General features: G+C 45.8%; 3 protein-coding genes and 1 long non-coding RNA gene across 5 annotated transcripts; 2 read left to right on the forward strand and 2 right to left on the reverse strand.

The window, feature by feature from the left end:
* The first annotated feature begins 3,384 nt into the window (after positions 1-3,384).
* mta1 (metastasis associated 1) lies at positions 3,385-15,561 on the forward strand. 2 transcript variants are annotated; one of them, XM_061301663.1, is made up of 18 exons: positions 3,385-3,637; positions 5,095-5,162; positions 6,844-6,937; positions 8,927-9,053; positions 9,136-9,199; positions 9,292-9,409; positions 9,790-9,892; positions 10,065-10,164; positions 10,277-10,465; positions 10,657-10,731; positions 11,032-11,090; positions 11,191-11,351; positions 11,590-11,741; positions 11,807-11,996; positions 12,206-12,298; positions 12,406-12,561; positions 13,916-14,055; positions 14,959-15,561. In XM_061301663.1, the coding sequence occupies exons 1-17, from the start codon at positions 3,517-3,519 to the stop codon at positions 14,023-14,025; spliced, it is 1,980 nt and encodes a 659-aa protein (XP_061157647.1). In that variant the 5' UTR covers positions 3,385-3,516; the 3' UTR covers positions 14,026-14,055; positions 14,959-15,561. The 2 variants fall into 2 exon arrangements, with proteins under 2 accessions (XP_061157647.1, XP_061157648.1); XM_061301664.1 differs by having other exon boundaries at positions 3,385-3,544.
* Positions 15,562-15,699: 138 nt separating this feature from the next.
* On the forward strand, positions 15,700-17,523 carry tmem229b (transmembrane protein 229B). Its single transcript, XM_061301670.1, has 2 exons — positions 15,700-16,122; positions 16,817-17,523. Exons 1-2 carry the CDS (start codon positions 16,035-16,037, stop codon positions 17,377-17,379), a joined length of 651 nt encoding a protein of 216 aa, XP_061157654.1. The 5' UTR covers positions 15,700-16,034; the 3' UTR covers positions 17,380-17,523.
* Positions 16,816-34,847, reverse strand: LOC133169447 (uncharacterized). Its single transcript, XR_009718413.1, has 2 exons — positions 27,507-34,847; positions 16,816-20,173 (listed from the first exon to the last, which is right to left on the reverse strand). It is a non-coding gene; the product is annotated as an uncharacterized LOC133169447 (long non-coding RNA).
* Positions 34,848-42,141: 7,294 nt separating this feature from the next.
* On the reverse strand, positions 42,142-47,359 carry zfp36l1a (zinc finger protein 36, C3H type-like 1a). Its single transcript, XM_061300802.1, has 2 exons — positions 46,682-47,359; positions 42,142-45,380 (listed from the first exon to the last, which is right to left on the reverse strand). The coding sequence occupies exons 1-2, from the start codon at positions 46,730-46,732 to the stop codon at positions 44,331-44,333; spliced, it is 1,101 nt and encodes a 366-aa protein (XP_061156786.1). The 5' UTR covers positions 46,733-47,359; the 3' UTR covers positions 42,142-44,330.
* Positions 47,360-58,591: the final 11,232 nt, after the last annotated feature.

Below are 58,591 nucleotides of genomic sequence, written 5' to 3' on the forward strand. Positions count from 1 at the left end.
GAAGTGGGGGTGAATGGGAGTGAATGTGGGAAGCATAAGGTGAATGCATTTGGAATGGGTTGAATCGGTCGAAAAATGTAGAAATTAGAGTAGAAAAACGAAATTTTAGAGAATTTTGGTTGAATTTCAAATTTGAGAATTTGGAATTTTTGGTAAGTGGGAAGTTGTGGAATAGGTAGGCAAAAGATGAACAGTTGAAAGTTGGAATGGGTTGAATCGGTTGAAAAATGTAGAAATTAGAGTGGAATAACGGAATTAGAGAGAATTTTGGTTGAATTTCAAATTTGAAAATTTGGAATTTTTAGTAAATGGGAAGTTGTGGAATAGGTAGGCAAAAGATGAACAGTTGGAATGGGTTGAATCGGTTGAAAAATGTAGAAGTTAGAGGTAAAAAACGAAATTTTGTGAAATGTCGAATGTGCCATTAAGAATGGATGGGGAAAAATTTGTCGGAATTTTGGGAATTTTGCGGAATCGGAAAATTTTCGGAATGAGAAAAATACAAGCGCTCATGTCGTGAATATTTGGAATACGTGAAAAGTGGAATGGAGTGAATCGGATGAATTATGTGAAAGATGAAACGGGACAAAAAAGTGGCGGGAATAAAATAGAATAATAATAATAACTAGAATTTTGCAATTTCTGGAGAAATTGCGTGTGAAGGCGAAATGTATGAATAACTTTTTCGGGGAATGCTGCCGAACGATGTTGAAACGTGTTGAATTACTTGAGAAATGTAGAATATTTGGAGAATTTGTGGTGAATTTCAAAATTGAAAGTTTGGAATATTTGGTAAGTGGGAAGTTGTGGAATAGGTAGGCAAAAGATGAACAGTTGAAAGTTGGAATGGGTTGAATCGGTTGAAAAATGTAGAATTTAGAGTAGAAAAACGAAATTTTGGAGAATTTGGTTGAATTTCGAATTTGGAATTTTTGGTAAGTGGGAAGTTGTGGAATAGGTAGGCAAAAGATGTACAGTTGAAAGTTGGAACGGGTTGAATCAGTTAAAAAATGTAGAAGTTAGAGCAAATGTTGAATCCCCATAGAGAATGAATGGGAAAATAAAAAAAGCAATTGCGCCAAAATCTTTCTAAATTTGGAACAAAACAAAAAAAACGGCCTCAGGAGATTCACTTTTGGGGTAAAAATGTTGAAAGGGGTTAAATCAGACAAAAAACGAAAAAGTTAGCGCAAATGTAGCTATTTGGGCCACTCAGTGTTGAAATAAGGTCACTTCCGGTTTGATTCGGGTCACTTCCGGTCTAGTTTGGGTCACTTCCGGTTTATTTGGGTCACTTCCGGTTTAAAACAGGTCACTTCCGGTTTAGCTGAGGTCACTTCCGGTTTATTTGGGGTCACTTCCGGTCTAAAAAGGGCACTTCCGGTTCATTTGGGGTCACTTCCGGTTTGATTTAGGGTCACTTCCGGTTTACCAGAGGTCACTTCCGGTCTATTTGGGGTCACTTCCGGTTTATTTGGGTCACTTCCGGTTTAATTTGGGTCACTTCCGGTTCGTCTGAGGTCACTTCCTGTTTATTAGGGGTCATTTCCGGTCTAAAAAGGTCACTTCCGGTACGTTTGGGGTCACTTCCGGTTTGATTTGGGGTCACTTCCGGTTTACCTGAGGTCACTTCCGGTCTATTTGGGGTCACTTTCGGTTTGATTTGGGGCACTTCCGGTTCATTTTGGGTTCATTGGGGGCACTTGAGGGTCAATCCAAGATGGCCGCCACACTGGAATTGGGGGTCAAGGGTTGAATGTGTAAGCGTAGTGGAAGTGGGGGTGAATGGGAGTGAATGTGGTAAGCATAAGATGAATAAAGGGAATAAATGTGGAATGGGTTGAATCGGTCGAAAAATGTAGAAATTAGAGTGGAAAAACGAAATTTTGGAGAATTTGGTTGAATTTCAAATGTGAAAGTTCGGAATTTTTGGTAAGTGGGAAGTTGTGGAATAGGTAGGCAAAAGATGAACAGTTGAAAGTTGGAATGGGTTGAATCGGTTGAAAAATGTAGAAATTAGAGTGGAAAAACTGAATTTTGGAGAATTTTGGTTGAATTTCAAATTTGAAAATTTGGAATTTTTGGTAAGTGGGAAGTTGTGGAATAGGTAGGCAAAAGATGAACAGTTGAAAGTTGGAATGGGTTGAATCGGTTGAAAAATGTAGAAATTAGATTAGAAAAACGGAATTTGAGAGAATTTTGGTTGAATTTCAAATTTGAAAATTTGGAATTTTTGGTAAGTGGGAAGTTGTGGAATAGGTAGGCAAAAGATGAACAGTTGAAAGTTGGAATGGGTTGAATCGGTTGAAAAATGTAGAAATTAGATTAGAAAAACGGAATTTGAGAGAATTTTGGTTGAATTTCAAATTTGAAAATTTGGAATTTTTGGTAAGTGGGAAGTTGTGGAATAGGTAGGCAAAAGATGAACAGTTGAAAGTTGGAATGGGTTGAATCGGTTGAAAAATGTAGAAGTTAGAGGTGAAAAACGAAATTTTGTGAAATGTCGAATGTGCCATTAAGAATGGATGGGGAAAAATTTGTCGGAATTTTGGGAATTTTGCGGAATCGGAAAATTTTCGGAACGAGAAAAATGGAAGCGCTCATCGCGTGAATATTTGGAATACGTGGAAAGTGGAATGGAGTGAATCGGATGAATTATGTGGAAGATGAAAGTGGACAAAAAAGTGTGGAGAATAAAAGAGAATAATAATAATAATAATAATAGAGAATGGTGTAGAATAACATATGTGTGAAGGCCTTCGCCTTCACACAATAATAATAATAATAGAGAATGGTGTAGAATAACATATGTGTGAAGGCCTTCGCCTTCACACAATAATAATAGAGAATGGTGTAGAATAACATATGTGTGAAGGCCTTCGCCTTCACACAATAATAGAGAATGGTGTAGAATAACATATGTGTGAAGGCCTTCGCCTTCACACAATAAAGTGAATGGAGTAGAATAACATAAGTGTGAAGGCCTTCGCCTTCACACAACTAACTCGGTAAGAGGTGGGGTTTACGTATTCAGTCACGTGACACTTGACGAATAGGCTAAATATTAAAAACAGGATCCACCAAACGTTTTTTTTTTTAAACTGACAAAACTTAATTAAACTGCAATGCATTACAGCGTTGTATTATTATTATTATTATTATTATTATTATTATTATTATTATTATTATTATTATTATTATTATTATTATTATTATTATTATTTTGTTTATTGTAGTTATGGAGTTCGAGATTCGGTCGGCGCCCACCCGCTGGAGCTCGGCTATACTCGGCTGGGCTTGGCTCGGCTTGGGTGTACTGTCTCTTTAAGGTCTCCAAGGCTGGTCTGTTTCGTATTGATCCGGCCACCATTTTCCAACACACAGCGGCGGCAGCGCAGCTAGCAGCACGGCCCACCGACAGCCAGGGAAGCAGGCGAGCGGGGAGACAGCGAGCCGACCCACCCTCACGACCCGGAGAGAGGAAGCGTCCTTCCCCTCGGCACCGGCGGGGCAGGCATGGCGGCCAACATGTACCGGGTCGGAGGTAAGACAAAGTGGTGGTGGGGGGACGACGCTGCCAGCGGGGAGGTTTGTCAGTCAGTCAGTCCGTCAGTCAGTCACGGTTGGACCCGCCATGGTAAATTCTCTGTTGATGCATTTGTCTTTTTCCTCCTCCTCCTCTGTCCTCCTCTTCCTCGTCGTCTATTTTACTCCCCGGAGGAGGTATGAGCGCCTTCCTCATGATGATGACTCGCGGGTGGCGATAAAGAGTCGTGTTATTGTCTAACTTACAATGAGCGCCGACTACCACATTGGTAAAAGTTATTATAAACTACTTTTGTCTTATGGCTTTATTGGTTGGATCGCCCAATAATTGGCTTCTCTACACACAAAGCGACTCCCGTTTGGAATTTCTGGTTTACTAAGATGTCATTTAAAAATGTCTTTGTGTCCAAATGGATGGCCAAAACATTAAAGATTGGCTCAAGCCAACCTCGACGTCACGCTCTCGGAAGCCCGCCGGTTGGTCGATGTTGGAAGCTGGAAGCTTTGACAGGGTGGGGGGAGGGGGGTCGCTTTCATTTCCCGGGTTGAGGCGGCAGGAGGGATGATGGGAAACGGAGAGAGACGGCGCGACGCTGCTCGCTCGGCCCGCAGGCTCTCTCACGTGGCGGAAACTCCCAGCAGCCCCTGCTTGCCTCGCCACTTCTTACAACTTCTCACACATCCCCTTCATGACTACTTTGTTTCCCAGCTCGGGAACAAAGAGGACCACCTGGCGCCACTACCTTTTTAGCGCCAAATTCAATTGGCTCATGATTTCATGGCTCCCATGGAGCTGTCGCGGGCAAACGTCCGCATTCTTTATTTTTGTTTCTCGGTTTGGATTAGAAAAGTCCAATGAGCGGACTTGTGCCCCGGTGATATGATTCACGCTTTGATTCGTACAAGAAGGACCAAACAATTTGAATGGGAATTGACCTGGCGTGTTCACAAATCCAAAAACAATTTTTTACCAGAATAAATAATGAAATAGAGGACATTTGCCAAACTTCACAAAAAAAAGTTGCAATTGTAATTTTAGTCGGTCCAGACATGCCATCTGTAAAGTTGCACTCTGTCGCCGTTCCGTATTACACAACAGCGGGAGCGGCTTGAGTACGTCGTCGCCCCGGGGGTGACTCGGGTGGGGGAGGGGCGTGTGCTTTTCTGCGTTTCGGGGGGCCCGCCAGGCGAACACTCGCTCGCTCCGGGCACCCGACCAAGTGTGCGGGGGTATAATCCGACGGTGCTCGGCCAAGACGCACGGCGAGCTAAGAGCGGGCGGCTCACCAAGCCTGGGGGGCCTGCGGGGATGTCCCGGTGAGCGCTAAGCCTCTGATGGGTCTGGACCCGTGCCAGCTCCAAACACGCACATGCACGCACACAAGGCAAGGAACTGTGACATGTGCGAGTCCTGAGATAACGTATGGCTCTTGATATGAGTTTAAATTCAAATGGTCTGTTTTTTAAAGACGACTTAATGCAAGATGACTCATGCGTCTTTTGCTCTTGTTCCTCTTTCCCAATTTACCCCCCCCCCCCCCATCGCAGATTATGTTTATTTTGAGAACTCGTCCAGTAACCCGCTGCTGATCAGGAGGATCGAGGAGTTGAATAAGGTGAGCATGTGTTTTATTTATTTATATATTTATTTATTGATCGATGTGGTGCTGATTTAACATCCCGCCTCCTTCCAGAATGTGACTCTTTAAATAATTAACTGGCGGTCGGAGTCGCGCTCCTTCCCGACGGCCCATCCCGCCCACCCAAAACACTCGGGCAGTTTTAACGAGGATGAAGCAATTTTCGGAGGCCGTCGTGTGTGAAGAGGCCAGCGTCGGGACAGCTGCTTAACAGCCGTGGCCTCGGTTTACCGCGTCTCGACAGTCGCCATTTTCACTTTAGGAACGAAGGCACGGAAAGTTTCATTCCTGCCCTAATTATTGTTTCTCGGTAGATTTTTTAGTTTTTACGTCTGGAGCCTAGCAGGGGTTTGTTTATTTATTTATTTATTTAGTTAGTTAGTTAGTTAGTTAGTTAGTTAGTTAGTTAGTTAGTTAGTTAGTTAGTGTTTGGGGACCTTAAAAAAAGTCAAACATTTTCAGCAGTGCAGTCCACTCGTATTGCTTGCGCAATAACCCACTCAAACCAGAAGGTGGTGCTGTGACAATATAAAAAAAATCAGCATCCAATAGCTAACGTGCATTACTGCCTCCTACAGGTGTGGAGTGACACAACGGGTGTGACGAGAATTTAGAATGAAAGCAATCTTCTTTTTTTCTCACAGGATGATTAAAGAATTTTTTTTCTTCTGAGGTCAAAAGGTTTTCTCATAACATAAACAACAGAAATGATTCTGGCGTATTTGCCCATAATAAGAAGCTCCGCGTCATTGTCACTACTTTTCGCAGTGCACTTTATTTACACGTACGTGGGTCACAGATCAATGTCTAAATGACCATTATTGCTTTTTTTTGCACTTAATTATTTTACTGCCCACCCAACCCATAAAAAAATCAATACATTGAGGCCATTTTGCACGTTTTAAAAGTCACAGTGAATGGCAACACTCAAAATTGATGTTGACGCTGCTTGTAATTTTCAGGGACTCAAATAGCCCCACAATGTGTTTCCAGCCAAACTTAAAATCGAGCCTCTTTTTTTTTTTTTTTTTTTTTTAAATGGGTCTTCATTTGGGGTGTAACGATTCATCGATACACATCGATTAATCAATATAATGCTCTACGATTTGTTGGCATTGATGCTAAACGTAAACATCGATCTATATCGCCCGTTTTTGACCTCGGACATTAGACACGACTTTATTTTGAAATCCAGTTCATTGTTGCTTGCTTCCTCTTTCCGGGAGCAGTGCGCGGCGTGTTGTGTTGTGAGCAGAGCAGGCACGTGAAAGGGGAGCCGACAACTACGCGGCTCCTGGGCTGGTGCTATGGCTAGTGTCCAAGAAGATGAGGAAATTCGCTCCCCTTTGGGCTTCAAGTCATTCGTTTGTAATTTCCTAAACAAAGAGTTTGCAGTACCTTGTTGATTTTGCGTATGAATAGTTATAAATCAGGATATTGTTCTATATCGATTGTAGAGCACTATATCGTGATGTATTGTGAATGAATCACAGCAGGCTTTAAGATATCGGCAAATATCGTATCGTGGTTCTTTGTATCAATATGATATCGTATTGTGACAAAACCCGCGATTTACACCCCTAGTCTTCATCTATCGTCTGCGTTCACGACGGCACCGCCTGTTGCTATGGTAACGCCGATTGTCTCTCCTCCGCAGACCGCCAATGGGAACGTGGAGGCCAAAGTGGTGTGCTTTTACAGACGGAGGGACATCTCCAGCACGCTCATCGCCCTGGCCGACAAGCACGCCAGTGAGTGACCGAGCGTAACACTGGCCTCCAAAAGTCAAGCGAGCGCCACCACTCCGTCCCGTCATCCTCCCGGGGTTTCTTTCCACACGCTACTCTGGTGGCAATACGAGGACAATTCCGCGTGTGCACATTTGCCTTTCATTGCGTACTCGCATAGTGGTTCTTGGAGCCAGTGCGGTCCTGGCGGTCTTTTGAATGGCTTCCTGGCTGTTTGGCCCTGAGGAAGAACTATAAAAAACAAAGAGGTAATGAGAAATCGCCAGCACGGTACGAGCGGTCAGCATTTCATCTGTCAGTAAAAGTTTTGACCCTGGGTGGGCGGGGCTTCTTGAGGCGCCGTCGAGGGAGCACTCTGAATTTGTGCAAGCGAAATAGTTGATCGATGACTCACAGCACATGCGCATTGACACACACATACACACACACACACGCAGTTGGCCGCCGTCCTCCACTGGTCCGTAGCGACACTGAATTAAAGCTACCCACAAGCCGTTTTTGTGACAGATACGTAAACACATGTGCAGCACACGCAAGCATACCACCCATGCGGCCACACGCACACAGACACACACATGCACGCACACACTGGGCTGCTGAGACGCACACAGGATGTAGCCCACACCCATGCAGCCGTGGATTTCTGTCTGGAAGTGCCTCACCAAACTATCTGGCACAGCGCCGTTAAAAAAAACAGCCTGCTTTTATTTTAAGCTAACGCTATTAGCTCATGGTGTTCTTTTAGAATGACATAATTTGAGTTACCCCTTTTGCGTCACATGGACGTGGACGACATTTTCTGTTGTTGGGAAACATTGAATTTCGCCACATATGTCATAATTCGGGTCGTAGCACAGCCCAAGACTATACCAAGAACAATCAAGGCTGCAAGAAGCCATGATTTGCGCTCTTGAGCAATGTCTGCTATCTGCTAGCAGTCAATATTGTTATTATAACTCAGGAAATATGGTCCTTGGTCCAGTCAGTGGTTCAAGAGCTGCCGCTTTAGGCAGCTAATTAATCCGACGTGAATCAAACGCGCAGTTTGTGAGTCGGTTCAGGCTTGCTCGCTGATACCTGACATACAACGTCCCCTCTTGCCTTGTCGTTGAGGTGAAGTGAGTTCGTTAAGGCTCCTTGTTAGGCGACCTCATTCGTCAATAATTGATAATGGGCCCTGACAGATGAGACGGATGGGCAATTTGCGCAGGAGGGTGCGCGCAAGATCGGCCTGTCCTCTGCTCGGCTGATGTTGCCACTTGTCTCGCTCCCTCATAATCTCACTTCCTACTTGATTTCATTTTTGATTCAATAAAATCGGGTAATAATTAGCTGCTCGATGATAGCTTGAATGGAGTGTGTGACTCTGTGCTTGTGTGTGCGTGTCGGTGTGTGTGCGTGTGTGAGAGCGTGTATTGATTTTGGCCACACATCCCCGCTTGTGAGAATCCCTTGATTGCTTTTGTTGGGCTTTGCGACTGGCTGGCTCTGTCTGGCCTCTAATGAAAGTCCAAATGAATTGGATCACGTACTGGCGCACTCTCTCTCTCTCTCTCTCTCTCTCTCTCTCTCTCTCGTAGTCTCTCTAACATCTCTTGCTCTCTTTTACTCTCCCTCGCATGTTTTTGCTCTCCCGCTCCCACCAGATTTCTCTATTACTCTTCCTCCTCCTCGCCCTCCCGCTGTCTTGACACATCGCTCCCCTCTTCCAATGTTCCGCTGCCATTGCCGCAACTCTTATTTGAGCTATTTTAGCTTCACCTCATTTTTCCCCCTCACCTCCTTCACCCCACTTCATCTATAATCCGAGGGCTATCATCTTAAAGTGATTAGGGCAATATGTCTTCACAATAAAATGTTAGGGATCCCCAAATATTTGACTCCACTTGACCCCCTCCCCACTCTAACATAAATTGTGGGAAAAAACAAGTGACGTACTTTGAATTGTTTCTATAGCTGATGTTTACCCTCCCTGTTTTTCTCCTTTCCCAGGGGAGCTGGAGGAGGAGATGGAGAACCCCGAGATGACCGACCTCCCCGAGAAGCAGAAACATCAGCTCAGACACAGGGAGCTCTTCTTATCCCGCCAGCTCGAGTCCCTCCCGGCCACGCACATCAGGTACGCCCAAATACGGATGCCATGAATGCAGGTGGTCCCCTGAGGTGGCCTTCTCATGTGGTGTCGTGTCGTTCTCCTCCAGGGGGAAATGTTGTGTGACGCTGCTGAATGAGACAGAAGCGCTCAAGTCGTACCTGGACAGAGAGGTGCATGTGTTTGTCACACACAGTGGTCGGCTCGGCCGCCCTTGTGTAGTAATAAGACTCACCTCAAGGACAACTGGTCACTTTTTCCCCAGGATGCCTTCTTCTACTCGCTAGTGTACGACCCCCAGCAGAAGACCTTGCTCGCCGACAAGGGCGAGATCCGGGTGGGCACCAAGTATCAGGCCGACATCACTGACTTGCTCAACGAAGGTGGGCCCGACGCTCTCGCTAGTTGTTGGCACCCTTGTTTGCATGTCTGCCTGATTTGTTCTACCTCATGAATATGGATGATTTTTTTTTTTTAACTATTTTATATTACTAGTTCACGAGCTTTTACTCCCGTGTTTAGTGGGGCTTAAAGCAAAAATTGAATTCATAGCAGGTGGGATTGCAATTAGTGCACGACGGGTGGGGAGTGCCTAGCTAGCTAATTAAAGCCACTTTAATTGCTTCTTCTTTTTTTTTTTTTAACACTTAGTTTGAGGCTCCGACAGGTTTGCGCTTTTGACTTTCAAAATGCAAAACATCAGAAAAAATCTGATTGGATAGTTATTAATGGTAATGTTGTTGGTAATGTTTTGTGTGTGTAGGTGAGGAGGATGCCAGGGACCTGGAGAAACTGGAGGAGAAGATCTGGGAGCCCAGCAGTTCGCTGACGGAGAAGCAGATTGACCAGTTTTTGGTGGTCGCTCGGTAAGGATGAGCAAGTCACCTTGCAATGTTTCCACATGAGTACCATTGTAAAAGCTACTCACTCTTGAAAAACGTTCAGCACAACACTCCATTACATTCTCACTGAGCTGACACATGCTCTAAAAAGAATCTCCAAATGAAGAAAACATCTTTGGAATTTCTTGTTATTTAGGTCGGTGGGTACATTTGCCCGAGCCTTAGACTGCAGCAGCTCCGTGCGCCAGCCCAGCCTTCACATGAGCGCCGCCGCGGCCTCCAGAGACATCACCTTGGTGAGCGCACCCAAAAACATTGGTGATTGGTGGCAAAGCAACACTGCTGGAATGTTCTCCCCTGACTTACTCCCATCTCACACACATCTGTCTCACATCCTGCGGCGTGTAGTTCCACGCCATGGACACGCTGCACGGCACGGGCTACGACGTGACGCGGGCCATCGCAGCGCTGGTGCCCCAGGGCGGCCCAGTTCTGTGTCGCGACGAGATGGAAGAGTGGAGCGCCTCCGAGGCCAACCTGTTCGAGGAGGCGCTGGAGAAATACGGAAAGGACTTCACCGACATCCAGCAGGATTTTGTGAGTAGATGCTACTCACGATGAAATGAAATGGATGAGAAACAAACAAAATGGGAAAGAAGCCCCTCTAAATGTTGTGATTGTGTGCATCAGTCTGCCACCTGGTGGCCACTTGCCGTCGGTGCCGCTCATCTTGATTCCCTTCTTGGCCCTTCGTACGTTTGACGTTTTGCCCCCTTTGTCCCTCCCAGTTACCCTGGAAGTCCCTGACGAGCATCATCGAGTATTACTACATGTGGAAGACCACTGACAGATATGTGCAGCAGGTAAAAAAAAGAAAAGAAGAAGAAAAAAGAAAAATGCTTGAATCATCTGTAAGGAACGTTTGGACTGTGTTGCTCAAAGGCCTTCAGTTGAAGACAGTATGGCACAGATTTGACTTGTTTTCAGATCCAACCGTTTCCCAACCTTGCTTCAGGCACCAATGTTGCATTTTCAAGTCTATACGAGAGACGACTCGACATTAAAAATATTTTTGCTGAAATGTGCTTGTGAAAACAAGTTGTATAAGTAAACAAGCCGTATGCATGAATACATAATGGCCTCGCTCTCCTTTTGACTTCCAGAAACGATTAAAGGCAGCCGAGGCCGAAAGTAAGTTGAAGCAGGTCTACATCCCCAACTAGTGAGTATACGATCATTTGACACCTGCATTATTTATTTATTTTGCTCGGCATGGTGACCGTATCGACCTTGTCCACGTGCATTTTGTGCTCCTGTTGCAGTAACAAACCAAACCCCAACCAGCTGAGCAGCAACAACCCAAAGCCCGTGGCCCTGGTCAACGGAGCGGCCGGAGCCGCAGCGCCCGGACACCCGGGACTGCCGGGTCCAGGGCAGAACCCACCGCCACCGCCACTCGCACGAGCCTGTGAAAGCTGCTACAGTAAGTCCTTCACCTCATGCGTGTCGATGACATTTGCTAAGAAAGAAATGATGAAACAAGTGAGTTTTTGAAAACATCTCAATGCAAATAGCATGAAATCAAAAGATGAACCATATTCACCTTTAACTTACAACCAAAACAAAAGAATAATACTGTTGGAGGGGACTGCATAAACTCTAAAGTGGGTCATTTTGACCCGCACCAAAAAAGGAGGCTCACAACCTATGTGTATGCGCAGCCAACAGTTCCTACCAGTGGTACTCGTGGGGTCCGCCCAACATGCAGTGTCGCCTGTGCGCCTCCTGCTGGACATACTGGAAGAAGTACGGCGGGCTGAAGATGCCCACCAGGCTGGACGGGGAGCGACCTGGACCCAACCGCAGCAGCATGGTACGCAGATGTGCGACATGGGTCCCAGCGTGCGACGGGCCTGACGTCCTCCGTGTCGCACTCAGAGCCCTCACGGCGTGCCTCTGCGGCACAGCAGCAGCCCGAAGTTTGCCGTCAAGACGCGGCAGGCCTTCTACCTGCAGACCACTGCCCTGACGAGGGTGGTGCGCCGCCTCTGCCAGGACATCATCAAGCCCCGCTACCTGGGCCGCCACCCCTACCTCCCCGTCAACACAGCCGCCATCAAGGCTGAATGTAATATTTGATGTTTTCTCGCGAGTAGCAAAAATCTGCCAGTCCTTAAATTGCCACGAAATGGCGACAAAGCTCTTTTTCTTTGGATGAAACAAAACTCCTCCTTTCAGTTCAAATAGCATAGCACAAAGATGCCACCGGATGGTGCCAAAGCACTTTATTTTATGGAGGGGAGTATTGTGCCTTTCTAATCCGTCACATCTCCACAGGTGCGCTACGGTTGCCAGATAAAGATCCTGGCAAGCCTTCGCCGCTCAAACCAACAGAACGCAAACCTCTGGAGTCGGTGGTTCGGTATCTAGGTACGCTCGCTTCGACACCCGCCTTTTCCGGCACATCGAGAAGCCAAGCGTTGTGTTGAAGTCGATGCTGATCCGAAAATCAATGTGCGTTGTTTTCCTGCTGATAGAAGCACATCCCCGTCCAGTCAAAGTGGAGGCACCCGCCAGGGTGGCGTCCATCTCCACGGGCAGCCTGACGCCCATCAAGTCCTCCCCCATCCTCAACAACGGCTCCCCCACCATCCTGGGAAAGCGCAGCTATGAGCAGCACAATGGATTGGACGGTGAGTCCCTCCTGTCCTGAGAAAAAATGCCATTTTATTATACGGGTTTTTACTTTTTACTCTGTGTTGTAATGTAAGAAAATGCTAACTTCATTCATGTAACATCTTGAATAGTCTGACTCAATTCTTCGTTGAGCGTAAAGCTTTATTGATGGTAGAAGCATCAAAAGCAGCAGCGTGAAGGCCCGATGCGGAGCAAAGTTTGGAAGTCGGGTTGTTAGCGGTGTCCTACTTTGACTGTCCTCGGTGGGCTTGACGGAGAGGGGGAGAAGAGACAGACTGACAGATCAAGAGAGGATGGCTTTGGCCTCGCTCGTTTTACGCCCGAGGCAACCCACCATGTCGTCATGGTAACGGCACAGACGAAGAGGAGGAGGCTGCTAGTCTATCCTCGTTGAACTTTCAGAGGGGTATTCCAGAAAGCGGGTTATGTAAAAACTGAGTAAGTTAACTGTTCCAGAAAGAGAGGTAACTTAAACTCTGGGTCAGTTACTGACTTACTCTGTGAACATAACCTGCTCGCTGGCAGGTTTACTATACGAGACCCAGATTTTCAACCTGTCTCCTCCCACACAAAGAAAGCGGTTAATCATGGATTGGCCGTTCATTCAAAATCCGATAGACATGGAAGCTGTAATCATTCGAAACACTTTACATTGCGAGGGAATCTTCCGGCCCAGATTAGACGTTTTATCATTTCTAGAAGAATATCTTTTCGAATGCTACCGCTTTTCTTAGAACAGTATACCGTATTTTCCAGACTATAAGGCGCACCTAAAAACCTAAAATCTTCTCAAAAGCCGACAGTGCGCCTTATAGTCCAGTGCGCCTTATATATGGACTAAATTTCTAAATTCAAACTGGCCCGAAGCATTGTGTCATGAAATCAAGCATAAGTGACCTGCTGAAGACTATGAATCATGAATCAAAAAGACTATGGATCATTATTTTGTGATTATAAAGTCATTTGTTGCATCTGAAGTTGAAATAAAAAAGATAAAATGGAGAATGATTTGATTTGGATTAAAAATCTGACATGATGCATTAATGGTGCGCTTTATAGTCCGGTGCGCCTTATATAAGGATTAAGTTTGAAAATGGGCCATTCATTGAAGGTGCGCCTTATAGTCCGGAAAATACGGTACTTTATCTCAATATGAAGTAATTTTTATAGTGGTTGTGCACGTGTGTAACTCCAGGTTAACATACTCTGTTGATTGAACTAACTACATATTAATAATTACATAGAATACAATTATTATAACATTATTAAAACTATATATATTATGAAAACCTGATGTCCTAAAAGCAAAATATGCGCTCATGTATGTGTGTGTTTGCTGCTGCATGACAGGCAGCAAATCCAAAGGCTTGACCCCCCAGTGGGACATCATGGCCAAACGCATGAGTGAGGTGGGCCGGCCCTCGCCCGCCATGCACGACGAGGTGCACCAACTGGACTAACCTCCTCCGTTCGCCACTCGCAACGACCAGGCCAGTCGCACTACACATTCCACAAATGAATGTCCAAGCCCCTCCCGATGCTTAACATTGCAGATTTGCAATTTTTTACGAAGATCAAACTAGGCTTTAATTTAAAAAAATAAGAAAAAAAGAACAATAGTCAAACCTCGGTTTTCGAACGTCCCGGTTCTCGAACAAAATAGGAATTCTAACAAAAAAATTGAGATTTATTTGCTTCGGTTGTTGAACAAAGTTTGGAGGTCGAACCTCGCGTGAGGAGTCAGGAGGACCCGAGAAAACCCAACCGCTTGGCCCGGATGCCGACTGACTCGGTTGTTATTGTATTTTTGTTACTTTGAGGATTGTATTAACCCCTAATCATGCCTCCAAAGAAAGCAAGTGGGAGTAGTAAAGCCATCCTAAAACACAAAGACGTTCTTAAAGCAGTGCGACAGTGAGCGCCCAGCGCGCTGCGGTTACGCGATCGGACCAAATATGATCCTTGCGCACTGAGGTCCACTTAAATTTTGGAAAGTACATCAGGACATTAAAAATATTTTCTAAATTTCAGCGACGGCTCTGTCATAATAATGCAACCAGCGCGGTGCAGTTGCGCGGTCGGCGACGCGCTACGGTTACGCGTTCGGCGGTGCGCTGCAGTTGCGCGATCGGACAAAATGCACAAATGAAAAAATGCTTAAAAAAGGCGTTTTTCTTTGTCTTGGAACGGATTAAATTTTTTTCCATTATTTGTAATGGGGAAAATAGATTTGGAATTCGACTGATTCGCTTCTCGAACTACCTTCTGGAACGGATTGTGGTCGAAAACCGAGGTTTGACTGTATAGCTATTTTTTTATTTTCTAAACGAGCCACCCATGCAAGTCATTACAAGCTAAAAGTTTGTTGTTGTGTTTGTGTACTTTCCCTGCAGAGGGCGCCAGAACTCACGTCCCACTAAAAGGTTTGGTTGTTGAGTTCAGCTGGAAGGAGCCTATTGTTTTAGTTTTGTTTTTTCTTCAGCTGTCTGACGGTCCAATTCTTTGTACAGGACTGTTTATTACTTGCATCTTTTGTCGTCAAAATGTTTTGGTTTTGTTTATTGTTCCTTTTTTTACTGTCTATAATTGCGCTTCTTGCTCTTCTTTGGTGGACAAATGTTTCATAAGGAATGCTTGTGAAGTTAAAAAAAATCCTGTGGAAGGACTGTAACATAAGCCACTCGTATTTTTTTTTTTTATGGGTTATTATTCCAACCCCCCTGTGAGGAGATGCACTTTTATTTCATGACATGCATTAACTCCGTCAGTTTTTTTTTTTTTTTTTTTGGTAATGGTTGTCATTTTGAATTTGAGGGGGGAGGGGAAATGAAAAAAAACGCTTTATGGGAATCTTGTTTTGTCTGCCGGGCCTGAGCGCTCTTTGGGCCAAGAGAGGTTTAACTTATTGAGAAGGACTCGCTGTTTTTTCTACCTTTTTCACAAGTATTGCATCTATGCTTCGATAATGTCATTAAAAAATACAAAGAGAACATTGATTTGCCCTTCGTTTTGTCCTCTTTTCTGAGGGAGGGAGTTAGAAGCCTGTAAAGACAAATTAGCAATCTGCTTGGTTGAGAAAAACACTTCAGGTCACTACTTTAGTTTTTTGTTTTAAGTTTTGTGCATACTATCATCGCACCCCAAGGGGGGGGGGGGGGGCAACATGTTGCAGACGCGCAACCACAAATCGAACGCCCTCCGCAGTGCCTCGTATGTTAATGACTTCATCCCGTTTCGCGTGAGATGAATTATGTCACGCGCTTCTAACGTCATTAATATGCGACCCTGTTCTCGTGGCGTCATAGCCTTTGGTAGTGCTGATTAACAGCACGCCTAAGCGTCGTGCTCGTATTTTGCGTGCGTGACGTTCAAGGGCTTGTCAGCGGCCCCCAGAGATGAACTCGCCAATCCGCTCACGCGTGTGTAACAGAACGGCGCATCGGCGTTTGACGCGTTTGCATACAAAGCAATGGAGACTCCGCCCGTGCTGCGTTCACGTTCCAACTATGTATCCATTCATTCAACATTTGCGATGATCCAGTCCGGTGGAGTTTTTGGTGGGTAAGAAAAAAGACAAGCAAACTGAAATTCATTTAAAAACATCAAACACAATTTTATCTGTGCATTGGGATGATTTATTTGAAAAATGTAAGGCAATTTACATTTTTGATGCAGTTCATTTTGTATTGAATAACTACACTAATTTTAGTTAGGAAAAATAACAGTAGAAAATAACTGACGTCAATGTGTGATAATGCTCAGAATTCACTTAAGTTGTGCTATTTATCACTTATTACCCGTGAACAAACCTATATGATCTTTTTGGGTTAACGTGAAGACGAGCACCAGTTTGCCATCAAGGATTGTTGACTTGCCTATCGCGTTCAAAGGTTCACATTAGGCCTAAAGCTTTAATCACTGAGGTTCACATAACAAAGCTCCATTTTGCCTTTTAATTCCACATCAAAGTATAAAGTAAAAATACAATACGGCCTTCCAAAGAACAGACATGAAAATGTTCTTCCTCGCAATTTCTAACCTGACTTATATTTCTATGAAACCCGCACAAAAAGTATTTTAATGCATGCACACTGACAATTGCGCACACACCTGTACCAGTCCACCAGGCCCACACACAGTCACGCACAGCAGCACATGCACCAACACACACTCAGACAAAGTGACACACGCACTAAAGCTGCATGGCCAAAGCCAAGCACTTAATGGCACTTCTCCCCCATCTCCTTCCAGACCTGGGCCCTGAGTCGACGAGCCGCGTGGCCATGGCGACCATGTCCATCCTGCAGCCGCCATCGCCACTGCCAGCCCTGTGCCGCTGGTACCTGTACGCCATCCACGGCTTCGTGTGCGAGGTGATGTTCACGGCATGTTGGGAGTTCACAACGAACCGAAGCTGGAAGTTCCCGGGCTTCACCAGCGTGTGGGCGCTGCTCATCTACGGCTTCTGTATCCTGGCCATTGAGCGTATGTATCTGCGGCTGCGCGACCACGTCAACGTGGTGCTGCGCTGTGTCATCTACACGCTGTGGACGTATGCGTGGGAGCTGAGCACGGGCCTGCTCCTGCGTCGGTTCGGAGCCTGCCCCTGGGACTACTCCAAATTCAGGTACAACTTCATGGGCCTGGTGACAGCCGAGTACGCCGTGCCATGGTTCTGCGCTGCCTACCTGGTGGAGCGCTTGGTCATCCAGAACACCCTGCGCCTGCGCTACCACGATGGCTCCGATGACGGCTGGACCGACCCCCTCAGAGACACCCGCCGGGGTGACAAGAGGCTGCGGAAGTGGGACTGAGCTCCCCGCCACCTTGTTGTTTCAATGCAAAAATAGCCTCCAAATACCCCCCCCCCAAAAAACAGGAGGAAAAAGCAATAATAAAACATGTAAAGCCAATAGCTTGTGTCACAACTCGTTGGCAAGAAGTGACAATTCACAAATTTAGAAAGCTCATCGCAAAATTTCAAATTAACTTTACAATCTTAATGTTAAAATCAGTGCAGTGAATTGTAAAGACAAAGACAGAAATGGTTACAAATGTGTCATTTAAATGAAAAGTAAAAAATTAGAGATAAAACAAAACGCCATTCTGAAATTCGGTATTTTTAATATATTTACAACTACATACAAAATGTAGAAAATCTACAGCATAAGAATATTTGTGATGATTACCATCTAAAAACCATATTAAAAAAACCCAAACAAACATATTTTTCCATTTTCACGCATTTTTGCAGGAGCTCCAGGGAGCCGCTAGAGTGTGCTAAAGAGCCGCATGCGGCTCTGGAGCCTCGGGTTGCCAACCCCTGATTTAGACGATTGAATTAGACATTTACAAATGTAAAGGTCAAACCAATTGAACCGATGAAGTTTAACCAAAAGAAAGTGGCCGTGTTAAGCATTGATGAATTTGCAGATAGGAAGAACAAGATTACTCAGTACAACTTTGTTCGCAGCTGAAATTGGGAGCCACTTAACGGTCGAACTGCAACGCTCCAATGGCGAACAGGTAGTTTTCAGTTTTCATGCCTACATGATTAAACTCCGGTTAGCAACAAAAAAGGGTTGATTCGACAGCCCTCGAGACAAACTAAGGGTGAACATAGTATGGTGATCTTCCCATGCTGACACCCACATTGCTGGACCTGGAGAACCACCGCCATAAGGCTCACTGTCGTCAGGTAAGGCAAATCACATTGCTTCTATTTTTATTTAATTGTACAAACTAAAGAATGCATATAATTTATTTCAAGAAAATTGTCATGATTCGTTTGTAAAGGTATTAACTAAAAATGTTGAACAAGAAAACGTAAAGGTAATATATATAAACCGCAGTTGAAAGGATGTCATACATGTGTTTGTCCTCGCGATGGCGACCTCTCCTTTTTATCGTTCAGCTATTCTACGATGCGTATTCTCACTGGACACTTCATGATTCTATTTTCTGTACCTTTTACATTTCACTTGTGAATTGAATTTCTGGATGTTATTAGAATGTAAGTGTACCTAATAAAGTGGCTTTATGTGTAACCTGGATCACAAACGTGTCCAGTCATAGGCCGTGGCCCCTGGGGTCCCGGACCTGCCACTCCAAATATGGGTGTTTGTTACCCGAGCTCAAGTTTGAACAAGGGAATTTTTTTTAACCCCCTTCAGTGTTGTCAAGTTTCCACTTACCGCTAGCGCTTGGATTAGACTGACTGGACAGACTGTTCAATGTCCTGCCTACGGCGCTGCTATGTGGCGCATTGTGCCTGCAGCTATATATATATGTAAATGTATTGACTGATTGAAGTTTTTTTTTTTGGAAATACCCTTATTGTTTTTGTTCTTGTGTGTATTTCATTAATTAGTATCGTACATAATTTAAAGGCACCCATAAGTAGAATGTTAGCATGCTAACATGCTAAGCTACAGCTCGGACAGCTCTGCCGCTGTTGACAGTTATTCAAACGCCTCGGTCACAGCGCAGCGCGCTTAAGTGCAACGGTCTTCAGCGTCTTTTGCATATTCCAAATGTTGTTTGCACTGTAAATAATCCCTCTGATACATCCTGCCGCTTAGCATATCGTGCCGTACATCAACAAAGGCAAATGAGGGTAACTTATTTGGCGGGCTTTTATTAGGTTTCAAGAATAAGAATGGATTATTGTTGGAATAAAGTGGTACTAAAAACATAAAAATTTCTTTTTTTTTCTCCCTCGTAGTAGTCCAACTTTCGCTACCTTGTTCTCATCTATTTTCTGATTACCTCGTCGCTTGTTAGCGTGGCCCCTCACGGCACGTGGGATGTCATGGTATGCCAACGGCGCTTTTCCGATTGGCAACTGTTGCCGCGAACCGCTTCTTGACATTCAGGGCAGCTGTCGTTTTTGTTACGCTTATCAAACAAGATAACAAGTCAACTGTGTCATGACGCTCAACTGCTCTTTTTTAACCAACGTCATTGTCTTCGGCTTGTGAGCTGAACAATTATTCAAAATCAAATTGAGTCCACAATGTAGTTGACAGACTCAACGAGACAAAATTTGTGATTAGAACACTCACCCCTCTAAAAATGTATATTCACATACATCTAAACTAACTTTTTAAATAGTAGCCTTAAAAGTAATAAACTTTTCGATTCTTGCCAAATTTCTGTCGTAAAACAACGGCTAAATTCCCGCACCTAGTTTTCTCACCCAACATGTGTGCTCCAGTTATTGTAAGGCCACTAAACTCCTTCTGAGAACATTTACACAACACAAAGAAGTCGTGCAATCTTTTTGTTGTCTTACGTAAACAAAAGCGCCAGAGCTGTCTTTAATGACCGTCCATCTCGGTGACGCATCGTCCGTGATTGGCCGAGAATCGGTGGCCAGACGGGCCGCTGAGCTGCGGCGGTGGGGTGAATCTTCCCGCGGGCCTTTCTGGCTTTGGGTTTTGTGTCACCGCTGGATGACTGATTGGTGGAGTGATTGATTGGTGTTGGCAAACAATGGCAGACACGCCTTTGAGCTTTTTACCTTCGTCACTGTTGCACTTTGTCAATGACTGACGGAGCAAAACTGGAAATGCAGGCTCCGGCTTCCTCGTTGTCGCTGACCTCATTCTGTAATTGGAAAAACAACTCGGTCACAAGCTGCCTGATCTAGACAATGGCGGCTCGGTCTATGTCCTGGTTTGAGAGGTTAATGTCCTGAAAGTAGAGAACTACGATCTGGCTATCAACATCTTTGTTGTGTAGGTCTACATCCTTAGCATTGAAGGACGGGGTCAGACTGGTGTTGCGTAGTTCACAAGGTCTGCAGGTTGGGGGGGTCTGCCCGCTCACAATTGCCCCCAAAGTCACCCCACCGCCGCGTTTACGACACGACCTCGCCGGTGATCCGAGACGTCAGGAATGCAAGTGTATTGGCATCGCTCCTTGGGGACCGTGTGCCGGGCGTGTGGGTTACGGCGTGGCTGTGATCTTGGAAGGCAAGAGAGGCACCCCGACATGTGCCGAGCCAGACTGGAACGTGGGTCACCTTTCGACCGCGCGCCTTCCGACTTTTGATGTGCGCTCGCCGACAGTTGGTGCGTTCTGCCCTCTCTGGCCTGTCCTCGGGATCGAGTCGGCGGACCACCCATGTCTGATAAAATGCCCGCGCGGGTTTATATTCGCACAAGAATGTGGGCCATCTGATCATCCCGCCGGGCAGCCCATCTGGACCCTCCAGAACCCAGGAGAGCGGTCACTCGCTAGTTCCTCACGTTTATCGCTGAAATTGTGCACTTGCGAGGACTTTTGAGTGCCGCCTCACTTGGCTCGCTAATGCAGTGCTTCTCAAATAGTGGGGCGCGCCCCCCTTGGGGGGCGCGGTGCTATTCCTGGGGGGGCGCGTGTGACCCTGGGGAACAGGCTTTTTTTTTGGCAGTACTAGAATAAAGTGTAATTGCGCGTTTACTACAGCAGGGGGCAGTGGCGCTCTCATTGTTACTTCTGTCACGTTTGCGACAGTGCAACATTTTACGACTTACAAGACAAGTTAGGATAGTCACGGTGGGGAGGGGGGGCGCGAATAGTTTTCTTCTTGCTAGGGGGGGGCGTAACAGAAAATAATTGAGAAGCACTGCGCTAATGTATTTCAAGACTTTCCCCCCCCTTCCTGACTGCAGGTCGGAGTGTGCGATTGAGTAAATCAGACCATTATGTTGCCCCTCCCTCACTGCAGCCAGCGCATATAACCTGCTCTGACTCTGGCAGCGGCTGGGAAAACACCCCGTGGAGCTTAAAAAAAAGTGCGCGTAAACAGGCTAATTTTAGCAGAACATAACACCACCTGCCGAGTTCTGGAAAAGCTCCCATTTTCATGAGGCTCTCCTTAAAACCTGCGCTGACTCAGCAGTTGGGTGTGTGTGTGTGGGTGTTGATTAACGGGCAATTAAGTCTAGTTTCGATTGTTGTTGTCAAGCTAGGTGTGGCTAATTGCACTTAACCACTGAGCATGTTGCTAATTCGGCGTAATGGATTGTGCCAGTTATTGACCTCCATAAGTCTTTTTGTGGACTTTCTGACTTAAAAGCAAGCAAGCTGCCAAATTCACACATGCGACGAATAGCTCTGTTAGCGACAGGTGTAAACTCGACCTCCCCCCCCCCCCTTACTTCCTTATCTGTTCAAACAAACTTTCACCTCAACAGCCTTCAGCGTTTCACATCTGCGCCGACAAAATATCCCATCAAACGCTCGCGATATGCTATCAAAGTCCTGTCTGTCGTTGGTGCGGGCAAACAGACTTTTATCCCAAAACAGGAAGGAAAGTGCGGCCTAACGAAGGTTGACAGGGAATTTTCCTGTTCTGCTTGTAGCCGTCGCACTTGATACTCGTCTGTCATCTCGTGAGCTGGCCTGATGTGGTGGAACCATTTTGAATAGTTGATGATAGAAAAGGGATGGATGACGACGTGCTCACGACGTGTTCTCGTGCGTGACGGAGCTTGCCATTGTTACACAAGGCGTTCCTCCTGGCAGCGTATTAGGTCCATGCCAATTCAGGCACTAACCTACTTCTTGACGTCTTTACGTAAACGGGGTGAGGAGATGCTGGCGCTGTTGTCACCGCCGCAGGTCGACTGAAGCTGCTTGATTGAGGCATTGGGAGACCACCACCAGGGGGCGCTAGAATAGTTATCACAAGGGAGGTGGGGGTGGCGTTGTCAGGATGCAGGTTCCACTCGAGTTATCTCCCCATATTCCTCCCCTCCACTCTTCCTCTTTCATCTTCCTTTCACTTGTTTTTCTTGACTCAGCCCCCTCTTCCCCCCTTTTGTCCATGCTATCCCAGCACGAGTTGATGTTTTCTTTTCGTACATCAAAATGTAACAATCACCTGTTTTGGTGTCAACACCAAAGTACAAATTTGCAAATCTGTTTCCCGGTCATCACAACAGTTTTCACCAAAACATTTAGCTATTTTTCAGGAGTGCGTGAGAAGTTAAAGTTAAAGTCCCAATGATCGTCACACACACATCTGGGTGTGGTGAAATTTGTCCTCTGCATTTAACCCATCCCCATGTGATTTTGATCCATCCCCTGGGGGAGAGGGGAGCAGTGAGCAGCAGCAGTGCCGGGCTCGGGAATCATTTGGTAATGTAACCCCCCAATTCCAACCCTTAATGCTGAGTGCCAAGCGGGGAGGCAATGGGTCCCATTTTTATAGTCTTTGGTATGACCCGGCCGGGGTTTGAACCCACAACCTTCCAGTCTCAGGGCGGACACTCTACCACTAGGCCACTGAGCTGACAACCATGACTTGCCAGGGCTCGGCTGACTTGATGTCAGATCTGAGTTTAGACATTTGTCTTTTAGCGATTTATTCTTCTCCCTTGATGGCTCTTACCACCCCACAGCAGTGTGCAACTAGCTTGGCGGTGTGTGTGTGTGTGTGCGCGCACGTGTATGTGTGTCTGCACGTGTGCGGGTGTGTGTATGTGTGTGTGGTTTGGTCCACACGCCACGTTGCACAATTGCCAATCTGGGCATCATTTTACAGGCAAATAAACAGGCAATCCCGATGGATTAAATGTATTGGCAAGAAGTGGCGGGTTGGGGGTTCAAAAGTGAGTGGGTGGTTAGGTGGGGTCCATTCTAGGATGGATGGACGGACGTGGAAAAAGTGCAGCGCAGCAGAAATGCATTCCAAGGTGGGAAAGGCGAGTAGTGGGGTGTGTTGGGTTCCACGACTATCATGTTCTTTGCGGCTTTGGCCTCCGTCGGCACTTAATGGCGGGAAAAGCGCAGCGAGTGTAGCGATGATTAGCGGGAAAGAAGAGGCCAAAACCAGACTGGCGAGAGAGAGAGCGAGAGACAGAGAGAGAGAGAGAGGTTTTGGCCTCCAACTTTTATCGTTTATTGATGAAACCCCCGTTTGGTTGCAAGAAAAATTCCCAGGCCTTAAAAGAACAAAGCTTGATTGAGTGGCTCCCTGAGAGAAAAAGCCGCCTTGTTATGCCATGTCCTGTGTGTCTGCGCATGCTGATACATGTTTGGCGCTACCATGGGGGAAGGGTGGGGGGGCGAGTCGGCCTGACTGCTAATGAACTCTGGGTGCAACGGCGTTGGGCTCAAAGGGCTCTTTCTCCCGCCGGGCCAGCGGCAGTCAGCTGCCCGCCGAGCTGACCCGGGGCTCTGTGATGATGTCACCGCCGCATTCATCCGTGGCGAGGCCGCACGTCTGGGCGGCAATCAAATGGCCCATTAAAAAGCGCCTCCACCACTTCTCCTTTCACGTCGCTCGCTGATTGAGACGCAGCTGCTGCCACCCAAAGCCGTGCCAAGCCAACCGCTTTAGTTTCTCTCTGGAATGGCGCAAAGTGTATTCCATGCAAAACCGAGTACGTGTTGACGTGACACCCCAAATTCATATTCAATAGTTTCGTGTCGACTCGGTGCACATCGGAAAAACCAGGGCTGAGACTTGCTTCGGAGAAAATTGAAGAAACTATCCAAAATGAGATTATGGGCGCAGAGAATAGGCAGCAAAGTGGAAATTGAGGCAATTGCAAAATTTCGCTTTCTCGGTTCTCGTGTCAAGAGAGCGAGCAGCATTTTTCCAAACAACATTTTGACATTCACAGTTTTGCTTGCTTGCTTGTTTTTTGCCTGCCTTTTCGTTTCGGTGGTGTTCATTGAGCGCTTGTCACCAGGGGCAACGAAGTGGGGGGGGGGGGGTCTAGTGTCCACCCCCTCCCTCCCTGCCTCCCTCCTCTCCTTCACTGCTTTTGGCAGAGCGCTTGGATTCTTTCACAGCAGCTGCCCGTTGCCAAGACAGAGCGAGCCCCCCCACTCCACACACACACACACACATAGATGCATGCACGCACACGCACACACAGACACACACACACACACACACACAAGATACAAGCTGTGCAAATGAATGTGGGTCACAGTGAGTCAGAAGGGGGCTTTTCATCCGTCTCCCCTTTTCTTATCCTCCTTTTTGTTCCTCTCCAACGCGCTTCGGTTTCTCCTTCCATGCTAAAGTCAAGGCCGACCAGCGAGCAAAACAGACAACGAAAACCGGCTGAAAAAAAAAAACAACAGCAGATGTTTCGCTGGTCTCGCTTCCTCTCTCCAGCTCACCACTTCCTCTTTCCCTTCCCCTTTTTTTCCTCTCTGATATCCGCCATTCGTTGGAGATGTTTGGTGGCCATCCGGTCGCTTCACCCGATAAGTGAGACGGTTGGGTCACATTTAAATTCAACATTCCGGCCATCTCACTTGAATGTACTCTTAAAAAAAAAAAAAAAAAGTTACTTAAATACAAAAGCCAAACATCTTTTAAGTCAGACACCCCCTTCCAGATCTCAACGAGTAAGATGGCGCACCCCATTTCGATTGCGGACACCTGGAAAAAAAAAATCTCAGCTACTCATTCAAATGATTTGCAAGGTGAAAGCAAGAGACGGGAACCTAATCCTCGGGTACATCATGTACCGCATGTACACAGAGAAGAATTTTTAGTTTTTTTACCCATCAGCCCCGGGGGGCGTTTACCTTTCAATGAACAAGGACGAGGGTGGCGGACGCTAGCTGACATTTCGCTAGCGGCGCAGGATCGACGGCACCATTGTCGCCGCTGAAACGGAAAACCGGCGGAGGGCGGCGTCCCGATAACCCGATATCAATCTGACGCGCTCGCGGCACGTCCACCTGACGGGCGAGGATGGGGGGTGAAGGCGATACCGAGACGCAAACGTCCCATTGTGGAGGTCCCTCGTCGGCTTGGGAAGCGAAGACTCACAAAGACGAGCAAAACAGTGGATGCTTTCTTTGGCAAAGGGAATACGAGACGACGATGTTATCTGGATCTTCCGCCAACCTTGCGGCCATTACGAAGGACGTCGCCTGCCTTCCAGTGTCCTTGAAGAGGGACGTGATGACTCGACTATTTGTAGGGTGCTCTTTAAACATAATGACAAAAAAAACACGTACACCCTCCCAGAGCCACCTCGGTTGAGATTTTTTGATTCTTGAAACGTTTTGCTGATTTGGCATTTTTTCTTTGTTTTTTTTGAGCGGCTTGTATGTTTTTTTAGAGCACGTGCTGGGGAGAGAGGCTACGTCAAAGTTAAACAGAACAAGCTCACACCTGGAGAGCGAGGAGTGAAGTTTTCCATCAACAGTGCGTAGCGTTACGGCATCACCCCCTCTCCCCCGACCCAACATCCTTCCTTCGCCACCGAGTTGCGGTGTCTGTGTGCCAGATGTCCCACGTAAGCTAGGCGAGCCTTGGGAGCGGACTTGGGTGTGAGGACTTCAATATGAGAAGTCTCTTCTATCTTGAGGAATCATGACGCTGACTGTTATGCTCGAGTTAGAAGACGACACATGGAGTTGCAATGTCTGCCATCTAGTGGCAAACACTGTTGTTGCAACTTAAAACTGTATCCATTTTGATTTCTGCAAATTAATCAAGGGAGAGACTAGTTGCACACCAGGTGCGGTTTGGCCAAATTTAAGAGTTTCGAAACAAGTTTGAAATTTAAATACCGTTTTTTTCCATGTATAATGCACCCCCATGTATAATACGTACCCTAAAAATGGTATGTCGATGCTGGAAAAAAGCCTGTACCCATGTATAATACGCACCCAAATTTTGACTCTTACTCTTAAGTCCGTGAACGTAAAATTATTTCAGAAAAAAGATCATCTTTGGGAACAACCGGATGTTATTCTGCCGGTCAGTATCACTGCGCATGCGCTAGGAAACTCAATAACGAAGAAATGTTTCGGATTTGTGTAGGGTACATTGTGACAGCAAACGAGCAAGTGATCGAGCAAGCGTCTGGTACGAGAGCATTGTGTTCGTATGGAGCGTGTTTGAAGTGAACAGCAGAGAAGAAAGTGCATCTGTAATGGCGGCCTCCGTATCATATCCGGATTAAAAAATAAGAAAATTGTACCCATGTATAATGCGCACCCCAGATTTTAAGACAATAAATTAGTTAAATTTTGCACATTATACATGGAAAAAAACGGTATCATATAAAATCTAATTCACTATAAGTGACTCAAATTGCGATGCTTTCAGCTATTTCCGCTAGCATCCGCTGGCTAAAATGAATCGGTGATGTGAGCTGCCCCATTTGGCCGTTTGCTAGCCGGTTGGAAAATGTGCATCACGACCACACAAGGACGAGCATTCAGGCCAGGCGGCAGCCAGACACAGGCGGCATAAAGTCAAAAAGGCCTCTCGTCAAATGTCTGATCCATCACTTCCCGTCCCGTGTGGTGGCGGCGGGCGCGTTTTCGGAGAGGTGCCTGGGGGCTAATGAGCCACTCTTTTAGTGAAGCCAACAGTTTATGGGGTGCTTGCCAGTCTCATTAAGAGCGGCTCTTAATTGGCCTTCCCCAGCCTGAAAAGCCAATAGAAGCCCAAGCATCTGCTGGCCAGTGAAGCGTATTGCCGCCTTGCGGGGCCGACCGTCTTCCTGCCCTCGCTCGCCGCCATTCAAAGCTGCCGCTTGTGCCGGATTATGGCCCACTTCTGCTTCCACCTGAGGTCTTTAACTATAAAACGAAAACTAACCAAGTAACGGAAGCCTGCAGCTGCCGACGTGGAATAAACAATTGTGACTGGCAAATAGAGCGTTTGAGAGATTGTTCAAATGTATTTACCAGTCATAAATGTTTTGAAATGCTTTTTAATCCCACACTAACTTTTTTTGTTCATAAAAAACATCAAAATACCAAACTGCATCTATAAAAGTAAGTAAGTGAGTGTGACTGTTCTAAAGGGGCCAGGGTTGAGGTTTCAAGGCAGGGTTGGGGTGAGGAAATGACTTCTGGAGAGGAGACTGAGGGCAGCGGGAGCCGTGCAAGAAAGCAGAGACTGCGGAGTATGAAAACAAGGAGTGTCAGAGCGTCAAGAAAACAAAAGATTTAACCATTTAACCTTTGCTGTGATTGGACTCCGGGCTCCCGCTCACACTTCCCCAGTCACGCCGGGGACACGCTGAGGGTTTTTTGTGTGTGTGGCGCATGTCCCTGGGGCAGGGAGTGGGTGCGGGTGGAGTTGTGGTGGTTGTAGGGGCTTCTTGCTTCATCCTGTTGTTGCCGTTGCACCAGGCCTCCTCAGCAGTCTCATCAGCACTTCTTACTTCCTGTCAGCTCAACCAAAACAAGAAGAAAAAGCTAAGTTTTCCCATTAGGGTGTCAAGACAGGATTATGGTTTCAAGACAGGGACAGGGTCCCTGTCAGCATGGGGTGGGGTCCATGCAGGTCCAGGTGTAAGGAGTCGCCAGGCGGGAGCACTCAATCAGTCGTTTCCTGGCTCTCGTCTTACTCGGCAGAACAAACACCAGCATCGTGGCGTCTCTTCATTTCCTCCTCCTCCTCCTTCTCAGCCTTTTTCTCTCACAGCTGAACAAACAGCGATGCTCTCGACTTAAAGGTAGACGTCAAGCGTGGACGCTTTTTTGGCTTTTGTTTGGTTTTGGTGGGTATATTTGAGGAAGGGGGGAGCTGACTTGTCCTAACCCAAAAAGGGTGAGGGCACTAAATAAAGTCGACAGCCCGGCGCTGCCACCGTTGGCCATCCAGTTCTCAAGCAGCTAGCTGACTCTGAACTAATAAAAGGCAAGCAAAAAGCTCTGAAGGTCTCGTTGTTCATGGTCTGGTCTAGAATGAAGCCGCTGGGGAGGGGGAAGTCGTATACCTGTTCGGGTCCGGGCTTGAAAACTGTAACTTGGCCTTGAAACCCTAAACTTCAGTTTCTTGAAACCCTGACCCCATCTCAAAACCCCGTTTTGAAATCCTAACCCTTACTTGAAACTTTGTTCCTATCTTGACACCCCAACTCAGTTTTGGAACCCTAACTTGAAACCTTAACCCCTTGTTTAAAATCCCATGCCTGTCTTCAAACCGTAATTTGAAACCCTAACCCCAGTCAGCCTCCGATTTACAGCAGTAGTCAAAAGAGATCCAAATCAAAGTCCCCCAAAAGTCTTCAAGGCCGTACTGCCTGCGTAGCGTCAAAGCACTACATTGCGAACTACACTGTGGAACTCTCGGAGGCCTGACAGCCTCTTTAATGACTTGCAGGCTGCGTAATTCAAATGCTCTTCACTCCAACCGCACACCCACCCGCGCACCTCCAGCCAGAACATTCCTTGCACATCTGGCCTCCCCCCCCAACTCAATCGCTCTTCTCCCGCCCACCGCCTCGCACCGTAATTACCCACAAGCCCCGTGTCCTCCTTTTCTTCCTTTTTACGACCCTCCTCACCCCCCTTCCTCCTTGGCGCATGTAACAGATTTCTCCGTTTAGACGTCAGAATGTCATCAATCATTTAGGAGTTGTCAGAGATAATTTGGCAGAGGAGGGGTGCGCCGCTATGTCTGTTGCGATGTTGGAGTGCGGGCGAATCCTACTAAGTTGATTCAGCCATTATTTAGTTTCAGTCTTTAAATCGATTTTTGTTTTTTTATGAAAAGTGGTGCGCTATCAACAAGTTGACTTACTATGTTGAGGGCGTGCGCCATGTTTGTCAAGACATTGAAGAAGTGCATTGCTTAGAAGGTTTGGAAAATTATCCCGTTCTTTGCCTTCTATATTTGAATTGACTCTTTTGAGGGTCTGTGAGGGCGTGCGCCCATTTTGTCAAGATACTGAAAGGGCTGCAAGGCTTAAAAGGTTTGGCATATTTCTGAGTTTTTGTCTTAAGTATTCAAATTGACTTGTGTTTGGAAGTGAGAAGGGGTGCACCTTGTCTGTCAAGGTGTTGAAGTCGGTGCGTGCCTTTAAAAGTTGGACTGTTCTTTGGCTTGTGTATTTAACTTCTTGGGAGGACGTGTGCAAGAGATAAAGGGTGCGCCGTCCCCGCTGGGATGTTGTAGCTGATGCTTGTCTTCAAAGTTTGGCACATTTTTGTCCTTCTTTGACTTGTATTCAGATGTTCATTTGCTTTTGAGGGTGTGTGCGAAGGGGGAAGGAGGGGTGCGCCATCTCTGCAGGAGTGCGGCTTGCCGACGCTGCTGCTTCAGGCGCATGTCTGGATGTCCACAGGAAGCCAGGGCGCATGCGAGGGGGCGCGCAGGCAGGAAAGGCGCTCGCTTGCTCGCTCGCCGGAAGGCACTATTGTTAAAAGTTGTTTACACCTCCTTTTGTCGGTGACCTGGCGCACCTCCCTCTCCTGGCTGGCGCGCCGCCACCCGTTTGTCTGGCAGCACCTCGTGTTTTCCACGTCGACGCTGTGGGAACAATCGCTTGCGACACTCGAGTGGCTCTTATCTGAATTGGATTCAAGGTTTGTTTGGCCCGTGATAACGTCCACTTCCAACTAATACAGTGGGAATACCTGAGGTGATACCTGACAATAGCTCTATTTGAAAATAAACTTCAATTAAAAAGCGTGCGAGAAAGCAGGGCGGAGACAAGCGGCCTCTAGCTTCCTGGATACCATATCCTTGGCATTGACTTTATCTTTTGTTTTGTTCCGACAGAGCGAGAGGAAATCAGACACGTTTTGGTGTCCTCTCTCAAAACAGCCTTCGCACCATCACACAAAGTTCCAAAAACACACGGTAGCCGCTGCTCATGGTGGACCGTACTTTTTCTCCACCTTTTAAAAAAAAAAAAAAAAAAAAAAAAAAAAGCTCTCAGCAGGTTATTGGATGGAGTGTGTGTGTGTGTACGTGCGTGTGTGTGTGTACGTGCGTGCATACATACAAATTGACCCAAGACCGAAAGTGACAAAGGGCTGCGCCATCGCTCTTTATATAGTTGATTTGGGCCAAAAGCTTGTCAAGGGAACGTTCCAGTTAGGGATCTGGACAGGGCCTTAAAGAAAAACACAAGTTCCTCCAGTCAGCAGCTGCCAAACGGATTTACGACGACATCTTCTTTTCCTGGTTCCTGTGACGTTCTGGCTGTGCCCTCAATACAAATGGAAATTTCTGTCCCTAACCCTAACCCTTTCCCCCTCCCGCAAAGATCCAGGATGTTTTCAAAAATGGGATATTGCTCCTAATGGATTCCAAACGCCGCAAAAAGTTTATTGGGAAGCAGGGCGTTGTTAAAAAAAAAATCAGGGGAGGAGTTTAGGGGGTGCTTAAGTGAAAGCACAGTGGGGAAAAAGTGTGTGTGTGCGTGTGTGTGCGTGTGTGTGTGTGTGTGTGTGTGAGGGGGGGGGGGGTCTGTTTTGTTGCGCCAAGCGTATATACTGTACAGTCACTCCAGTCTACTGTTGCGATGTTTACGAGCTAAGTGAAACAGCTTTAGTTACAGTTCTGTTTATAGCAACAAGCTAGCAACATGCAATAGAAGAATGTCTGCTGGACAACGTGATGCTAATGCTAAAGTTAGCCTTTTCGCAGAGGAAACAATCTGAATGCTGCATTTGGAAAACAAACGGAGGCTTTTGGTCGCGAGTTGGTAAGATAGTGTATCCTAGAGAAGGCTAAATCTCACAAAGCCTCCTTTGAAAGGCTTCCTGCCACGTTAAAAAAAAACTGGAGTCGTCTTCCGTGTTTAATTAGCATTATCGATCGGACCGGTTCTCTGAGGCTCGACCAGCAAGCGGCCCCCTTGTGAAGTGAAGCGGCGGCTTGAGGAGTTTTAGCTTTGTCATTTCCTGCTTCCTCCTCTAATCCTCCAAGTCCCTTTTCTTCGCAAACAAAACAAGCAGTTTAATGCCGCAAATCCTTATTTGGCACCGCTAAGTCGCTCATTGCTAATTTGCAATAAAGCTTCCCGAGCAACATAAAGGAATGCAGCTGTACCTCAGAGCGTAACAGTAATCTGCCGGTAGGGTGAGAACGTTAGAATACGGTACGGGAAGGTTACTTGGTACATCGGTTGCTCAAGCGTGATGGTAACGCTAGCTATATGTGTCTGAATCACACACCTGGGAAAGATTACGGGCGCAATGGTGAATCCGAAACACCGAGTTTCGACCAAATAGTTCCAATTAGAGGAATTACACAAGTGCTCCTCCTTGGCCGGTTTCGGACCACTCATCTAGCTGCCCCGGCAGTGTAGGCACCCTGTGATCCGTCCCCCACATCACTTACGGGTCAACAGTAAGAGGCAAGAAGGATTTAACGGCTAACTTGGCCACTCTTCCTATGAACCTGTTCCCAGCAGCAAAGACTCAGCGATCAGATTATCGATGCCAAAATGCTTGCCTACCAATTTATCATCTCGTATAAAATAAGACCTGCTCCTATCCCAAATCTTGTGGAATGTTCATCCCCTGATGACTTTATGGAGATGTTCTCCACTTAATGATCCATGCCTGTTGGCGAGCTACGTGACACATACTGAAAGTTGGGACTGAAATATTTGCAAGGCTGTCATATTCACTTAGCGTCGCAGGCGGGTGATTTGGCGGCCAGAAAATGTTTCAAGCGAGGAAATTGGAGCAATTTTTTTTTTTTTTTTTGCAAAAACCCACGAAAACCAAAAGAAGTTTTGACAGTTCAGCGAAATGTCGAACGCCGCCCACGCTAACCGCTTAATCAAAGGACAATAAATAGTCAGTCGTCAAATGCTAACAGGCGTATCAAATGAATTAGAAGAGTGGAGAGTGTATATTATCATTATTCTAAGCGTCTGTATTTTGAGAGATGGATACTGACAGAAAAACACAGATGCTGTGAAAGGAGCTAATGTTAGCAACCTCCGTATTCTTGTGGAGAGCGCTGTATGCTAACATTTCTGCTGAAGTCATCCACTTTGCAAAATATATGTATCACAACTTTTGATAACTGTAATGAGAATGATTTGCCTAAATAGTTAACTACCTACCTCAACTACTCTTAGAGGTACAGACAAGTTAATTAAAAAAAAAAAAAATCTGAGGCGGAATCGCGATAAGTCAAGCCTTGCTAATTGTTAAATCATGACGCAAATTCATCACCCTTTCGGTACCGTTGGGCCAAAGTTCATCATGAATGGATGAGTGGGGCTGAAATGTACGAAGCCTGGGATGAGTGAGTGACTGCCAAGGAGCCCTGGTCTTGAAGGGGGGGGGGATCCATAGAAATGGAGATTGCTTCTATTGAATTCTATTGCTGTGCTCGGCTTTGATGTTAAAGTAGAGAAGAGGGATGAGGGAGTGGGACGGTGCGAGGGGGGGTTTTACAGACTGCGTACCTCCCCCAACCTTCCTCACCTCTTGTCACCCCCCCCCACCTTCCTTTCATCTCCCACGGCGTCTTTCTTCCCGCACCCCCGCACGGTATCGCTCCGCAACGGACAAAACAGACCCTGGGGCTTGGTCAGGAATTGGAGAAAAGACGGGTGGGTGGGTTTGGTGGGTTGGGGGTTGACAAGTGGCCATCTTTTTGGGGAGGGAGAGATCCATTCAGACTTCAAAATGAGCCGTAACAAGTTCCCGTTAAATGAGAACTTTTTTTTTTTTAAAAACAGAATTATGGCAATTTTTCGGTGAACTTGGAAAACAAACCAGGTTTTTTTAACAAGGGCAATTTACAGTAAAACCCTCTCAACCCTCCCTCTGAATCGTTTTCCCGCTTCTTTCTCGTCATCCATTTACTCTTCGTTTTATCGCCGAACCGATGCGGGTTGGGACAAAAAGCTTGCACACAAAAAGCACGAAGCCTCGAGGTGGTCGGCAAAAACGCCGAGTGGGCATATTGAAATCAGAATAAAAGTGAATGGGAGTCCAGTGAAAGGGGCGAGGGCCCCACACACACAAAAAAGTGGGGCTAATTAAATCTTTTTCTAGCATCTTGCAGAGGGGAAGACTAATCTGGTGGGCGAATTCAGAGCCTGTACTGCTTGTTCTTTTTTTTCTTTTCAAAAAGAGTTTTCAGAAACTTTTCATGCCTTGTATTTCTAGGGCCACCCTGGAATTTTTTGCATTTGGACAATGCCAAGACTCATTACGGGACCGAGCGATGAGCTGAGACGACTTCGCAGAAAGGACCGGGACGGATTTCGAGTGTTGACAAATGCCGCTTTTATCTTTTATCTAGTATATTCATGAATACAGTGGCTGGGTGGCAGAGTGTAGAAAAGAGGGAGGGAGGAGTGCAATCGGAGTGAAAAAAAAACAGGAGCAAGTGTGCTGTAAATGAGAAAACGTTTTCGTACATTGACGAGACGTATGATACGGATGAAGCTGAATTCACCCCAATTTTGACATGATTGGCTGAAATCACGACGCGATACGACTCACTACGATGACCGTAGGGTGCGACTCACAAAATTACAATACGATTCCTTCCAATTATGATGTATACATTTCACTGCATAATTTTTTTCAGTTCAAATGTTTTTTTTCCCCCCCAGATAGAGTACGATACAGCTCCAACTGCGAATGATTCATATTGCTTTGAATTACAATACGATTCTTTCCAATTTCGATACGATTCACTCAGTTCCAATTAACTCCACTTACGATATGAATACTTCTAATTACGATTCACTCTAATTGCGATAGGTCGTCACTCAAAATATGATACAATTCAATCCAAACACAATACGATTATTTTAAATGATGATACAATTCACTCGAATTGCGATAGACGATTTTGTTTTTGTTGCCGGCGGATTTCAGCGGCCGCTCCCTCACCCCCGCAAAGAGCCCGCGCGGCCCAACCGCTGAGTGGAAAAAGCCACGGCAGCAGATGGAGTCGACCGAGAATGAATGTGAGAGAATGCGAGGAGCGCAAAGAGTTAAGTCGCCGGGTTTCCTGAGTGGAAATTAAAAGCGTCTTGTAATCACACGGCAGGAATGCAGTCGGTGCACACTGTTAAACACTCCCAAAGCGCTGGCTCCACTTCACTGCACTCGCCAGTGACAACACAAAGAGGCCTTTTGTTCTCAGCTCCACTCTTGAAAAGCAACGCTCCCTCACTCTTCTTCCTCCTCCTCCTCCTCTTTCTGTCTTTGGTCTCTGTGCTGTGCTGCTTTCATTCATTCACTTTCTTTTATTGCGCTGATGTGCGGCGCAATCAAACAACCACAACTCGTAAGCTGATAGGAGTCATTTCCAGAACGTACAGTAAAGTCCTGTTTATAGTTCCAAACACAAGCACAAAAGCCATGATATGGAGACCACAAAAAAAAGTTGTATCCCTCGCACACAGTTTAAAGTCCAAGCAAAGTGAACATAAATGTCTTGCCAATGACACACCGCAGCATTAATGAAAGAGGCCAAATCCACTTGTTATCCATCTCAGGGGGTGGCCATTTTGCCGCTTGTTGTCAACTGAAAATGACATCACAGTTGCCAATCACGGCTCTCCAGTTTTCTGAAGCTGAGCTATACATATGTTCCTCTGGGAAGCTATATATATATATATATATATATATATATATATATATATATATATATATATATATATATATATATATATATATATATATATATATATATATATATATATATATATATATATATCTACCTCGTCGTAACTTTCTACTTTTCATTCCTCTGTAAAAGTTGAAGAAGCCCTCAAGCTAGCAATCATCCTTGCTATTATTTACGTTAGCGTAATTGCTCCCAGCTAAAAGTGCGTCGTTAGCGTTTGCGTTCTCCTTGTCACCCATTTGACAGGCGGACTTTTACGGCAGACGCTGCTTTGACAACTCGGTCACAAAGTTGGCAGGCCCGGAAGCCAAATTACACAACAACGCATCTTGATTGTCTACTTATGGCACGCACACATTCCAAACAACATTCATCTTTAGTCATTAAAGGTGTCTTGGCAGTAAGCTAATGACTTGATCGCAAACAATCGTCTTAAAGGAAACAAACGGATTATTGGCAAAAATGGAAAATGATGAATTTTTATCAAAATATTTAAGACGTTTTATTTTTGTATGATGACTTTTCTTCTGACAGATATCTAACTTAAATTTAATTTAAAGAAAATTCATACGTCAGCTTCACATTGCTCCCCAGATTGACGCCCCTGTTCATATGATTACTACTTATGTATTTCTTTGGAAGAAAAGACATGAAGGTGGTAATTCCAACTTTTTTATAAAAAAAGAGCTGCGTCATTTCCCGCCATGGTCAACAGGCTGCAACAGGCCCCGTGCGAGGAATCGCGGATGGGAAGATACGCGGCTATGGAAAACTGCTGGTAAAAAAAAAAAAATTGAAAGAAAAGCCAGACAGGTTCCTGCACGCGGCCCTCGAGCACTAACCCTCCTCACTTAACACCTTTACAAAAAGGAACCATTTAAGTTGTTTAGTTTAGAAAAAAATGAATTTTTTTTGACAAGAGAAGTAAAACTTCATTCTCAAAAAATGGTCACTTTATTTTAATAAAAATGCAAATGATCAATCTCAAATTATTTACAAAAAAATACATTTTTTTAAGTTGAAAACACTTTGTCTTACTTGTAAGCAATATAATAGCAAGTACATTTGCATAAACACACAGCTTTCATACACACTGAAGCATAGACTCACTTCAAAAACTGAACAAACTATTCCTCTGGGAAGCAAGCACACACACACACACACAAACGCGCGCGCACGGGCACCAGCGCGTACGCACACATGCACACACGCACATTTGTATATGTGACGTCAAGTTTGAGTTGCATTTGTGGCATCGTGCTTTGATGTTGCTTACATCGGAGTGCAAAAGGCCGCCATTTGCTAGCAACAGAAAGAGACAAGCCAAAGACAACATCCGGGGACGGTGTTTAGTCCAACGCGGCCACCTATAGATCTTTTCTGCAATGACAAATTGGTGACATTTTGTTGGAAATGTATATCCCATATATGTCTTGGGTATATAATGTAACAAAGTCGGTAGCTAAGATACTAGCTATACTAAATAGCGTCTTAATCCACTTGGCTTTTGGCTCCGCTGAGTTTTTGGAGAGTTTTTTTTTTCCACGTATCGGCTGTAACTTTACGTGACCTACTTGGCCTTCACATTGCCTGCGTGCACATTTTGTACTCAGCAAGCCCACAGCTGTTTTTCTTTTGGCTTCCTGCTCGTCACTTGTTGCATGTGTCAAAAGTCAAATGTACTCTACGGTCACACCGCAACGGCGCGCTTTGTTTCCGCAGAGTTTCCTGCGCGTATTGTAGGTGAGAACGACAACTGTGGTGTTCACATCCAGATTCATGTTATTTGTGAGAACCTGTTGTCAAAATTCAACCTTTGCTTAGGATTTGAAGTTAAGGTTTCAAGCCTTGGTTCAGATTTGAGTAAGAATTTCAAATGATTCCTCACCTGGGATTGGTTTTTCGTTGATGATTTCAAGCAGTGGGTTCCAAATAAGGTTTCAATTGGAAGCAATGTCTTTATTTTGAGGTAGGGTTTTAAATTAGGGTTTCAAGCTCAGTTTAAGGTTTCGTACAAGTGTAAGAATGGTGGTGAGCCAGCGAGGGCTGCGGGTCTTGTTTGCGCGAGATTTATTCCCCCCTCGGACGGAGCGAGAGTTTCTTTTCTCCTGCTGCGTTTGGTGCCGTAACGGTGAAGATGTTTTAGAAATTAAGGTCTTGGGCCAGCTGGACCAGGCCGGCGTCCCTAAAGCGCCGTGAGTCAGTCTTTCCGCAGTTCTTTCCACCAGCCGTCCAGTCGTGATTCACTTTAATTGCGCAAGCAAACTTTCTGCCTTGGCTTTCCAAGGGAAGCGAAGAAACAGATTGGTGCTGCTGCCTTCACATTTCTTTCTTTTTTTTTTCTGCCACAACCTCCACCGAGTAGGGCCACCTACAGGCAAGGAGGACTTAGCTTAGGTTTTGAAGTATACTTATATATTTCACCAAAAACAAAACCATTGTAGGGGGAGGCTTGGTCTGTGTGTGTGTGTATATGAGGGTGTGTGGGTCTTGTTTACCCGGGCCACCCCTCAGAGAGCGTCTCCTGGGCCGCTTCCCACTTCCTGCTGCCTGTCTGGTCGGCCACCTCGGCCTGACACCAGGAGCTAGTGCCAAAAGACTTATTGGCCCACTTTAGAGGAGCGATGGGAGGGGAGGTGCAAAGTTTGGGCAGGAGGGGGAGGGGCTGCTCGCGGTGGGGCTAGAACTGGTTTTAAAGGGCAATAAGGAGGTCAGGATTGTTTTTATTTTTTTATTTTTTTTAATAAAGCTCTCAGCCTTCCCGTTCATCACCCAGCCCCCTCACTCCCATCCATCCACTCTCCCCTGAGTGCTTACAGCTGCATGGATGGAGTTTGAAGGGAGGGCGAGGGAGGTGGGGGTGTTGGGGGGAGGGCGTTTGGGAGGAGGGGAGCTTCTTGTAGCGGAACAGACCCAGCACAGAGAGCCCCCTTCATGAAGTCACATCTGGAGCTTTCCCAGAGAGCTCAATGGAGCGCGCAGTCTCATGAAAGTCTTAAGTTATGTAATCGAGCTCTTCCACGATGCACGCCAGACGGCACTGTTGTCGGCACAGCAGCATGTTGGTGAGGTGCGGGGTGAGTGGGGGGGTGGATGGGGAGCAAGAGTATTTGAAACCAGATCCGCCTGTTGTGTTGACTCTTGGCTAAAACCATCGAGGTGTTAACTGAACTGTTAGGTAGTTCAGTCCAGAATTGAACAGCACAAAATCCAGAAACATCCACTTGTTATACAACTTTGTTTTTACTTTTTGCCTTGGTCATGATGACCTAACTTGAAGTGTCATACATGTAAAGAGAAGTAAAGCACCGTTTGTTTGGGGCCTCCATCTGCAGATGTGCTGCGGGGAGGAGGGGTGTTACGCAAGACTCAAAACTGGGGCTGGTAAGTGATGACTTGAGGGGCGAGCCGCCCCCTCTGCGTCCATATGCTCCGACTGCTTCTTGTGTCTAATTGTCAGCTAATGTATATTTGTTTTTATCGGGCTTGTCCATCTCCTTTATGGACGGGAAGGCCAGGCGGCTGATGGGTGGGTGGGGGGCGGCATTTGACATGGCGCCACAAAGTGGGGGCCACCAACCACGACACTTTATACGCCAACAGGTTTGGGCAAGGTGTTCATTTCAGGAGCCTGCTTCCTCGCGGAAGGTAAATCAAAGCTGCGAAACAGATGGATGAGCATGAGGTGAAATAATCTGATAATTCGACATGAAAACAATAAAATGACTTACGGTTAGCCAATTTTTAAATATAATAAAAAGAAATCAAAATAATTTCAAGAATCAAACAGTTTGTGCATCATATTTTCCTGCTTTAATTCAGTGCCTGCTATGCTTGCTTTGGCCACAAGGGGCAATGTTGGGTTCTTTCCACACCAACTGGGCAAATTTTAGTTAGTTTTGTAACTTGTAATTTGATTCACATTAAACTTCAACCAGGATTGGCGATGCATCCCGTCAAGCAAGATGGTGATATATTTTTGTAACATGTTGTAATTTGACAATTTTCAAAATAGGTGTGTTGCTGAGAATTTCCATGACAAGCAAGCTATCTCATTTACATTTGTTAACAATGGTGATTAAGTCATTAAGCATAGCAAAGCATTTTCGCTTCTGCCTTTAATCGGGCCACTCGCGCACACACAAGCGCTTGGCGAGCTGTTGATTTAATAAAGCCGCTGACGTGACGCAAAGGCCTTTTGTGCGCTCAAATTCTTTCGGTGTGGTGTTTGTGGCCCGGCTTCAGCATGTTGCAGCAGGAGAGGAGCAGCAGGCCCGACGGGTTTGCTCCTCTTATCTGACATCCGTGAGAGCATGGATGAGCATGACTACGAGGAGGCCTTGAGAAATCTCAGCAGTGAAAGAAAATAAAATCTAGGCCGAAAAAAACAAATTAAAAAGCCTTCTGATGAAATTCCTTCTTTGCTAAAAAAATATATACAGGTGAAATGATTTTTTCTGTTAGAAAAATCAAACAAAACACTTTCTTAATATTCTTTAGATTTTACTTTTTTCCCTTCAAATATTTTTTCTTTTTTAAATTTGAATTTTATGCTGGTACAGTTGACTTTTTTTCTCAAAAAGATTTTGACCGAGTCTACTTTTTTTCCCCTCCCAAAAAAAACACCTTTTTTTTTTTTTCTCACTTTTTACTATTATACCTTTTTGGGGGATTAGCGTCAAATGGCAACTTTCTAAAGCAATATCCTCCCCCGAGGGAACCCGACATGGACCGTTAACGTCCCTGTCCTGTGCACGCTTCCTCAGGTGCAAGCTTGTGTTCATGAGTGTGTGTGAGTGTGTGTGTTAGACTTGTGTTTCCTCGTGAGTGAGTGAGAGATCTGCGGTTTCTCTCGGTCCTTATCTTCGTCTCTCGCTCTCTGAGGCTCATCCAGCATTGTGAAATACACACACACACTCACACACACACAGACAGGAGTGATACAAAGTGTGCTTTGAACCCCCCCCCCTCCTCCTCACCAAGGACACACTGGTGGGTTGTTGTCAAGCCAAAAGCATCAAATGCATCCTTCTGGTTTGTGTGTGTGACTTGTCTTCCTGCTTCCCTCCAATTCCACAGTGACGATGTTCTGCAGAATCTTGTGTGATGTCATCAATCATAACGGACAAAATGGCCGAGTGCAGATCAGTTGTGGTCATATTAAGACGTTTATCCGGGGAAGGGAAATCCTCCAAAAGTTACCTGTGGTCCATGAGCAGCAGCCTTGAGCCACTGTGCATTTGTTTACAGAACTTTGTGTTTCCGCAACCTGTCAAAGGCCCATCGCCCCCCCCCCCCCCCCCCACACACACACACATACCCGCTACAACCGCCCTTCACATATGTTTTGCCTTCCTTTCTTGCGCAGGTCAAGGGTTGCCAATTAGCCGCGGGGAAGAAAAGCACACGGGACACCGGATCCCCGGCAGGGACTTAATGGCGGTTAACGCGAGGCCCGCTTGGGCGGGCGGAGGGCCACGTCGGCTTTTGAGGCCCGAGGATCAGGGAGCGGTCGGCGCTTGTCTTAGTGCTGATCTGCAATCAGTCTGCCGATGATAACGACTGACATTTATTGCCCGCAGACCCAATTGTAGCCGTGGGGTTATTGCACCCTTGGATAGGGAACAGGTCAGAGGTCAGAGCAAAGGCGGCGCAGTTTGCGTGCTTGTCATTCGCTTGTACAGACTACTTTCATCAGATCTTCTTGCCGCCATGTTCTTTGCATCTGTACTATCTTTTTCTTAGGAATAGTTTTTTACCTCCCTCGCTGCCACTAGCCTTGAGTCGCTAATGCCACCGACTGGTGCCGTATTCTACATTTTTAATACTATCCACACGTATGTACATGCGCTCATGAATAAAGTACGTACGGCGTACATCATCATGTTGGAAAGTGACGGGAAGTAGTCGTGCAAGTTTTGTGTTTTTGATGCTTCTCAAGGCGAGATGTAGACAAAAAGCCACTTCCTTGTGTCAAGGTGCACCTCGCAAACAGGAAGCAGGCGACTTTTATGTCCCACGCGGCGACCCAGACAAGTCACGTGACAATATGAACATTACTTCGATGTCATCACGGGTACACGTAAATATTTTTTTTCTGATTTTGCGTTTTTTTTTTTTACCTTATTTTGAAAGGCTTGTTTAACATGGCTCTCCTGTGAAGTATTTTTTTCTTTTTGTTTATTTAAAAAATGTTATTTTTATTATATTGCTGTATTGTGGGTGCCGTCAGGTTAGCGTGACAACGTAGGAATTCCTGGGAGACAGGCAAAGATTATGAGACGTGCGTGTGCGAGGAGGCATGCAGGCAACAAGGACAGGCCTTCATGGGTCAGCTGTGCCGGGTCAGCACCCTCCATTGTGCAAAGGGGAAGGGAGCGTTCCTGTTGCTGCTCTTTTGCCGCAATCCGAGAGAAGATAAACACACGCCAGCGGATGGGAAACCAAAGTGGAGAGATGAGTGGGAATACGGCCTTAGGTACACCTAAGCAAACACATTCCAATTAACCAATTTGAGTAACAGGAATAATAACGGGCCTTTCGTTGCCCCTGAGCCACACTTTGCCCACCCCAATGATCAAGTGTCCCGTGGGTGTCGAGTGATGTTTGAGTTAAGAATCAATAGTGTCCATGTTGATTCGATGCTTACTGGGAACACAGTTAGCTAAACTGGGCAAAACTCGCCATCATTGATCGCCGATCAATATGCTAACGTGTACTTTAGAGTCGAGTTTATCAACAGACGGGTCAGTCACCTCCACACCACTCGCCAATCAACTAGCGTCACTGTGAAACACCCTACAAAGTCTTGTCACAAACTTAATCATAGTATGTTTTAATGAGATGTGTTAGGATGTCGGTTTCATGGTGTTAGCATATGTTGCAGTCATGTTGGTAGTTGGCGTACATTGCAAATATTAAGCACATTTTTGTGAGATGTCACCCAAGAACATTTTAATTGGATATGTTAGCGTCGGTCTGTCAAGAGATAATCAAACCTGGCAACTCGAGATGAGTTGTTAGCATGTCGCCGACCGTCTGAGCGCATTTACATGCTAGCTGTCTTTTATGCGAAACATTTTCATGCAAGTATTTCACCAAGACTATTGGCACACATCTTTATCATGTAAAATTTTATGCAAATCCAGTTTTGGTCCAAAAGCCCCATCATTTTTAAGATCTTGCTTTATTTGTCCCACACGGGGAAATTCCATTTTCAGCATTCCAAAACAACGCTACCACACCCTTTCAAATTTTTCCAAAAATTACGGGGTTTATTGACTTTGAACTGCAATCAATACTTTACAAAAAAGAAACAGGTGACAGCACACGACTGTAGTGACAAACATGGCTGGAAAAAATTACATTCAACATTTTTTGTCATTTAACTTTGTTTTGCCCCCCAAATCTGCTTTTCTTTACAAAGCATGAAGGCAACAGCAAACTTGTTTTTTTCCACAAAATGTGTGAAGGCAATGGGGAAAAAAACCAAGTCCTCCACCGCCCTTAGCTACCTGGAATGTACGCAAACGAGGCACTTGAACTCAATCTCCCTCATGCTATTTGGTCACAGCAGACTGGGTGAAGAGGAGGAACGTTACCCCCAAAAAACAAAACATAAAACAAAGCCAAAAACTCTGAAAAGCACCCGAGTTACTTCTCGAAAGCACTCTAAACGTGTGTAGGTTGGGGGAAAAAAAATCTATGGGTTTATTCCGGTGGAAATGCAGTTACAAGGGAAGACGTAAAATAAATAATCAAAACGGCATTTTTTTCCTTGTCGCAGTTTAAACTTATTTTGACCAAAAAACAAAAGTGTTGTTGCAGAAGAAGTACAATATATTAAACTGTGGAGAAAACAAAAGAAAAAAACAAAACCGACAAAATGTTTTCACAATCTTTAGATTAATATGGAAGATCATAATTTAACATAAAAGAAAATATATTCTATTGTTCATTATCCAGATAAATACAAAAATTAAACAAAAAACAAGGAAAAAAACGCATATGATCACCAATAAATATGTTCTGATAAGTTAAATAAGCAGTGACAAGCAAAAAAAAAAAAAAAAAAAAACCTTCGGTTTGGAAAGTTCTCAAATAATAATAATAACCATAATAATAACATTAATAAAAAATAATTATCAAAAGGAAGAAAAGAGAGCTTGGAGATCTTGTCAAGTGAGGTGGCAAATGATGATCAGCTTAATAAAGATAAAGGAAAAAAAAGCCAGTGACCAGCAACAGGATGAGAAAAAAAGGGGGAGGGAGGGGCGGGGGTGAGGGTGGGTGGAGACCACTTCCAGTTCAAAAGTCCTTCCTGCAGACTCACCCTACATCACAATTACATAAGCACAGTAGTCCATTCACCCCCACGCAAAACACACAAACCCTGTCCCCTAGGCACTTTTCCTTTGTATTGATTTTTTTAACAACTATTCAGGGTTGTGTGTTTTTTTGTTTGTTCTGTTATTTAGGTGGTGTGATAGGGGGAGGGAGGGGGTGGCTAGTGCAATACAGTCCCCCGGTTTTGTTTCCCAAGGCCACTTGTGCTGCTACACATTCAAGAGCAAAAAATATTCAAAAAAAGGTGGCGGAAGACGAACAAAAAATACCGAGGAGTTAAATCTCATGATTTTCGGCTCAATTCCATTCAGGTGTTTTCTGCTAAATTTATTTGGCACAGTGGCACATGGCAGGGCACTTTTTTTCTTTACTCCCCTCAAACTGGCTGTGTGGAGATAAGCAGGAATGAAATGATTTGTTGACGGTCCTTAACCTTTTGGGGGTTTCCAAACTGAGGCTCGGGGAGCTGGAATTGATTTGCAATGGTTATTTTTTGGGAGTTCGCTGGTTTTCTAAAAATTATTCTTGATTTACCTATGGGGTGGTTTTGTTTTCCAAATTAAAGGAGGCTACCAAAATGGGTCGTAAGTCACTAGATCTCCCAAACCGAAGTCGAGGGTGTTCAAAATGAATCTCTGGGGTCTTAAATGGTTTGTTGTGTTTCAGGGGCCCAAACTTGGTTGATTGGTGTGCTTTAAGGGTTCCCCAAACTGAGGCCTGGGGCCAATTTGTCCTGGATCGTAGATTGTCAGAGTAAAATGATGAAAAAGTTTTGGGGCGCGAGTCTCGGGTGTTTAACTTCCCACCCCCTGTCGCGGCTGATGGCGTTCCGCCTGTGAATTCCAAAATTCCCGGGGCAACTTCAAACCCCCCGTCCCACATACCTTACACACAGGACAGCAAGCCGTTAAAAAGGCAGGAAAAAGACAGCCTCGATGGCCGGTGTGTAAGGAGGCAAACGTTGAAGCGGGGGGATCCTGTCTTGACTGACTTCGTCCTTGCGGCACCAAGAAACTGGCGTCGCCTGGGGCCTTAAGTCCCGGTTTCCTCGTGTCAAAAAATGTAAAGGGGCAAGATGAGGCGTGCCGTCTAGTCGTCAGAGATGGAGAGGCGGCTGAAGATGGGGAGTCGACGGGTGGTGTCGAGCGTGGGTGACTCGGAGCCGCTCAGGCTGCTGCCGGAGCTGCTCTGGTAGCCCTCCTGGTCCGAGAGGGAGTCCTGCGGGCTGGACGGGGACTCAAACATCTGGGGCGACTCCAGCATGGGTCGGAAGTAGTAAGGCCCGTTGGTGGGGGAAGGGGGTGCCCCGTTGCTGGCCTCGGGGGCCAGGGGGAGGCCACCCAAGCTGGGGCCGAACAGGTTGGCCAGCTCCTGGCTGGAGTAGGTGAAGGGGTTGCTGCTGGGCCAGTCGGGCACGTCATCAGGGAAGAAGATGGGCGGCGGGGTGACGGATGTCGGACTGTCGCGGAGCCCCGCCGAGCTAGGAAAGCCCGCGAAACTGTAGCTGTGCTGCAGCCGGGGCCGCTCTATCTCGCCCGAGGAAGACGAGGAGGAGGAGCAGGTCGATGGCGACGAGCCGTTGCTGGACTTGAGCGGCGGCCCGCGGCGCTCGTCGGCGTTGTGGATGAAATGGCAACGGGGCCCGTAGGGGCAGAAGCCGATGGTGTGGAAGGTGCGGCACAGCTCCGTCTTGTACTTGGGGTGGCGGCTCAGGCTGCGCAGTTCGTGGATGCCGTGGGCAAACTGGCACTTGTCGCCGTACTTGCACGCGCCGTTCTCCTCGAAGGGCCGGCACAGCTCCGTCTTGTAGCGGCTGGAGTTCACCTGGCTGCCTGTGGGACTAGCTGGGCCCAGGCACTTATGCAGGAGCCGCTCGCCCGTCTCGGAGAAAGAGCGGTCGCGCAGTCGCAGGTGGTTCTCCTTGTTGCCACCGCTGAGCCCCGTGATGAGGGGCGAGTGCTCGGCCACCTTCAGGCTGTTGAGGAACTGGTTCTGGTTAAACTTTACGCTGCCGCTGCTGACAGAGTGTCGTCGCTGGTACACCCCCGGCGAGCCCACCGCCTTCCTGTCCAGCAGGGCGCCGGAGACGTGGCCATGTGGGGCCGCCAGGTTGCCGTTGTAGCTTAGCAGTTTATTGTTCTGAGAAGACAAACACCAACTTCCATTAGGCAATTTTTGTTTTGCTACATGTCAAATTTGGCCATAGCTTATTATTCAACCAGCGTGAAAGTTTGGTCTGATTTTTAACTGCTATTGTGGCACTAGGCCACAAGGGCGGGGTAGCGCTATATCAGGCGCCAAAGTCATTACTAAAACCTTCGAAGAAGAGGACCCCAAAACTAAGTGATATTAAATGCATTGTCATAAGTCCATAATAGAAGAATTACATAACATTCCAGTCTACGAACTACACAAAAAACTACTTTAAAACAATCTTTTGCCAATTTGTGTTTTGACTTTTTAGGGAGAGCGCTGCACTGATCTAGTGTGCACGAGTACATTACACCAAATGAAAATCGGAAGGACTAAATGTTCTTAAATGTGTCAATGAAACAGCTGGAGACAACATTCAACAACCATTTAACAGGCGAGTCACGTTCAAGTTGTTTCACTTGGCTGCTGAACTGCACACACGTGCACTTTTGTTCAACTTAGAAGCTTCCTGGACTTCTAGTTTATGTTACTTTGTAATAGAATAGCTAAAACGGGGCAAAAATAACAAAATGCATGAACTATATTACGTTTTCCTTCGATTTGAACCAGCAAAAAGCCACTTAGCGCTCTGATTTTTTTTTTTTTTTTTTTGCTCCGGACGAAGCAGAGCGGATGCAGGCCCGTATAGAAGAACGGCAGCTGGTTTGGCTGCTTGCCCTGGTTAGGAATGTGTGGCTGCTCTCAGTAGAATAGAACACGAGAGCTGAGAGAGGAGGCCAGCAGGCAGGCCCACAAAAGAGGCGGCAGCGCTTTACAAAGACAAAAGTGGCCATCCCGCTGAAATTCTCTATACACTCAGAATATGCACGGGGGGGGGGGGGGGGGGGTAGTTTAGGAGGGGAAATTGGAGGGAAATCTCACACACACACAAAACTAGACACGTTCGTAACTTTCTTGCGGTGGTGGACACATGCTAAAACAGTTTAATCCACGCCAGACAAATCTGAGGAATGATTACGCGAGCATGTGGCCGACTGCTTAACCCAAGTGCTCGTTCATGTGTAACGAGCAAGTGCTCGTTCATGTGTAACGAGCACGCCTAGCTCTACTTTTTAAGTTTAAAAAACATCCATGGGTCTGGAAAACAAAACAAGAATACTCCATAACAGGGAAAGCACGCGTCAAATCGGTTTTAAAGTAGAGCACGAATAATTAAATCACAACGAGGGCGGTGAGCAGTGCATTCCTCCACACAAACAACCAGGGAATGGGGGAAAAAAAGTTACCTTATTGATTGCTTCGAAGTCGAAGAGGGGCGACATCACGGCTGTGGTCATCTTTGCAGCGACTAACTCCCCCAAAAGTTGCTAAACCAACACAAAAAGCCAACCAAACCCGACTGTTTGGAAGTTGCGCGCACGACTTGTTGCCCGACCGAGCGCGTGTGCGTGATTTGCAGATCCACTGCGTGTGCGTCCGTGCGTGTATGTGCGTGTTATTGACCCTGCACAACTTCCCCCAGTGGATCGCGCTCCCTCCGAATTTGCTTTATAACACTGCAGCAGGAGGAGCCTCGGGTGCGGGGCGTCAACTTTCTGTTTAACTTTTTCTCCCCCCTCGCGTCTCCTCCTTTCTTTTTCGTTGCCACCCTTTTTCGTCTTCCTTAACTACGAGCTTTAAATTTAGATCTGCACGCATTCGTAAATGCAACGGAAACATGTTTACGGTACGCCGTGAGACAAACCACAGATCACCGTAGTTACACACAGCATATCAACTTATTTTAATTGGTGGTAGTTATTTGTGTTTGACAACTTTTTGAAATTGAGAGGTTTGTCTGAATGGAGTTGCCGTACTCCTCTCCCAACAGACTTTTCTCTTCAGTTTTTCTTTCACTTCCTGTTTGTACACGAGTGAGTTCATTTTCTGCGCATGCGTGAATAACTGAAAACCAAACTTCATGAGAAAATTATATTCTAAACTAAATACAATTTAAATATAAACAAAATATAAAAGCAATACTAATAAAACTAATAACCAAAATAACAAATAGATGTAATTAGAAAATCAAATATCGTACCATCAAGGCTTGCTGTTTTAATCCCGTTCAATGTCCTATCAAAACTCAATTTCCTTTAAATAAACGAAACGGTGCTTGACATTTTGTAAGAGAGTATTTCAGATGTCGAGTAAGCCAAGGAACTCTTGTGAGAAACTTAATAGTGAGTAAAAAGTTAAATAGATCTGCACACTGTGCAAATGTGAGTATAGTATTAAATGAAACCACGCAGTCGGAGCAAATAATGGATTTATGGTGAGCTTTAGCTGTTGTTTACTCTTGTGTGGGAAGCCACAGTGCTTATCCTCCCCCATCACCCACAGCTCTCTCTGTAATTAATTTACTCTTAATTGGCGGACTCCAACATCACTGCTGGGACTTTCCAGCCAAGCCGGTTGGCGGTTAACTCATTTTCAACTTCTCTACTTCCCATTTCCCACCTTTCTACCAAGCATCCAAAGAGTCCTTAAGAAAAGTGGATAAAGGTTTTAAAGTATAAAGTCACAATATTACCAGAATAAAGGTTTGAAAATTAAAATATTAAAACAATCACATTATTTTTCCCTCCTCCTAATATAAACAAAATAACGTTGTCTTTTCCCTCTCCGCAGGCCTTTTGTGACCCTGCTGACACGTGACATGGGTGTCATTCCATCAGACAGGAGAACCTGATCCATGAATGAGCTCACCTGATTCAACCGCAGTCGCACAAAAACACTTTTAATAAGATACCAAGACAGTGAGTGAAACCTACACAATTCTACCGCGGTCCTTCACACCCCCTCCCATCCTGCACCCCCCCCCCCCCCCCCCTTCTATGACGACGCAGCCAGCGGCCATGTGGAGAGTCAATGGCAGGATTTAGTTACAGCATGAAAAAATGGAAAGGGGGGTGAGGAGAATGGATTTATGGGGGTTGTATCTGACTACACTGGATTATCCTGAAGACGTGAGCAACAGAGGGAGAGGGGACACAAGAGCTTTGTGGACTTTGTTGTTCTCCCCCAGCTCCTTCCAACATCCTTCCTTGATTTCCACAAAAGTGGTAGCTACTGAACGGCCATTGCTAGCAAGTGCTAGAGAACGTAGCACTTTGCTTTTTGACCAAGGTTGGTTGTGTGCGCACACGCTTGTGTGTGAACTTTAGCAGACGAAAAGGCTTTTACGAGCCGGCCCAGAGTGTTGCCGCAGTCGAGCGTCTTACCAGAAACCACGTCTGCACTTCAAAGGCCCACTCGGCCATTGACTGGGTGCCATCCGGCCCCTTTGGAAATACCAGCGTTGTGCACTTTACACAGAAGTGTATTCATTTATTTAATTAGATTTATATTTGTATAATTTTTATATATATAATTATTATAATTATAATTATATAATTTTTATAATGTCTTTATAAAGCAATTTTTCTCTTTCCATACACTCTACCTCGAGCTAATTTTCGACCCGGTTTCCGAGAATTTTGCGTATTGTTGCAAGGGAGTGCACCAACGACGGAAACTTTGCACGTTTTTGGCCCAGTGCTTTTGTTTACGTGTGGTGTCGTGCTTTCTTGATTCTGTGCGACTCCCTCCCGAGGTTTGGGAGGAGGCACCTGTTTCCTGACTTAAAGTAAGACACACCAAAAAAAAAAAGAACAAATCCGCCATCTCTCTTCGGGCATTGCGTCAGATGTCCTCTTCCAAAACGCCATTGACGCACAACAACAAGCGGCACGTTTAGACTTGAGAAACTTTCTGCAAAATCGGACAACTCCGTGGCTAATCCATTTGCGGGACGCCCTGAGGCAAAACTTGGAATGATTGATGACTCCTGTCAAAAGAAAAAAAAAAGCTTACAGTATGAAGGCGTGTTAGGATCACAGTGAAGACGATTCTTAAAATTACACCAGGAAGTCGTAAAAATGCAAAATATAGTCAGAATATTCAAAGAAAACAATCTTCAAAAATATTTTGAATGGAGTTGCAACGATTAATCGACAACTAATGATTAATCAAATCGATCGATAAATATTTTTAATCAGCAATTCATCCTGACATAATGCAGTGTATGAGGATTAAATAGTGTCTGATTGCTTTTACTTGGTTGGTTACAATAAAAAGTTCTCCTAATTAATGTGTTTTTTTATACCCTTTAAGATTTTCTGGAGCATGGCATCAATTTGACACGCTAATCGGACTCACTCTCATCGTCCAGATTTGTCTTTTTCTACGGCTTTCCGCCTCGTGAACTCCTTGCCCTTCGACTAGCGGCCCCAGCAAAATGTGGCGCAAGCATTTTCCCGCCAAATCGGACCGAGCACCCGGGACCAACTTGTGTTGTCGCTATTCAACTGCACTGGCTCGCGTTCAATGCCAGCTCCCGCTGTTTGCCGGGAGGGCTCGGCCCTGGGTTGTTGATAAATGACGGAAGTGGAATGACAGGCTTTTTATCTTGGCGAGCTGTAGATGAAAGAGGGGCGGTGGTTGAAGCGGTAACACCTGGCTGCTTTACACCGAGCGCTCAACAGAGGGCAGCTTTCTGCCTGTGAGGTGTTTTCTCTTTACACTCTTCAAGTCTTCCAACATCTCATTTCTTTCAATGGTCCAAAAAGTAACTAATTCTTATTTATTATTAAGAATAAATTAAATAATTGGATGAAATACATTTGAAAATAATCAACTGATAGACTCCAGGTAGTGTAATCACACAGAGGTGGGCCAGAGGAAAGCAGGGAGCGTGCCGTCCGTGGATCTCGGGCCGTACTTTGCCCACCGCTCGCTTAGCAGACGGCCGCCAAGATTAGACATGCGGGTCAAAGTGGCGTTTTTTTTTTTAACTGCTTGCGTAACGGCGACACACCAAATTAGTGGCCTTGCGTGACGCACACACACACACACACACACATCAAGCACAAACACAAAGACTGGTGGTGCGGTCATCTCCAAAGTGCACTTCGTCAGATCCCACTTTGGGCAAAGCGCAGGCTCATTAAAGAGCGTCTTGAAGAAGAAATACGACCGTGCAGAAGATAAAATATACTTTGCGATGCGCTGATACAGTTGGAACACACAAACAAGCCGCCGCCATGGATTAGTTCAGCGTTACTTCATCTTCTATTAAAAGGTGTGTTTATATAACTTCCGCCTTTTTGCCCAGCATGTGAGCGTCTTTCGAAACACTCCCCAGTACAGCTGAGTGTTCAACACTAAATACGCTGATTTGACACATTTGGCCGCGCTGGTGACGTCAATGTGTTATCCATATTTTAATTTTATTTAACATTGCAGTGGTGCCTTGAGATACACCTGACCTGAGATTCACATTTCCAAGTACGAGCCAATTTTGGGAAGACTTTTTTGGGGCTTTGATACAAGCGCCGCATGGCGGCAACTTACTTAACTCACTTCACAATAAGCGGCAGCTTGGCAGACGTTCAACAACTCTTGGGAAAAAAAAAACAAAAAAAGGCTTCAAGCTGTTTAACACCACGCCCAGTTGCAGTTTGCTGCCAAACTAAACATACAACAAAGAGAATTACATGTTGTGTCATTTAAAACACATTCCATTGCAATTCTCCCACTAGTTTAATGTTGCTAACACTTGATGGAAAAATTATTAAGCAGCAAACATATGAACACAAGCAGACAATTCTCAAAGGAACATATTCTTTATCCTCAGTAGAAAACATTTGATCCCATTTACTGAGTCAATGAGTAGCGGAGACACTTCTGTGTTTGTATGTGTATGTAGCTTAAACAGCCCCCCCTGGTGGCCGAGGCAGGCAAACCATAAGGAACAGCATAATGAATTGGTTGAAGAAAAAGTTGGTTGAAATCCATAGATCAAATAGTCACAAAATGTGACCGGGAATTTCCAAGCTGAGTTTTGTGAGTGGTGTGAGCAGCGTAGCGGGGGAACGGCAATACTTCCATCCATCACTTTCGAAAAGATGTGGCGATGAAGTGGTCAGCGGTCTCGGGTCCATGTGTCCGACTCATGTGTAACTCAAATCTCAGAGTGACCACACAGAGCCAGTTGTGAGGCCGCGGAGAATGGGAGACAGATGGACAGGCCGGGAGAATGCTCTCCACTGTTCCCACGTCGCACAAAGCCCATTGATCATCTCATGCGCTGAGCGAGGGGTCGGGGACTATCCCGTTTCAGCCGAATGGTCCAGACACCTGGACCGACGCTCAGGTCTGGCTGGTTCCCAGCGGAGGGAGCCCAAAGCTGTGGCGGGGGGGAGAACTGGACATTTGGCTCTTGGAGCTTAACTATCGTGTCTCACACTTTTTGTTTCGCTAGCTCAACGATACTGACTGGTTTCGTGTGGTTGGGGGCAATCGTCAGGTTTGGCGAGCTTCGTGGGAACGCCGTCCGCAAGAGCGCTCGGCGGTTGACCACTAACAATGCTGCGGCCGACCGTATGGACAATTAATGATGGTTTGCCCGCATTCTCTGACTCACAAACCCCCTGCGTCCTCCGGGGCTGATGTGACGCGATGACCACAAGACTGTTGTGAAAACACCAGGCGAGGATAAAGGCGGTCGTGACAAAAACGATAAATGCACAAAACCTGGACACTCACGTCTGAGATTGTTGCTAGCACCGATGACAACATCCGTCCGGTAATCTCCTGATTTCTGTCAGAGCTTTTAGGACCAGAATTCAACACCTTATTCCTGTTCACTTGCCACAAGAAGTCCACAGTTAGGAAACATCTGATCTTAAGGCTCCTCCGTCTGCTCCCAGACGGCCACGTGATCCCAAGAAAGCGCACCAGTTTTCCATTCAGCCAGGAACAATCAGGAAATGAGCAAAAACTCCAGCTGGTGAATCGAGATCATGGCGAACGGCCGAGTAATTTCCTCCCTGGGACAGACTTCATTTTAGGGCATAACTTTCTGGATCGTGTTTGTTTACCAAACATCAGCTGAGTGTATCACGTAAATAATAGCACTGTGATGTCACCAGACTGCAGAACACCAGCACAGTCGTGTTTATGTTTGAAGCGGGTAAGCTAACCTTGTCACAGATCCTAGCAAGCTAGCTAGTCAGCTAGCCGCACGTCTTCAGTACATAGACTTTTTTACGACATTCAGGTTAACCTATCGAGAACATGAAAATAAATATTTATTACAGATCAATGACACAGTAATAAAGTAATGATGCATTGTGCTAAAAATGTGAAAATTGGACGGAAATATCGCCATTTATGGAGGCGACTTTTCTCCACCCATGTTCTTAATTACGGTTCTCGACCAGCCGTGAAAACGACAAGGCTAATTCATTATTGTAGAACACTTGCCATTTCCAATCTATCAAGGCTACGAAACAAAACAAGTTTTAATTGAGAACAAGTGTTATGATCGGATATGTCGTTTAATAGTGGTAATGAAGGAATGTATTCGCAAAAACAAAAACAAACTTGAACACGCACGCAAACTGTACATGGGATGAACTGTCGCTCTGTGATCATGACTAGCAAGAATGCGTTTTCAACACGCACCGGTGTTCATTTCTGCAGATCACACAGTGGCAGAATATGGAAACACTTCTTTATGCTTGTTAAACCTTCTCTGGTTTGGCTTGTCCCTTTTTTTGCCTCATACAATCTACAAAGGCCAATAAAAAAATCAATGGCTTTCCCAGAAACTACAGTTTTTATTCACCCCATCCCCTCCTCGTAAACAACGGCATGCTTAGCAAAGACTCGACCAGCCCGAAGCCGCAAAGCCAAGTTACTTGCCAGCCCATCGTGATTCGCCCTCAACCCAATTGGAAGCAGCAGCTCCTCATGTTTTCTTTCTGTCGCTGCCATAAAAACAAAAAAATACCCCCTCACAAGGGCATGACAATTTTTTTGTTACCCTTGCAAAATTAGCAGAGCCATCCCGTCCGTAATCAAACGTCAGGAAAAACAGGAAAAGATCAAGCCTAGTTTTCAACAGGAGCTCGCAAGTACCTGTATGAGTCAAAAACAAAGCAATGAAATGGATAGTAGGATTTGAATTTACTTTTTGGAGGCTGATGTTAGTTTAGTTTTAAGATGGCATCAAAGCGTTCGGCACATGATCATGTGTTTTAGGCTTAAAATAGATTCAAGGCAATTATCTGCAATTTTAAAGAGTCACAAGTTTTTGAGGCTCGGTCCACAGCGAACCGTGAAGTTACTTCACTAAGTTCTGATGAAATGTCAAGCAGCCTCCTTGCCCGCCGCTTTACTGGGGATTCACCTGCTTCAAATACGTCCCATGCCGCATACATGCACACATGAAAGAATCATGGCGGCTGTTTTGATGTGAGTGGGTCACACAGTGGGTGGAGACAATGTCGTCTCGGAGCGGCACTTCCACCGTGGGCAGCTCATTTAAATAAAGACTGTAATGACAGTACAGTACGCCGCCCACCCGGAAAAGTTTCACTTCCAATATGACGCCCAGAAAAATGTCTTCTGCAAAACAATGGCCCCGCCCCCACCGAAAAGTTAGCTTATAACTAAAAAACAGTAAAATTCTACGCAAGCGACACAGATGCAGTCGCGAGGTAACATCGAGGTCTGCTAGTCAACATGATAGATGAGGAAAGGCTTCCATTTTGTTTGTGCAACCCGACACCGGGCATTTGCCGTTAGACGGCGGGATTAACGCCGCCGTTTTGGATACGGCCCATAGAATACAGCGTGGCGGAAAATTACCTGCGCTCCTCAGGGGGCCAGTATTTTTTGAAACGCGCTACGCAGTCAAGCTAAAATTAGGGGTGTAATGATTCATCGATACACATCGATTAATCGATATAATGCTCTACGATTTGTTGGCATCGATGCAAAACGTAAACATCGATCTATATCGCCCGTTTTTGACCTCAGACATTAGACGCGACTTTATTTTGAAATTTCCTCTTTCCGGGAGCAGTGCGCGCGGCGTGTTGTGTTGTGAGCAGAGCAGGCATGTGAAAGGGGAGCCGACAACTACACGGCTCCTGGGCTGGTGCTATGGCTAGTGTCCAAGAAGACGGGGAAATTCGCTCCCCTTTGGGCTTCAAGTCATTCGTTTGGAAGCACTTTGTAATTTCCTAAATAAAGTTTAGTAAAGTAGAGTTTGCAGTACCTTGTTGATTTTGCGTATGAATTGTTATAAATCAGGATATTGTTCTATATCGATCGTAGAGCACTATATCGTGATGTATTGTGAATGAATCACAGCAGGCTTAAAGATATCGGCAAATATCGTATCGTGTTTCTTTGTATCGATATGATATCGTATCGTGACAAAACCCGCAATTTACACCTCTAGCTAAAATTGATTATGGAAATTGGTAAAGGACATCAAATGGAATCTTTTAATTTCGGGCCGACCAAGATCAAGCAAGCCCGATTTATTTCCATTATTGCCATTCGTGGTTATCGATTGCAATATTTGACAAATTTAATGAACAACTGATTGTACACCATGACAGCAAGTTTGCCGATCAAGTAATCGATAAAACAATCAATCACGACATCGACACGATTTCTAAACTACTTAGACTGCTTCCACCGAGTACGCCAAACAACTGATTGTACCGATATGAACTTCTTCTGATGTTCACCTCTCGTCAACTGACAAAGAACAAGATCCGTTTCCGTAGTTTCCCACTCTATTTTCTGACCCAAATGGACCTGATTGGTCAAAAGAAAAAAAAAAAATACTGACCACGACTTTAAACATAAGTGGCGAGACACTACATTTATTTTGACTGGATGTTATTGTTAACGTTGTCGCTCTCAAGCACCTCGTTTCTTCATCCGTCACAATCACAACGCAAGTTTCCATCCAACTTGAGTTTCATGTCGGTGTCGTTTATGTTTTCTGGGCACACTGGCCTAGTTTTCCTGAGAACAAGACGAGGGCACGAGAGTGCGATGGAGGTGGGAAGCTTGGCAAAGCCTTGCAGCCAAACTGATCTTCTTAAAACTCTACGGCAAAACCTGCCAAAACATTTGTTGGTCGGTGGACGCGAGTATAAACTTCGATGCTTGTTTTTCAAGACGGGACAGCTGAGGAAAGACAGATTGTTGGTGTGGGGTGGTGGCGGGGGGGGGGGGTGGATGGAGGCGGCGACGGGCCCATGCAGCACCAGTTGGGAGAAAGTGCGGAGTCACGCTGCAGGAATGTTGTGGGGGCGGTGGGGTGGGGGGGAGCATTATTGGAGTGACTGCCCCATTTTTCACAGCCGTAATCAGAGCCAGCTGTCAGTGAGAGGGCCCGGAATATGAAGGCCTTTGGAGCTGGCAGGGGACAGGGGGCGGGGGGTTGGTATAGATGAAGGATTGGGAGGGGGAGGAGGCGAAGTGAGAACTTTGCAAAGATTCTGGCGCCCGATCAGACCAAGATGCGCTTTTTCAGATGCTAATTTCGGCAGAGTCGCGTGCGTATGCCAGAAATTCAGCAAAATAGGAAAGGCACGAAAGTGATCACGTGATCATGGCAAAAACGCGAGCCAGGTTACGGGGAGGATGTTAAAGGAGGGTGGGGCTTCCTGTCTTTCCGATGCTCCTCAGACTAATGTCAAGATTGCACAAGTTTGCGTGTTTTGTTTGGGTCGGCTGGAAACATTTGAGAACGATACTGTTATTGTTTCCGTCTGAACGCTTAAAACCATGTGAAAATATGCTCAAGTGGTACTTTGTCACTCTAAACATCTTTAGAAATGGGCATGACCTTTCCAGGCCTGAAAACATAAACTTTTGTAAATAATACAGATGAGGTGGGTTTTTCAGCAGTTGACATTTTAGCAACATACACTTTGTTTTTCGATGAAAAAGTCACCAATTTGCGATTTTTGCACTCAAGCCGTAGCCACGTCTAATATAAAAATATTGCTTTGGCGCCATCTTGGGCCAAAGAACTGTTGAATTAAGGGTAACCACTTTATTTCCGCCATAGCCTTGTCGAATGAAAAAAAACATCTTTACTGCCATCTTGTGGCCGCTACAGGCAAAGACAAATCTTTCTGGGCACCCTCTGCGAATAGCGGCGGTTGTCTGGATGCGGACAATTAAGCTGCTTGAGTCCATTAAAAATGACAAGTAAATTGTTCCATTGTGTTGGTTATAAACTGCAAACTCAATTTGAATGGGTTGTCACGGCAACAGGGATTTTGCTAATCCTGATTTTTTTCAGTCCCGCCGTGGTTTCCGCACATGTGCGAGCATGTTAATGTTGCCGCTAGCAGCCATGCGGCGCGTTCACACTCCTCCGAGCCCCCAATGTAAGCTGCTGACGGCATGTTTATGTTTAGTCTGCCCGTAGGCACGGGTCCACTTGCGGACGGACTCGCTCGAAGGTAACGTTAGGACGTAGGACCTCACCTTTCATCGTCTCGAAAACATCAGCACTTGGCAGGGAGGTTTATAAATAGCCGAGCTGTGCGTTTTATGACCTCTTTTCGAAGTCGCTCCGTGTCAACCGTGCGCGGATTATGGCAAAAGACTCCGGTGGGAGTGGGCCGTGCTTGTTGATTTTTGCCTGATTCATGGTGCGCTAAGGATTTGACCTCGTCCAAGTTAGAGTTCTGCTTTTCACGTCGCTCTCCTGCGTAACGTCCCCACGGCCGAGAGGCTTCCGCAAAATTTGTGTCACAGGCTAATGAACTTTGCAGCCTTGACGCGCCGCATTTCTTCAAATAAATCACGCGGATGGCCGATCGAGGTTGTCGTCGGCCGGCTACTTTGGTAGAAATTAATCATTCGAACTTTTACTGTATTTTAGCGCTGACGAGGGAGTACAAACAAGTGTTTCACGGTGACCCATGAATGGTATAAAAGTCAAGCTTCAACGCTCAATTAGTTGTCCAATACGACGCCATTTAAGCTAAGCTACATTTAAGTCAGAGAGCAATGTTGCTTTCTGCTGGCCGCTTCTGGATTCATCAAGCCGTACTTTGTCCAGCAGAAGCTAACTGGAAGAAAGTGTCTTCTTCGTCTTCCCAGTACAAACAATTCATTAGCTAATACATCGAGCCTCATTGCAACACGGCTTTTTCCATGAAAACATTAATGACTGTTAGCCTCGATGCCCCCCCCCCACTGTTGTTTACCAGTCTGTCCGCAAGTGGCCTGTCACCTCTTTGAGCACCAGCCAGCCGAGTTCAAAGTCCAACGGGTTCAAACGGCAGATGATTGTTGTTCGTTAATGGAACGTTGAGGGTCACCCTGACCTAATGCCAAAGTGGCAGACCTCAGAAGTTTGTAAAAGGTGCGTTCTTAGTCCGGGCCAGAGTCTTGGATTCCTCCTGGGGGCCCTTTTCCCTGCTTCTTTGGTTGCCTGGCATGACCTTCTGTGTGAGTTTCGGCGTTGGCTTCCAATCAGCATTGCGCAAGTCCCAAGGGTCCGAGGTCAGATTGCAAAGATCGCTTTTTATTTAGTCAATCATAAATCTGAGCCGGATGTTTACAAGTATTTGTTAGGAATTACTGATTCATGTATGTCTTAAAAATGTCCTAAATTTGGCTTGCTGATTTAAAAAAAAAACATCTTTGTGGTTTCCTTTATGGGCTCTAAGGACAGTGACTGACGTGAATAGCAAACAATGATCAAAAATGGACACCCCCAGATTTCCATTAAATAATCAATCAGCCTTACAATATTACAGAGAAGCATATTTGCAGATGGGCGGGGCTTGATTAGTGCAGAATCTGCTCCCACCTCTGCTTGAAATGGGCTTTAAGGGCAGCAGTGGCCATCATGTGCTACCTTCCTTCGCGTGGACATTTTTGCAAGCAGGATGTGAGCTCATTTCCTGTCTTATCTCGTGCATGTTAGAAGAGGAAGCTCGATTTTTACTTTCCCTGAGACCCGCGTTCTTGTGGGTATTTTCACTTTTCCAACTGCTTTTAGTTTAAAGAGCACTTTCTTTTGCACTCGGTGAAGGCGTTGCACCGAGCAGCCGCAGCGGGCCGCTTTTCGCGTGTTCACCGCCGACTGTATGGAACATGCAGAGGAGGCGAGGAATGTGCCGCACTTCATGCTTTCACCCCATCCACACACAATAAGTTCCCCCTCCACTTGGAAAAAAAAAATCCCCCTTTGTGGTTTTGTTTACTTTTTAAAGCTTCAACTTCATTCAAAAAGTAGAGCTGTCAAATTTTGAAGAGTAATATGTTATACCGTATAT

The sequence above is a fragment of the Syngnathus typhle genome, linkage group LG16 (assembly GCF_033458585.1).
Source record: "Syngnathus typhle isolate RoL2023-S1 ecotype Sweden linkage group LG16, RoL_Styp_1.0, whole genome shotgun sequence".
Taxonomy (NCBI): domain Eukaryota; kingdom Metazoa; phylum Chordata; class Actinopteri; order Syngnathiformes; family Syngnathidae; genus Syngnathus; species Syngnathus typhle.

Excerpts from the sequence above, each read along its gene's own strand:
- mta1 (XM_061301663.1), top strand. The coding sequence starts at position 3,517 with ATGGCGGCCAACATGTACCGGGTCGGAGGTAAGACAAAGTGGTGGTGG. Across the intron at positions 10,466-10,656 it reads CCGACATCCAGCAGGATTTT|TTACCCTGGAAGTCCCTGAC; the intron begins GTGAGTAGATGC and ends TGTCCCTCCCAG. Across the intron at positions 11,997-12,205 it reads AGCCGCCATCAAGGCTGAAT|GTGCGCTACGGTTGCCAGAT; the intron begins GTAATATTTGAT and ends ACATCTCCACAG.
- tmem229b (XM_061301670.1), top strand. The coding sequence starts at position 16,035 with ATGGAGACTCCGCCCGTGCTGCGTTCACGTTCCAACTATGTATCCATT. Across the intron at positions 16,123-16,816 it reads CCAGTCCGGTGGAGTTTTTG|ACCTGGGCCCTGAGTCGACG; the intron begins GTGGGTAAGAAA and ends ATCTCCTTCCAG.
- zfp36l1a (XM_061300802.1), bottom strand. The coding sequence starts at position 46,732 with ATGACCACAGCCGTGATGTCGCCCCTCTTCGACTTCGAAGCAATCAAT. Across the intron at positions 45,381-46,681 it reads ACTTCGAAGCAATCAATAAG|AACAATAAACTGCTAAGCTA; the intron begins GTAACTTTTTTT and ends TTGTCTTCTCAG.